Source organism: Phaseolus vulgaris, chromosome 11, assembly GCF_051622355.1.
Source record: "Phaseolus vulgaris cultivar YP4 chromosome 11, ASM5162235v1, whole genome shotgun sequence".
NCBI lineage: Eukaryota > Viridiplantae > Streptophyta > Magnoliopsida > Fabales > Fabaceae > Phaseolus > Phaseolus vulgaris.
In genome coordinates this window covers 47,892,160-47,964,248 of record NC_143508.1, presented here as the reverse complement: position 1 = coordinate 47,964,248, position 72,089 = coordinate 47,892,160, and the positions used below count along the sequence as shown (strand labels likewise).

At 29.4% G+C, this 72,089-nt stretch overlaps 4 protein-coding genes and 1 long non-coding RNA gene across 16 annotated transcripts; 4 read left to right on the top strand and 1 right to left on the bottom strand.

The window, feature by feature from the left end:
- Window positions 1-25,676: 25,676 nt before the first annotated feature.
- Window positions 25,677-26,930, top strand: LOC137833377 (nuclear/nucleolar GTPase 2). The gene is made up of 4 exons (XM_068641730.2): window positions 25,677-25,902; window positions 26,259-26,360; window positions 26,467-26,571; window positions 26,721-26,930. The coding sequence occupies exons 1-4, from the start codon at window positions 25,840-25,842 to the stop codon at window positions 26,928-26,930; spliced, it is 480 nt and encodes a 159-aa protein (XP_068497831.2). The 5' UTR covers window positions 25,677-25,839.
- Window positions 26,931-27,002: 72 nt separating this feature from the next.
- On the top strand, window positions 27,003-28,638 carry LOC150023324 (uncharacterized). 2 transcript variants are annotated; one of them, XR_016517493.1, is made up of 4 exons: window positions 27,003-27,151; window positions 27,600-27,629; window positions 28,287-28,382; window positions 28,497-28,638. It is a non-coding gene; the product is annotated as an uncharacterized LOC150023324 (long non-coding RNA). The 2 variants fall into 2 exon arrangements; XR_016517492.1 differs by having other exon boundaries at window positions 28,287-28,504.
- A 5,339-nt stretch (window positions 28,639-33,977) lies between these two features.
- Window positions 33,978-43,371, top strand: LOC137823379 (MLO-like protein 14). Of its 9 annotated transcripts, none has more exons than XR_016517452.1 (17): window positions 33,982-34,374; window positions 35,932-36,531; window positions 37,032-37,089; window positions 37,190-37,422; window positions 37,522-37,638; window positions 38,148-38,208; window positions 38,902-38,996; window positions 39,584-39,658; window positions 40,087-40,172; window positions 40,552-40,601; window positions 40,820-40,860; window positions 40,963-41,013; window positions 41,179-41,349; window positions 41,443-41,478; window positions 41,732-41,799; window positions 42,010-42,070; window positions 42,623-43,371. XR_016517452.1 is itself a non-coding variant. In XM_068628486.2 (16 exons), exons 2-16 carry the CDS (start codon window positions 36,406-36,408, stop codon window positions 42,980-42,982), a joined length of 1,638 nt encoding a protein of 545 aa, XP_068484587.2. In that variant the 5' UTR covers window positions 33,978-34,374; window positions 35,932-36,405; the 3' UTR covers window positions 42,983-43,371. The 9 variants fall into 9 exon arrangements, 4 of the variants coding, with proteins under 4 accessions (XP_068484587.2, XP_090153558.1, XP_090153559.1 ...); XR_016517453.1 differs by having other exon boundaries at window positions 41,179-41,359; XM_068628486.2 differs by lacking the exon at window positions 40,963-41,013 and having other exon boundaries at window positions 33,978-34,374.
- A 3,319-nt stretch (window positions 43,372-46,690) lies between these two features.
- LOC137829698 (S-adenosyl-L-methionine-dependent methyltransferases superfamily protein) lies at window positions 46,691-49,414 on the top strand. Its single transcript, XM_068636583.2, has 4 exons — window positions 46,691-46,876; window positions 47,489-47,996; window positions 48,418-48,662; window positions 48,989-49,414. Exons 2-4 carry the CDS (start codon window positions 47,527-47,529, stop codon window positions 49,222-49,224), a joined length of 951 nt encoding a protein of 316 aa, XP_068492684.2. The 5' UTR covers window positions 46,691-46,876; window positions 47,489-47,526; the 3' UTR covers window positions 49,225-49,414.
- A 2,991-nt stretch (window positions 49,415-52,405) lies between these two features.
- On the bottom strand, window positions 52,406-67,487 carry LOC137828172 (uncharacterized). Of its 3 annotated transcripts, none has more exons than XM_090297547.1 (15): window positions 67,355-67,487; window positions 67,180-67,251; window positions 67,011-67,084; window positions 66,829-66,907; window positions 59,777-62,682; window positions 58,644-59,242; window positions 57,695-58,237; window positions 56,692-57,595; window positions 56,148-56,248; window positions 55,018-55,282; window positions 54,541-54,901; window positions 53,966-54,275; window positions 53,784-53,876; window positions 53,533-53,661; window positions 52,406-53,242 (listed from the first exon to the last, which is right to left on the bottom strand). In XM_090297547.1, the coding sequence occupies exons 5-15, from the start codon at window positions 62,190-62,192 to the stop codon at window positions 52,505-52,507; spliced, it is 6,459 nt and encodes a 2,152-aa protein (XP_090153673.1). In that variant the 5' UTR covers window positions 62,193-62,682; window positions 66,829-66,907; window positions 67,011-67,084; window positions 67,180-67,251; window positions 67,355-67,487; the 3' UTR covers window positions 52,406-52,504. The 3 variants fall into 3 exon arrangements, with proteins under 3 accessions (XP_090153673.1, XP_090153674.1, XP_090153675.1); XM_090297548.1 differs by having other exon boundaries at window positions 53,987-54,275; XM_090297549.1 differs by lacking the exons at window positions 52,406-53,242; window positions 53,533-53,661; window positions 53,784-53,876; window positions 53,966-54,275 and having other exon boundaries at window positions 54,766-54,901; window positions 54,978-55,282.
- Between the last annotated feature and the right edge of the window lie 4,602 nt (window positions 67,488-72,089).

Genomic DNA, 72,089 nt, shown 5'->3' with positions numbered 1-72,089 from the left:
GTAATCACTTTTTTTTTCTCTCTCAATCTGCTATATCTTGGTTTAGATTCAAGAAGGAATGAAAAAGAAGAAGAGAAAATAGTAAAAATGATCTTTTTTTTGTATTGATATATTTGTAAAATAACTTTTTTTTTAAATATTTTGATATAAAAGTCACTTTTAAAGTATAAATTAAAGTTAAAACTACTTTTGAATTAAAATGCAAAATTGTTATTAATTTTAGTAAATAAAAATTATGTTTTAAAATAAGAAAATATTTTTAAAAAAAATAAAAATTCATTAATTATAAAAGTTCCTATTACTAAAAATTAAAATTTTATCGTATTTCAATTTAGTTAATTGAGATAAAAATATAAATTCAAGTATGAGGATTGTTAGGAGATTTGATTAAAAATAATTAAAGTTTTGCTTTGCATTTAATTTTTTCTATATATGTATAAGAGTATCTTATCAAAGTTTTGCTAAAAATATTTTAATGAAGATGACTATTTTTTTAACTATCTTATTGAACTTTCTTCTTTATATTACTTTTTTATTAACAAATTTTAAATATAAGATTTTACTTAGAACTATGACACTCTTAATATTAACTCCTTTAGAGAATTAAAATAAAACATTCATTTTTTTAAATAAAATAAAAGTTACACTTCAATAATGAATGAATAGGGTATAATTGTTTTTGTGAAAAAATTAAATAATTATTTTTTTTACACGGGCCAACGAGCTAACCTATCTCGCCTAAGTGGGTCAGTAGACTAGATTAGTGACCTCGTCCCACACTTTTTTAGTAACGAACTGCAGGATGCCCGCATGGTCCAATGCTACCCTAAAAAAAGTTATTCAATTATTATTTTTTTGTGTTATTAATTTTAACGTTACCAAATAGGTATTTTTTTCAAAAAAATAATTAGGAAATATAACTTTTTCTGTCAAATTTGATTATAATTAACAACACTACATCAATAATATTCAATGATAACGATAACAACATTATATCAATAACACGAGATAGAACGTCACACATATTTTTATCGTGAATTTAACGATAGAAATTATATTGATTAGAAAAAAGTAAAATCAAAAGAACAACATTAAAAATAGTGATATGAAATTTAAAAAGATCATAATAAAAAATTACTAAATAAGAAAATAAAGTAAATAGAATTAATTTTACTAAAGAAAAGTACAAAAAATTATTTATTATATGTTTAAATTTTTAAAATTTTGATATCCCTTGTGTAAATATTTTCCTATAGAAAATCGTTTATATGTGCAAAATGGATTTTATTCCGATGAAGTTATTTTAAAAAATTAATAGTCAATTTAGAAACAGAAAATACATTTATTTATTTTAAGAAGAGATTTGAGGTTTTTTAAAATTATTTTAGGAATATAATATTGTTTTGTTTTTGGTGAGAAATTGTGATAAGGGAAGTTGTTGAGAAAAATACAAAGTAGCTAGTGAGATAAGATGTGTGTATAAAATTCCTAAACCCAACTTTCCGTGTATTCTACTTTGGATATCTCATTTCCTTCTCCACCACGATACTTGTTCATTTTAATTTTCATATAAATCTCACAACACTTTTAATCTCTTCATAGCTTATTTTCAACCCAATGTATCTTATTTTAATCTCTTAATGTGATATGTATCCTTGTGTTTTTTAAGTTATAAGGTGTCATGATAGTGTTCCAATTTATCAAAGATTCTACTTAGACAATTATTTGCATATGATAGAGCATAATGAAACCCTTGTGCATGAAACATAGGTTGAAAGTAAGTTTTGATATCTTATTCTCAAGTAGGTTGAAAGAATTATTAAAAACTATCATAATTATCTGTATAATACGACAAGTTAATAAGCGTTATATTTTTTCTTAAAAATATGTTATTTAGAATCGTCGTTTTATGAAGTAGACCAATTTTTTTTCCCTCCAAATCATTCATCTTTTTTCCAAAAATATTTTTTCCCCAAAACATTGTATTTTGCAAATCTTCGAACCATTTTTGGAAACCCTCTAATTTCTTTTCTTTCAAAACCCTTACAGAGACCTTTCACTCTTGTCAATCCTTCTTATTTCTTCTCTTTCTAAGCTCTCACACAGACCCCTCACTCTGTAATCGTCAACCCTACGCATCAACGCACATCGCCATTGCCGTTGGTTTTACCTTCACCATTTCTTCATCTTGTTGATAACTTTAGTTTATATTGTTGATTAGGGGTGTTATTGAATAATTCCTTCATCTTAGTGACAATGTGTCAGTGTAATTTGTGATATATATTGTTAAGAGTTATGAGATGTGATATGCATGTATGTTATATATATATATGATATTTAAAATTTAATTAGTTCACTCTTGCATGCATGTAGTATATAAAAGTAGACGATGTTGCAAGTGGTAACAATAGGATTGTAGAGTGATGAGTACATGTTTTTCATATATAGACATATTATTTTGTAGTATATTATGTTTTGAAATTGTGCAATATATTATATACACAAATACTAGCATATGATTGTGTCAGTATATTACTATTATTACCAATTAGTTTATGCGTATTAAATAGGAGTGTTACAAGTACAAACAATTAATTAGGTAAAAATATAACTTGTTTATTTTTCCTACAAAATTAATATTTTTTGTCATAAAAGAAAAGTAAGATTATAGATGAGATTTTATATGATAAAATATGAGTATAAATTTGAAAGTTATGCCTAATACACTCATATTTTGATAATAACAAATAATAACATATTTTGGTAGTTTATCTAAAAATTTACATAGTGTGATATTGGTATTAGACGAAGTCTAACATAATGCAAGACACCAAGTTATAAAATCTTAGACAAAGTATTTAAAGTTTGAACAAAGAGTAAAATGCATATTAAGAATAGAAGAAATTTCTTAACAAGACTCATACAAACATTAAATGGGATTTGAAGTCTTAAAAGAAGAAGAAACAAGAGAAGTATCTTAGAAAAATATTTAAAAATTATGAAGTTAACCAATAATGTATAATAAGGATGATTTTGATACAATACACTAACTATCAAAGTTTGAATAGTCCATATGAAGTTGTGAGGAAAGTAGATGTACTGATATGGGCAACTGACACGCTGACGTGGATCGGTCTCCCTGACCGAGCTGACCGAAACACCCACGGATGGCCTGGTCGACCAACACATATAACGATTAACGCTCAAACCAAGGTCAGTAAAGTTAAACTACCATTAAGAATTAGGTAATACAACGATAAGTGCGATCCATTCCACTAATCAGGTCGAATGAAGTAAGCCCATTAAAATAATATAAATAGCACGCATTCTAAGGAATAAGGTACATCATTATCACTATATACATACTCGAGTGCTGAACATCCTCTTTACTGACTTGAGCATCAGAGTGTCTTCTGCATGTACCTCCCCCATTTGGCATTCACCTGATACTGAGAGCCGACGAAGTAGCATGACGACCAGAAGGATCATAGCAAAGCCCTATCAACCTACCCAAAAGAAGGAAGAAGACGAAATTTCAATAGTTATCTAGGTCTCATCTCCCTAGCAGAAATAGTAGACAAATAACATAGAAAAATATTATCCTTCCTACAGATCTTGATTTTGGTTTAATCATAATTTTGGTTTTTATTTTACAAAATTTTGTAATTTAAGCCTCTAAATTATTTCTACATTTTGTAATTTAAGCCTCTAAATTATTTCTACATTTTGTAAGTTTCTCTCCAACCTTACCTCATAGTAGTAAAAAAATTTCAATAATTGATTTTTTTTAAGAGGGTTAAATTATAATAAAAAAAACTAAAAGTTGTGAATTTTGTAAAATACAGTAACTAAAAATATAATTAAATCTTTAACGTGCATAATTATTTTTAAATTGATTGTCCTATTAGACTATTTTATAATTTAGAAGGAAAAAAATATTTTTCCGTATAAGTTTTGTTTTTAAATAATATAAAACTGACTTTAAAACACAACAAATATTATAAGTTTGGGACTTCGTGGACCGTTACAGTACACTTCCGTGACTCTAAATGTCAGTTTCTTTGCAACTACGCGTCCAATTTGTCCGTACTCGTACCTAGGCTCTTTCCCCACTCTCCCTTAACGCGCGTTGGATCCACTTTCCCTACCAAAATTTATATCACTGTCATGTGTATAAAAAAAAAGTAAAGTAAATCTATGAACACGAAAATTAGTACATTCTAATATTTTTTATTTCTTTTTTTCCCTTCTACTAAATAAATAAAATTAATTTTCTTCCTCCTTATTCTCCTTTGTTTTTTTCAAAACAAAGGTAAAGAAATTAATAAACCCTCAATAGATTTTTTTATATATTTTTCTTAAATTATTTGTCCCACTAATTTCATTTGTGATTATTTGATTTTGTTGACTAGATCAATTTTTACATTTGACGTAAATTAAACACTGTATCTATATCAGTTGACTAAGTCAATGTAAATTTAATGTTTATTTTAATTGATTATTTAAAAAGGTAAATTAAAAAAAATTATTCTACAACTTATTTTCAGTATAATAAGTTATAACAAATATTTAAAAATTTAATGAAGTTGCCACCATATTTATATTAATTAAACTCCTAAAACATTATTTATACAGCCATTAATACAAAATTTTGTATAATAATATTTGTGGAATATCTCTCTCCTATTCATTATTTATCAGATATTATATAAGGATAGAAATATATAAAAAAAATTATGTTCTAAAACAATATTGCAAGTGTATCAGTTATCATTAATATATTTTATGAATATTAATTACAAGAAAATGTGTAAATCTCGATAGTAAAATATTGTATAAACAATATTATACTCACATTTTTTTCTGGACTATGTCATATAAGATTAGGTTAAAATATAATATATAAAGTAAATTTTATCTCATGATATATTAGACATAAACACAGTTGTATATCTAATAAAAGAATACATGTAGATCTTCAAATATTTTCATAAATTTAAAAACAGTGTTAAAGATTTTGTTCATCATATATTATATTACAGCATTCAAATGGTGTAATCCTTAATTTCTGCATGGATTTGATTGAGTTGTGTACTTCACATGTCTGATAGTATACTTTAGATTAAGTCACCATTTTAGACTTATGTGTAAAATTAATTATTCTTTATTAATAAAACTATTATTTTAATATAAACTTCACAAATATGGATTCATGTCACATCCATTTTTATGTAAGTTATTTATTTTAATTTTAAAATTCACTGTAAAATTTGTTAAAATAATATTTTATTGATAACTAATTTTGTAAAAAAAATTATATAAGTAAGAATATTATTTATTACGCATACATATACTAAATTATATAAAGATTTTATCATTATGTCTTATTTTATTTTAAATGGATTATGTTATATTAATTTAATGTTTTTTAAGTTTTGCTTAGTTTTATAAAATTTATATTATTACATTTTATTTCACATTTCACTTTTTTCCTATAAAATCAGTGGCCTAAAGATACTATGTTAAGATTGAAAATTAATTTTTAATCTTATTTCACATCAGCAATACCATATTTTAATAAGTGTTCTTTTATAAGATTTAGATTTTAAATTTTAATTCAAGATTTGACAATAAAGATGCCTTTAATAACATAGGATTTTCTAATATATATGAAGAAGAATAATTAATAAATTGTTTCACGAAACAATTTTGTTGAAGTAGTTGTTTCAAGAACACTCTATCCATTTTGCAATATTAATAATATAAAAGCTTCAACATGGCTTATGTCATCTTATCACCTTCCAATAATTATTAATTTCTTTTCCTTCCTTGTTTTCAACTTAATTATTTTCTCTTTTTATTCAAAGTAATGTATTTGTGAAAAAAATGGGACTATTTAAGTAAATCATTTTAGAAAGGTATTATATTTATTGTTGGTTTTGTAATACGTATATAATAGTCTTAAATTGTAGTAGAACGTAGAAAGTATATTATTTTGATTGACAAGGTAAATAATTAATTTGTGGATAAATTAATAAAAAATAATAATTAATAGTTCATCTATAAGGTAATAAGAATACAATTCAACAATTAAAACTTGCGTATTGATTTAGTTCATTAATTTAAAAATAAAATTATAGTAAAATAAAACTTTATCTATTTATGATGTAATTTATATGGGTCAAATTTGTAAGGACAAAAAAAAATAGTCTTAGAGTAGAAGTGGTACAATTACAATGACACCTGAATATTTTATTATTAAAGTTAAAAGAGTATATAAATAGAAATTCAGTGATTTAGGTTTCTCTCTAAGATTCTGACCACCTCATTCATCAGTTTGACGATCGGAGTTCGTCATCAGACTCTTGACAATGAATACTACAAGATTGTCCGATTAGAATATTTAATAGAGTAAGTTCATTTTTACTCTTCTCTATGAGTCACATTTTGAATTTGCTGGGTTTGTCTCTGCATAGGCTTTGCATGTGACTCTTGTAGCTTCAGGGTTAATGTCTATTGGCTCAGGGTCCTAGTGGTATAATTAGATTTTTTATTAGGACTCTGTGGTGCAGGTTAGGATACCCTTGAGCTTTTGGTAGTTTGGAGCTCTTAGGGAGCATATGCTTAAGTTCAGGAAAGGGAAGCTAGTTTAAATTTTCAATAGAACCCTAAGCTAAAAGATTTAGATGTGGGGGTGACGTGGTCATCAGTTCAAATTTTGGTTTGCAAGATCTATTGTTTATGAGTAATGTGGTATTATTTGAAATAAAATATGAAAAATGTTGATTTTGATATAGATGATTTATGGTAGAGGATTTTGTTTGAATCTGAAAATTTGGTTGATTTGTATCGTTGATTAGTGCAAGTTACTTTTGAAATGAATGAGTTGTTGAAATTGTTTTTGTTTGACTTTGAATGGTGAAATTTGGCAGAATTACACAGATTTTTCTGCATATCGTTTAGGCGAGATAATTCTCGCCCAAGCAAGAATATAATAGAAAAAGGAGGTGCTCTCATGTTCCCTCTCGCTCAAGCAAGACCTAGGATGAAATTCTGGATGCTCTCAACTTGATTCTCGCTCAAGCGAGAGGATTTTTGCTTAAGTGAGACCCATTATCGCTCAAGCAAAAAATTATCGCTGAAGCTAGAATCTCTGTAAAAAAAACTTAAATTTTTATTTTTGTTTTTGAAAGCCTAATGTATTATTGCTTATTGTTTTTAAGTGAAAATTCTAAATCTTATTTTAAAAATATAATTAAAAGGAACTTAGTTATGTGTTTTAGTGAATTTTGAGATATGTTTGGATTGTTTAGAAAGTTTAAAATATATTGTGATTGAAATGTGTGTTTATGTGTTATATGAAGTGTGTAATGATGATAAAGTGTGATCAAAACATAGTATTTTCGGAAAAAAGAAATACTATGTTGAGATTGGTATTAGGATGTATTGATCTCAAGTCCCGATATGAGACGATCTTGACTCTAGTGATATAATGAAATCACATAGACTTCATTTGCGGTTTGAAATATAATTTGATCTTTCAGGTCATATGAATTTATCCTGTCATACAAGATGATGAGATATTGAGATGTTTATGTGCATGACTGTGTGGATTCATAGCGAGTAGTACGACATGTGCAGGTCTCAGGATTCTAATTTCAATACACAAGTCTTTCGGAAGTAGAGTCAAGTGTTTATGTGTTGTGAGTCAGTAGAAGTCTGACATGAGAAAAATAAATTTTGAATTTTTGATAGACATTTGATGGTTATGTGAAATGCATGAAAATTGATGGTTTTATGTAGATGTTTAAAGTTATATTTATATTATAAGTTACCCTTTGTTTTGCTTTATGGTTGTTTTCTTTAATATGTGATGCTCGTGTATTTACACGGAAACAAATGATGTTACAGGTGATAGAACTCTTCCGTGAGAAGCTAAATGATAAAAAAATATATTTTCTTTTAAGAATTTGTTTTAATTTATGTAAATACTTAAAGTGTTATGAAAAGAGAGATATTTTAAAATATTATATGAAAGAATGGTAAACATTTGTATTATGTTTATATATTAAATTTGATATTTCATATTATTAGATGTGAAAAATATAAGGATATTACAAAATTAACGGTGAGTTGGTCGAATCCATATAACACACTAAATTTATATACGAATAAATATTTATTCTTACAAAAAGAGTGTTTAGTTATAGAAGAATGTCAATTTTATTTTTTTTTTGTCTTTTTCACATAGTGCTCGTAATATAAAAGAAAGTATACGGAAGAACAACCAATCCCTACACTGAAAAATGGGTTTATTTTATAATTTAAATATCCAACTATTAAAATAATTAATCTATATTTTAAAATTATAAAAACATTAAGACTGATGAGGTGGCAATATACTAAAGTTTGGACAGGTAATTGTATATATATTTATATCTCAGCTCACATTAAAAAAAACAAAAAACGGTTGTTTGAGTTGTTTGTCATGCTTTCAATGAGTGATGCCGGAAAAAGATGAACCAAAGATTATTTAAGTGATTGCCTAATATTATTTAAATCATTTCGTACGAGTAATGTCCGAAACAGATGAAAATAATAATATTTAAATAATTTTGTATAAAATAGGAAAATAAAATATATTTACTAAATAAACAAAAGTCTTTCTTAATTACATATTAGTTTAATTGCTTGAAATTATAAAAACAATAATCATATATATAATTTTTATTATATTTTAATAATAATGTTTTATCCTGAATAAAATGTATTTGATTTTACAACTTGTGCAAGCTGGCTCGCACTGTTGTGCGGTTTCTGCAGTTGGATGAGTTTACACGCGGCACCGCCACTCGCCGTGTTGCGCACCATCATTACAACTTCATCATCATTCTCTCAACATAAAATATTGCTTGCATGTTAAAAAATAATAAAGGAGTTAGTAAAGAGATTTTTTTTATTATTAGGGTGTTCTTATAATTTTTTTTTCTGTTTTATTCATTGTAATTATGAATGATGCATTTAAAAATAAACAATTACCTTTTTTGAACTTGTACTCTTCGTTCTTAAAAATTTTGATGGTAAAATAAATTGTGTATTTAGTCAAAAATATTTTATTTAATATTTATAGTTTTAGTTATTGGCTGATTTTATAGTATAAGAAGATGAACCATTGCAAATTAGGAGAAGTATTATTGTATTTAGAAGATGTAATGTAAGTAATCTCTATAATATGAGAGATTATAATTTACTATTAATTGATAAGAATATACCACATCCCAAATATTTATTATTTACTAAATAATGTTAAAATAATGTATATCACATTCATAAAATTTTAAAATATATTTATGAGAAGTTTAATAAAATTAATATTCTTTTAGATGTTTATTTGTTTGTGTACAAAGTATACTCATACTAGTTTACAAAATAAAAAATAAAAAAACAAGGATACATTATTAAAATAAATTTTTAATATATATATATAAAAGAAACAATTAGATTAGTAATTCATAAATACTTTATTTTTTTTTTCAATCAAACATAAACATACAAAATTATTTACTAATTACAATAATATAATTTTATTCTAATATTAATATACAATAATCATATATACTACACATGTATCTATCTATCTATAATATTCAACACACGAAATATTGATGACGCATTTAGGAAGACTCATATTAAGTAGCCTCTACCAGAGACTAATATCTGATCTAATATCCAAGACATATATTTACAAACAAACCTAAGAGAAAGAATAAGTTAAGTTCAATACAACCAAAGTCGTGTATCTACAAGTGGTCACAATGTTCATGAACTCGCTCATCAACTTCTCACCGCCTAATGTCTTAGTCTATGTGACTTAGACCATCGATGAAGCTAGAGAATCTCTGTTACAACATAAGAGTTAATACTTAATACACAAATCAAATAATGACTCACACATTATCCTAAATGTATGACCTCAAATTCACACAAATTCCATCTATCTTAGTAACCATTTTCATACGATACATAACATTTAAAATTTCACATATAAATTGAATATATAAGATAATATTCACTTTATATTTTGATAATGTCAGATTTACTTGTTCTAAGCACTTAAGTTGCATGAATTAAATCAATTGTTGGCCTTAAAAAGTTTCATTACCAATAGAAAAGAAACAAGAGACATCTAAGTGAAAATGGCTAGTGTTGGAATTCAGCTTGAGCTCAAGGAGTTGGAGCTTGAGCTTTGGTAGTTGGCGCTAAGCATAGAGAGTTGGAGCTTAAGCTTAGATAGATGTGCTTGAGTGTAGGGATTTGGCCTTGAGCATATTTGAGAACACCCTAAAAATTGCACCTCATTTCGCTTCAACGTAGGAGGCTAGTGTTGAGCGAATTTGAGGCAAATAGCACATAAAAAATGAAAGTTAGCCTAAATCTCTCTCTCTCTCTCTCTCTCTCTCTCTATATATATATATATATATATATATATATATATATATATATATATATATATACACACACACGTACATATATAAGTATATCTCATTTAAATCACAATTTGAAAAATAAAACCAAGATGTAAACTTTTAAATACACCTCACAGTCAATCTAAATAGTCAACCATTTTCAAATTGTTTAAAGTTCAAACCATTTTGATGAAATAATGTTTATTTCACTCAACAAAACAAACAAAAATTGTACCAGATAAATTTGGAACTTAACCACGTTATTTTCACATCCAGATCCTCTAGTTTATACTATTAAAAAATTAAAACTAGTTTCTCTTACCTGAAATGCTTATCTTAAACAAAAAAATTCCAAAACCAAGCAATAAGGTTATTTCCAAGATATAGGGACCTTGAGAAAGGTATACAAATATAACATACCTTAAAAATAAGTTGAGATGATCACTTTTCTCAACTGACCTTACCGAGATTGATAACAAAATCATAAGAAAAAATAGAGAACAAGAAATATTTAGAGAAAACAGAAATGTACTCTGTTTGATAATCTGATCAAATAGGAATGATCTCTGGTTCCTCAGCTATTGTGATGTGTAATCAAATTCTAAACTAAACGAGGTAGGGAGGCGAAATATTATAGAAATATTGGAAGGAGAGAAAAGATAAAAAAAAAAAAAAGAGAAAAGGGAGTGTGAGTACAATGGGAATTACATTATCCCGAACTATAAAAATTTTCGTCCTCGAAAATTATGTTACCAAGAAAAGACTAAGATTTGCTTCTCTTATCTTCTCCTCTATTTCATAGATGGAATAACTAGATATTAGATCCCACGACACTTTGACCATGTTTATATTCCTACAACAAAGTTGCTTTACTTAAGAATCTAAAATTATAATTTCCTTCACTTCAAAAGACAATTTTTCTTGTACTTATACTAAATCAGACTCTAAAATATGACTAAGATCAGATACATACTTCCTTGGTTGAAATACACGAAAAATATTGTAAATGTTTGTTAAAGGAAAAGGTCAAAAAAGTTCATATGCAACTAGACCTATTCTCCAAAGGATTTGACATGATCCTATGAACTTTGGAGTCAACTTCTTAGATCTAATTGTTTTAGGTTAACACTAGTGAATGGTATAACTCTTAGAAAAACATGTTCACCTACAAGGAATTCTAAAGGCATTCTTCTTTGATCTGCATATGATTTTTTCCTACTTAGAGATGTCTTCAAATTTTCTAAATCTTGTTGACTTTCTTTTAGGTTTGTTGTACTAAGTCTAGTCTAATCAACACACTCTCACCATCCTGAAACTAGCATAAAGGTTTCCTACATTTTCCTCTCATATGATTTTCATAAAAATTCATCCTAATTGTTTGCTTGGTAATTGTTATTATAGATGAATTCTACCAAAGGTAAAATTTCATCCTAACTTTCCAAATAATTCAACATGTAGGTTCTGAGTAGATCCTTTAAGGATTTAATAGTTCTCTCTAAAAGTCAATCAATATTGGATAATATGATGAACTAAGACAAAGTTTGATTTCCAAAGCTTCTTGAAAGGTCTTCCAAAAGTAGAAGTGAAATGAAATCCTTGTGTATGATACCGTGTTGAAGGGGTACACCATGTAATATGACTATTTCATTCACTACAAGAAAATCGCGAATTATATACGGAATCTGTATGTAACTTTGGCACTATGAAGTGGAAAGTAAAATAAAATCTGTAGTGAAAGGGACTTAAAACCACGTTCTTTTAGTAACAAAAAAAACTTTAACCACTACACCAGACAAATTCTTTTATATTATTATGAATAATATGAATATCATATTAATTATGAATATCATATTAATAATATGAATATAATTTATATTATTATTATTAATATAATAATAATAATAATTATTAATATAATAATAATAATTATTAATAATATAATAATAATAATTATTATTAATATAATTATAATAATTATTATTAATATAATTATAATAATTATTATTAATATAATTAATAATTATTATTATTAATATAATTTATTATTATTATTATTATTATTAATATAATAATAATAATTATTATTATTAATATAATTTTATTATTATTATTATTAATAAATTTAAATTATATTAATAATAATAAGTATAATAAAAAACATAACTAAAGAACTGGTAGTTAATATTTTTGTAGTTATTGAAAGGAATTAGTTTTGAAACACTTTATTTTTATTTTGTAAGTGTGTATTATAATATAAGTTATAAATTATAAACATAATTATAACAAAAATAATAGTAATAAATGTTACAAAAACATGCGTCCCTTCATACACGTTTTAACATATTTTTTCTTTCATTTTTATTGATAAACCATGTTTGAATGAATTTCGATAGTGAAAATGTAGAAGTTAAAAATAAAATTTAAAAAAAAAAATACAAAAAAGAATTCTTATAAATTAATCTATAAAGAAAATAAGTTTTATTCTTTTCACTTAAAAATTCTTACATAAAAGCTCGTTTAAATATCCTATTTGTTAGTCCCCTACAGTAACTAGGATTTGATATTTGTTAATCTTCTCCACCCAATAAGAGATAACTTATTCTTTTTTGGAGCCATTACTGCAGCCTCAAGGTCCACATATTTGCCTACCAGAAACAAAGATACCATTTGTTTCTAGAAAAAAGAATATTGTTACTTTCACACTTGGTTTGGTTTGAAATAATTAATTAAAAAATATAAATATTTTAACATACGTTTTAAGTACTTATAAATATAAAATTTGTTTTTTTTTAAGTCTTCTAGTTTTTATTTTTTGTTATCTCTATAATTTTTATCGATCGTTTCTAATTTTTCTTTAGTCCATAAATAATAATTTATAAGTAATGATGAACTTATGTACTGATTAATAATATGTGGATAAATTTGATTTTTTTCATGCATGAATGACATAATCTTTTCTAAAGTATTAAGTGATATAAATTAAAAACAGTATATTTTGTTGGGACAAACCAATACATAATAAAAAAAATTAGTATATTTATCTAAAAATAAAATTTTCCATATTTTAAGGAGACATGAAAACAAAAGAACTATAGGAACAATATAGAACATAGTTATTAACTATACAATATATGAATATATATATATATATATATATATAAACTATTAAAAAATATTTAAGTTAAATATTAACGACTTATTATTTATATTCTTGTTTTGGGGGTTATTAGTGATACTTTTTCAGATTGACCATCATCACTTTAAAATTAGCTAGAAAAGGAATTTATAATATCTAAGGTCAAAGTAAGAAATCATATGTAGTTTTTAGTTCAATCAAAATTGTAAGTGAAGAATGACTTATAAGTCAATACACGACTTTATATATTCTTCGCATATATTATTGTCATGATTTAGAAGATACGTTAGGTAGAAGATAAAATTTATTTGTAATTAAATATTTTCATTATTCTAGTTAATTTTCCGTTTTATTTCTTTTACGGGGACAACAATATTTCAATTTAGTGGTAAAAGTTCGAGTAATTTAAAAATTCTATCAACACTTATATGCGAATTAATTTTTTAATTTTTGAAAAATTAATTTATTTTTTGAAAAATTAATTTATTTTTTAAAAAATTTAAACCTTATTGAAAAGTGTTGGATTCTTACGCATCTCCTTATGCATGCATTTCAGGATTTTGATAAGTTTGTGTGGGAATAAGGTTCTCGTAAAAGAAAAAAATTTAGTTGGATACTTGGTGTTCTATTTTTTTTTTGTGACTTACACATTAATCATGTGTATTACGTGTTCTTAAAGTTCTTGTGCAACTTAACCATAAGAGGAATCTTAAGCTCCAATGTGAATCACATTAATGAGATGATTTTATCTACATCTTTTTTTTTTAAGTATTTGAATCTGTATGCATGGAAGATGTTTATGTTTTGTCGACACTTAGAAATGATTTTGTTCCGACTTGAGGACAATGGCTTCGTCTTCTTTGTTTGGTTAGGGTTTATGGGGATAGTGAAAGATTAATTTGTAGTGAGATTTGAAGAAAAAGTGATGAAAAAGTGGGGTGGTTTGTAGGTTCAAATGTATCTTGCAAGTTCTTATATTTTTAGTTCAATAAAATTCTTCAACCTATCATAAGGATATTAGAATTTATGATTCTCATATAAATTATGATAAAGTGAGAGACTTATTTTAATTTATGAGAGACTGGTTATTTCTAATACGTTGACGACAAATAAATTTTCACAAAAAAATCATGAAATAGAAACTAATTTTAGAGACAACAAATAATTAGTTGCTATAGTGAATAAATTAGAGACTAAAAAAACATTTGGTTTCTAAATTAGTTTCTATTATTGTTAAATGGTTTCTAAATTGATATCTAATTAACAATCAATGTTTTTGCTACCAAATTTAGAATCTAAATAATTGGTAGTTAAAACCTTGGTAGCTAATTAGATACCAATTTAGAAACTATTTAACAATAATAGAAATTAGTTTATAAACAAAAATAATAATTTCTAAAATGGTCTCTAATTTAGTCACTATAGCAACTAATTACTTTTGGTTTCTAAAATTAGTTTCTATTTCATGATTTTCTTGTAGTGTTTGAATATAAATTTAACGGGATTTACTATTAGATTTGTTGGAAGATTATTTGGAGTCATCTAACCACAATTATACTATCATCTCTTTGGTTTTAGATGATCTAACACTATGTTAGATGGTTTGCGTTGAATATCATTTTAATTTGATTGTACCTTTCTACCAATTTTATAAATTCTTTTGCACTTTCAATTTTGGGAAGAGCATACCCAATGTTACTTACTATGCTCATTCACATAAATATTAGGCTATGTATTTTTCCAAGTCCAATTAGCTTTCTCTTTATTGCTACTAGCATCAGTAATAGCAGTGTTTTTTAACTTGAAAAGTCAATCAAGATCTAACACACGTAAGTGAAACTGGACTTGTTCACTCCAATCAGAAAAATTCAACCCATTAAAGACTGAAACATACATAGCATGCATATGTAAAGATACATGAATATATATTACAACTATCACATGGTTAAGATTAATACTTTGAGTCATAAATTAAATATGCAATGTAGATTCAAACAAAAAACAAACATTCTATGCATACTAATGTTCTCATTTTGGATGATATTTTAATACACAAACACATAATGATGTTAATAATAATAATATTATTATTTGGTAAGATAGGTGCATTAATTAGAAATACTTATTATCTTTGGATATATAAATAAAGCTAATAATGCATACTCTCACTACCCACAATTATATTCATTAATTATAAAAACAACTAATCAACTTTTAAGTGATTTATAAATGCCTTATAATAATGAATTTCAATTAATCCATAAATTATTTTTTTATAATTTAGTGTCTATTTTATAGATAATTGAAAGAAAATTCATCTTTAATTTCAAATTAAATAAAACTTAAAGATTTAATATTTTTTTTACAATTATAAATATATCATACAATTAATTCTAAAATTAATACAATCCATGAGCAAAATATATACACGCATATTGTAGTTTTCATACATTTTTAGTTTAATAAAACTACTCACATCATAGGAACCTTAGAATCTACGAGGTAAATTATGATAGTGAGAGAGACTTACTTTGATCCATAAAAGACCTAATGAAAAAATAAGTTATTCAATCTCCTTGTTCCCAATCTAACTCTTTGTAGTTACTTTTCTCTCTCACCCTCTTTTTTAATGGTAAATAGTGAGTAACCTTCCTTACAAAGATAGGACCTTTGTTTCCTTGATTTAGCTAATACCTTTACTAATCAATAAGTCATTTTATTTCATTAAATGACATTTAAGGTCATAATTATTCTTCACATAAGCCATATTACTTAATTAATAAATTTATTTTTCTAACATGGTTTAGTTTTATGAAAAGATAGTGGATTTGATTAAGAAGTTTTTTTTTTTTATAAAAAGCTTTCATGTTAGGCATCACTATACTACTTGACATCTCAGCTAGGCTGACACCTCAAGTAACAACAATCATTTGTCATCACATGAAAAAAGTATCATTAAAAAAAAGAAAAAACAAAAAAATGGGGGACTAGACCAAAACCCATATGTTAACAAAAACGATACATAGGTAGATTATACCTATTAATAAAGAATTCTAAGAACATACTAGATGGAAGCCTATTATACCAATGAAAGGATTCTCTATGAATAAATCCTAAATTAGCCAACTTATCAGCACATACATTCCCTTCACGAAAAATATGAGTAACCCTAAACTAGCCAACTTATCAGCACACGCATTCCCTTCACGAAAAATGAGTAACCCTAAACCTGATTTTCCACAGTAATTAAGACAAGTATTCCATCGATTACGGAGCATCCAAGACACATTTGTCCTAGCAGTAAACGCAACACAAACCAAGGCAGAGTCACATTCCAGCTAGACATTAGTAAGACCCAACTTTTGAGCTTCCTCCAAAGCATATATAACTCTATAAAATTCAGCAATCAAAACAGTATGAAAACGTCAAGAAACGCAGAGAAAGTTCCAATAAACTCCCCTATACTCCCACGAAAAATACTTCTACAAGCGGGAAGACCTGGATAACCCCTAGCAGCCCCATGAGTGTTAATTTTAACCCAGTCTGGTGAAGGAAACTCCCATCTAACAGGAAGAGGACGTAGAACTTTACCAGTACGAGTGTTAATACCAAAAAACTTGAGCACATTGAAATCGAACATATCATTCTTCATTGAAGCTTTAGATGAATTACCCACTAGACAAGTTAAATCTTTAATAACCAAAATAGCCCTAGAAACCTCAATCTTATCCTGAAAACGAGCATAATTCCTTATACGCCGTATCATCCAAATAGAAAAAGTTTTCACAGCTAGCTTAACCAATTTAACCAACGGAATATCATCACTCTTAATAAAAGAAAGAAGATCATCCTTATTAGAGAAATCATAAGTAGGAAAAATGTGTCGAACCCAACTCCAAAATACGCAAAACATTAACACATTAAAAAAATAAATGTTGAATAGATTTTTCGTGTTTTTCACAAAGCGTACACATAGAACAAATATGCATATCTTTATTTTGAATATGCTAATATGTAGGAAGCCGCGCATGAAAAACTTTCCAAAGGACAAGAGTTTTGGAAGGCGGGAATATATGAAGACCAAATAAATTTATCCCAACCACAGGAAACCCCTGGATCCAAGAAAAAAGTCCTAGCTGATTTAAGAGTGAGACGCCCAAACTCATCTAGAATCCAATTAAGAATATCCTGTTCCGCCCTAACCATGATATGACTAAAAAGATGAGACATCTGCTGTAAAAACAATGGAATATTCCAATCACCACCTGTCCAAAACGGAGATACTGTATCCGGAATACTAGCACCATCAACTAATCTTGCAATATTTGCTAAAGAAGTAGTAACACACCATTTATCATTCCAAAAATTAATAAAAGAACCTGTACCAAGGTTGGTAGGTTGTTTTTAGTGTAATTTTAAAATTGCTCTTAGGTGAATTTTTAAAATATAAATATGTTATAGTTAAAAAAAGTTGAAACAATAAAAATAAATTATTTCTTAGAAAAAATAATTATTTAAAACTATTATTTAACAATTTATATTAATAACTGTAAAAAAATTAAAAAAACCAAATATTAGATATATAATTAAATTAAAAATTTATTAAATAATCCCAACAAATCCACCAATTTCTCCTTTTTATCACACTTCATTTTATCTTTCAAAACTTATAAATTATTTTTACCTGCTTTGTTATATTTTGCACGTCTATAATATAACAACTATACCAATAACATCTCTCTTTCTCTTGTTTCTTTTTGTTTTATTCATTGGTTTGGATCTATTAATTGTCATGTTTTCATCTGTGTATTTTTTTTTTATTTTTTTTTCGGTTTGAAAAGTTTTTATTCTATCTGGTGAAATTTACTTTAATTTTTGAAGGTTTAAGCCTTTATTTGGCTTTTTTGTGCACCTTTTTTGTTGACACTTTCTGTCCACAGATTTCGGCTCATTCTTTCCTCTCACGTCATAAAGAGGTTAAAGTCTTCATTATTGCAAAAGTAAAAACTTTATGTTGCTTAGTTTTTTTACTTTTTAAAAAATTTAAAAGTGGGTGGTAAATGAGATTGTGTATATAAAGTTGTGGATTTTATTTGTGATTTTGTTGACTTTACTTCCACATGTAATATAAGAAAGAGGTTTAATTCTTTTTACTATTTATTTTATTTATTTATTTTTGTCTTTTATTAATATAAATACTTAGAACTTTAACTTTATCTATAAAAATTTAGATTTGGCTTTGTGAGAGATCCTTCGTCCGTGAACATTAATATTGTGTATTCTATATATGACTGCTAGCTTCTCTTTCTTGTTATTCTTCTTTCTGGTTAGAGTTCTTCTTACTCTGTTCGGGATTCAATATTTATTTTCGATCTTTTTGGTTTTGGGTCTTTTTGATAAGGTTCTTGCTATTATATTCTAACGTCCAAAATTGGATTTGAATACAAGATAATAGTTTAGGATGAAAATTGTATTATCTTTAATATTAGAGTGTTGACCTATTTATAATAATAAGGTTGGATATTTGATTGTACAAATAGATAAATCAGGTGCAATACTGTTTAAACATCCCTTAATAATAATTTATGGGTGTTTAATATGTAATAATTTTTAATAATGTTGTTATTTTTTTTATTGTTTGAGAGGAGGTTCGTGAGAAGTTTCGAGATGCCGAGTAGTTGGGTATGTCTCGGGCATTCAACAACTCAGTACTACACTTACTCCTAGACTTGAGTGTAACGAAGAGTCTAAATTTGAAGTTTTCTTCTTTGGTTAGTCGATACATGGTTGCTTGGTCGATTATGTTACATAGTCTGGTTTGACGATATTTTGTTTTGAAAGAAAAGTTCATTTCTTTGTATAATCGATGTTGATACATGACCGACTTGTTGACATTCTATCGACCTATAGGTATATAGGCCGCCTGGGCCCAAGTGGGAGTATCTTACGAAGGATTTAGAACAATAACTTTAGATTTGTGTATTAGAGGATGTGAAAGGTTGCGTGATCTTAATCGTTGGTAACGAGATGATCTGACAATTGAGGTTGGTCGTGACGGTTCGTCTTCGATTGTTTTGTGCCTGTACATAGTGTGTGATGGATTCCACATTTCATCCAATTTCTTTTCCTTTTTTATGAGAGTTCGAGAGTGTGTCGGTCGAAGAGTCTTCCTATAGGTAACAATGTCTTCCCTTTTTCCTAGAAGTTCGTTTTCATCCAAGTGGGGAGTGTGGGTAAGGGGTTGCGAAATTAATTTGCAAATATCAATTCCAGCTCTAGTGACTCTGAAACACTAGTAGGTCATCTTAGGTTAGTTGTGAGTCTATAGGTGGGGTTGACGTGGTGTTGAAGTCGTTGCCTCCCGTGTCCTCGGGTGAGGTCGAGAAGTCAGCCGATAATGGAATTGGAGAGTTCGACTATTCATGGGTAGATGACCGAGTACGGGAGTTCTTCTCAAAATATCAACATGCCTCCATGTTTCAATCTTTTGCTGAGAGTGTAGAAATGCTTGAAGACAACATTATGAATGGTATAGTTTCCTTATGAAAGTGCAAGGCCTTGGATGAGAAGGTTCGTCCGAGGATTTCTTTTATTTTTATTCTTGTCTAATAACACATGTTCACGTCCGATTTCCATTACATGAGTTCACTATGGGAGTCTTATGTAGTTTAAATGTTACAGCAATCCAGTTGCACCCGAACAATAGATCGTGACACTTGTTACTGTCATCCCCGCTCCCAAAATTTTTTGTCCCCCAACCAATCTAAAAAAGAAGTTGAAGAACAAGGGGAAAGTGCACGAAAAGTCGGCAAAGTGGAATTCCGATCATTCATCTTCGAGGAGGTCCCCTAAGCGAGTAAAAAGGGGTCCCGAGGGACCACCGACACTTCTTTGGTCACAATCACCATGTGGCTGAGTAGGTTGCGATCAACTTGAACCCATACGAGCAAGAGGCCTACGTGTTGACCAAACCGAATGAGCTCCATGACGCATTCAATGAGTTGCGCTCCTGGAATTTGGTTCTTGACAAGCAAATGGCCTCCGAATTGGTAAAAATAGACAAATGCTTTGTTGAGGTCAAGAAGTTACAAGCTCAATTGAACAAGTCAACCACCTCGCTACAATATGCCTTAGACACTAACAACATCCTTTATAACAAGAACAAAGAGATGGAGAGTGAGTTGTCATTGTTGAGAGTCGATCTTGACAATTGGCAGCAATAGTTCCTTGAGGCTTCACTTTCTTGAACATGTAGCTTGTTCATATCCAACTCATGTTCTCTAAGCTTTCCAAACAAAGAAGTTGTAGTCAAAGATGTTAATCTTTGGATTCTAAGATGGTTGTGACTTTCGGTTGCCAAGATCTATCAAGACACTTGAGGATTTTGATGTTTAACTCTTCTTTGTCAAAGATCATTCTAAGACTCATAAGGTGATTGACAATATGAGTGAATCACTTTTGCACATCCGCAATTGATTCTCCTTTCAGCATCCTGAACATCTCAAGGGGACAACCAATGTTGGTCTACGGTATCCTTCTCACCCTCCTATACATTTAATTGAATATTCTGATTCTGATTTTGTAGGGTGTAAGCTAGACCGAAAAATTACAAGTGGGACTTGTCATCTTCTTGGTTCAAGTCTTATTTCTTGACATAACAAGAAGCAAGCTTGTGTGATTCTTTCCACTGCAGAGGCTGAATACATAGTTGTTGGAAGCTCTTGTGCACAAATTCTTTGGCTCAAACAACAACTAGAAGATTTTAGGTTAAAGGTTAGCAAGGTGCCTTTGCTTTGTGACAACACAAGTGTTATAAATCTCACAAAAAATCAGATTCAACACTCAAGAACAAAGCACATTGAGATCTGTCATCACTTCATAAGGGATCATGTGAACAATGGAGATTCTGAAGTGAAATTCATTGAAACAGGGATGCAACTTGCATATATTTTCACAAAGCCTTTGCCAAAAGACAGGTTTTTCTTTTTAAGAAATGAGTTAGGTATTCTTGATTCTCAAACTCTTTCTTGATTCTGTTTTACCCTTTCTTCATTCTATTTGTGAAGACAAATAGGGGGAGAAGGTGTGGTTAATGTGTTGTGTAACCTGCAGCAAAACTAATCTTGAATGGTTTATATTATACTGTTTAACATGTTAAATCTGCTGCTGCACACACTGGTTTTTGGACTGGTTTTTCTGCTCAAATGGTTATGCATAAAACTGGTTTGTGTGTCTTCATAACCTGCTGTTATATATGCTCTGTATTTGCATAGAATCTGTTTTGCAGGTGCTAGATCAGATTCAAATAGAACAATACAAGCAACCAGGGATTTGTCTTCATCAAATAGGGGGAGTTTGTTGATTAAGGATGATCTTGTGCTTTGATGTCTCAAAATCCATGAAGTTTGGTAGAAGGCTGAGTTGTTGCTTGTGTGGGTGGGTTTTGGGTAGATTAAATGTGTAATCCACTCTTTGTTTGAATCTAAAACTGATTTGAATCAAAACCTTTTTGAAAAACATTGTTTTCTAAAGAAGTGGAAAAACAACCTGTTGTTTTGTCGTTTTAATCGGTTGTTCGACACTTAGTGGTTTTTTAAAAGGGTTTGAAGCTGTTTGACTTGGTTGAATTTGCTGTCAAACCAATTCAATCAGTTGTTTCGAGAATTCAACCGATTATTTTTTGAAAATCCATAACAGATTTATGTTAAGTTTGGTAAATCAGCTTTAAATGATTTATATTTGTTTTGGCTCCTGCTTTAAATGTTTTTAACAAACCTTTGGAGTATATAAAAGGTTATTTTACGCTCCTAAAGGCATTGGAACAATTTAGACAATTCAGATTGAGAAAACAGATTTGAGTTTTCAAGATTTACTTCAAGCTTTTGGATTTTCACAAAGGAGTGAAATAAGATTGATGTGTAATCTTTCACTTTGATATTGATAAGGTGTAATCCTTTCTTTATCTCTTGTATTTCTGAATATTTATGGTGTAAGCAGACTCAGAGGGTGTTCTGAATTATGTGGTGTAGTTTTCCAAAGGAAGTGTGTGGCTTGAGGTGTTCAAGGTGACTTCTTTGGTGTGGTTGTTTGTAATCTAAATTTTGATTGCATAGTAGATAGCCAGGGGTGTCTGGGGTCTGGATATAGCTATTGGAATAAGAGTAAACCAATATAAATTGGTTGCATGTTTATCTTTTTCCCTAAACTCATTATTTTATGCTTTTATGTTGTTTTAATCAATGCTGATAAAAACAACCGGTTGAATAGCAAAAACAACCGGTTGAATTTCTGAAAATCAACTTAAACAATTTTGTTTTCTTGTTTCCTTGATTTCTTTCTCTATGATTCTGCATTGGAGTTCATTATACCTTCAAAGTTTGCAAAAATATTTTATAAACAATTTATTCCCCTCTTGTTTAAGGCTGTATATTCTAACACTCAACCCACAACCGCGCACCCTCAATCTTCCCCTATAAACAAACCCTAAAATTAAAATTTCCCAACCCTCAAATCCACAACCGTGTACTCTAACAACACAACCCAACCTAATCGCAGACTTGAACAGGACTGCAATAAGGAGCGAAGAAGCGCAAGGAAGTGCGGCGAGGCGAGGCACAGTGGAGGCGAGGTGCGGAGATTTGAGACTGCCAAAACACAAGGACAAGGACTTCAACTCGCGAGTTTGCACCGAATTCAGCGAGTCTGTTCGAGAGAGTTTAAGAAGGGGTTTTGACCATCATGGGGTTTTTTTTCCGTTTTTACCAAAATGGGGTCGCTTTCAAAAAAATTACAAATCTAGGCAAGTCGTGCCAACTTGGCACGACTTCATATGTAGAAGTCGTGCCAAGTTGGCATGATTTTTTCACGTCAGCCTGAAGTCGTGCCAACTTGACACACACACACACACACACACACACACATATATATATATATATATATATATATAATTTTCTTGTAACATTTTCTTATTTACATATTGAGTAGTAAGTTATGTAATGTTTAAAATTAATTTGATACATAATTTTCTAAGGGTGTTAGTTTTAAGCAATAAAAAATGAATAATTGTGTATGAATCATGTTTGACGCTAATGTAATATATTAATTTGGTTATTAGATTAATAAAAAATATAAAAAAATTGTTATTGCATTTGAAAATTAATAGAAATGAGAATTAATTATTTGGAAAATAAATAGAGAATTGTGGGGAGTTTCAATATATATTTATTTAAAAACAAGAAAATTTAAAAAAAGATGATGTGGACAAAGTCGTGCCAACTTGGCATGACTTCAGGTTAACGTGGTAGAAGTCGCGCTAAGTTAACACGACTTTAGACTGACGTGGCAAAATCGTGCCAAGTTGACACGACTTGCCTCAGATTTATAATCTTTTTTACAACGACCCCATTTTGGTAAAAACAAAAAAAAAAGCTCCATGATGATCAAAAAACCGTTTAAAAGTCAACTCGCGAGTTTGATAACCTTAGTACTAACTCTTCCTCTATCTCAATCTATCAATGAAATGGCCATTTTATGGACACATATGCTTTCATTTTCCAAAGTAGACATTGAGAATTTGAATGTCCCCTGTTGAATAGACTAGACGAATGAAAATGGACTAGCACTGAAAGTTTACACCACTCTTTTCCCATTTGTTTTGGAAGCATTTTGATTAGGCCATGTTTGGCAGGCCTTTAGATAGTATAGTGATTATTGACTCACCACAAACCTTACCACCGTCCACTCTACTTTGCTTAGAAAGAGATAACAACAAACAGTAGAGTTTGGATATTTTTCATAATAATATTATGGTTCTGTTTAAATAATCATCTTCATAAGTATTTCTAAATAAACAAAAAAAGAAATTAAATCGAATCGAACTTATTCCATAAATTAAAATAATGTACATTTGGTTTTAGAAAAGTTGAATGAAAAATCTTCAATTAAAGTTAAGTCTAACATATAAAACTTGACTCATTTTACACTTTTTTACAAGTGTTTGAAGAAATTTATTTAAATATAAAATAAGTGTTGAATGGATTTACATGTCTTTAGTCTACGAGGGTAAACAACATAGGTTTTTTCTTTATGTTAAAACTGGAAACACACTTTATTTAGTAATAGTAACATCAACCTAAAACAAGTATTTCAGGACATTTAGTTTAATCATTCACACTTGCTTTCACTGTTGAACCAAGAGCTTGCTACATCCAATTTAACAGATAATGAAGTATGAAATTATTAGTACCATTCTTACTATGGTTATGTAAAGTGTGGTTGTAGCATACTTCATCATTCTTCTATTAATTGATTCTCTAGATTTGTTAGAGGAGTTAAATTACACATGTCAGCAATGTACAATATCAATAACAATACTTGTGTTTGAAGGCTAAAATACAAAACTAATACTGGGATTTAGAGAGGAAGAGTTACAAGATAAGAGTGAGATCAAAATCATGTTAATCAAAAGTAACTTTGCTACCTCTAAACCATACTACATATTCTATCCTCTATTCCAGGTCATATCCAAACTGCTGTAGATACTGACAAGGTAAGAAACCAACTCATCTCTCTTTCTCTTTGGACTGCAATGGCGTAGAAGCAAGAGAAGAAGGTGAAAGGATGGTTTCTCTGTGAATTTGTAGGGTGGATGAGCAACGGGGTTGTGTTGTTATCTTTAAAAGTTTAGAACCTGTTTGCTGGTGTGTATGTTCTGAGAAAAACTATTTTTGAGTGAAAAAATTCATAAGGGTTACATAAGTTTCTCCGAATAAGTATATCTCAAGAACAAAGAAGGTTATTTATTTATGTCTTGTTAACTCTTTTTCTAAAGTAGTTTACTATTCTAAAAGTTATCTGTCCTACATTTCACCAGATCACTTAAGAAAACAGGAGATGGGAAATGTTTTTGTAGAAATTAGAAAGTTATATTATTAAATTGAGATTTTGTTTCTTATCTAAGCACCCCTTGGTCTATTAGTTGTTTTATGATGGTGCACTTAACATATTCACTCAATTGAAACTGAATAGTAACTTTTTTTTGTTTATTTTGTGGTAATTCTTGTTTTATGTGATCTGTAGTTTCTTTCTACAAATTAATTGTGCTTTACTTAGTGTGAGATTATTGTCATTCCTTCTTTGCTATGGTATTTTGCAGATGTTTTTGAACAGAAGCGTGGTTCTAGTGCATCTGGAGAAGCTGATGATGGGGATGGATTTAGAGATTTAGTGTGACATACCATGTTCGAAAAGGGTCAAAGTAAGCTTTACAAAGTGATAGATTCTTCTGATGTTGTTGTACAGGTAGCATCTCCTTTTTCTTTAGATGTTCTCGTGTCTATGTTTCTGCAATGGTGTGCATGTGTTTGTTTCAATTAGATATGATTGTGCCACAGAAAAAATGTGCTCTATGATAGGCATTTCTGATATGTTGCTCTGTCAGTGTAAGGTCACTTTTAGGTCTTACTTCAAATTTGAAAAAATGTCTTGGTTAATATTTTCCATTTTTAAAGCAACTTTCTTTTTGTGTTCCTTTTGTGCTTGGTTTAGATAAAGGGTCTATGGTAGGTCAGATTTCTTTGAACACAAGTCCTTGAAGTTGTCCAACAGATCCATCTTCTCTTCCTCAAAGTTTGAATACTTTATGTATCCTAATGCAGGTTCTAGATGCGAGGGATCCACAAGGCACAAGATGTTACCATTTAGAGAAGCATTTGAAGGAAAATTGTAAGCACAAACACATGGTGCTTTTATTGAACAAGGTTAGTGACAGCATGATTTGTTTTTAACATTACTCTAACATGTTAAGTGCCCTATATTGCTATTATGTGACTTAAAGCAAGCTTAATTTTATTTCCCCCTTTTCAGTGTGATCTAGTTCCTGCTTGGGCAACAAAAGGATGGCTTAGAGTTTTGTCTAAAGAATTTCCAACTCTGGCATTCCATGCAAACATTAACAAGTCCTTTGGAAAAGTATTTCTGATACACTTGATCTTCATTTAATTTGTTTGCTTTATGTGCCAATTTTGTTAATTTATGAAAGAAATATAACTGAAACTTGATATAGCTATTCTGCATCTCCTGCTATGTGCTATTTTCTTATTTGTCATTATTGTGCATAGGGTTCTCTTCTATCTGTACTTAGACAATTTGCACGTTTGAAACGGGATAAGCAAGCAATATCTGTTGGATATCCAAATGTTGGGAAGTCATCAGTAATCAACACTTTGCGTACAAAGAATGTAATACTTCTATCTCCTTTAATGCTTAAGCTGTTGTTTATGCATTTATGTGGACATGAATGCACGCATAGAATCACTAATCTTGTTTAGTTTTAAATTATTGTTGTGGAATAATCACTTTAACAAATTGACTAACATGTATCCAATTATATGTTATAAAAGGCCTGCAAAGTTGCTCCAATTCCAGGGGAAACGAAAGTCTAATCTTTTTGATTGATTGTCCAGGTGTAGTCTACCACAACAAGGATTCTGAAACAGATGTTGTGTTAAAGGTTAAAGGGTGTGGTATGTTACCTTCTGCTTATATTCAGGTAAACGACACAGTAGTTATTCTGTTAAAAAACTTTGATGTTATTAAAATATGATGGTGGTCAATTTTGTTTCTTCTCCCTTGTTGATTTGTCAGAATGGTGGCTATCCATTGGTGATATGTGATAGTATACTTGAGTGAGATGAAGTTAGTTTCAACCTGGCATCTCCTGAACCATCATAGCTTTTATTTGCTCACGTGATATTCTATTGTCATTTTTAGGACTCCTGAACCATCATAGATTGATATTCTAGTTTCAAACTAAGTGTGTCCTTTTGTATTCATGTGTTGGTTTGATGAAAATATCCTAAGTTTGCCAATCATATGATCATTCTGCATCTCTGATAGGAGCTGTAGTAGTTGATACAGAACATTTTTATGCCATGGCATACAAGCAAAATTATAGGCAAACGAAGCTGACAGTATTATATCATGACTTCTTACTGCAGCTTTGCAAATCAAGTGGCAAACTTCTGAAGGTATTCTTTTTTTAGTTAATCTGAATTCTTACACTACAAGAAAACCAAGAAATAGAAACTAATTTTTAGATACTAAAATAATTAGTTGCAATAGTAACTAAATTAGAAACCCTTTTAAAAACTAAAAGAAAAAATTGGTTTCTAAATTAGTTTATATTATTGTTAAATAGTTTCTAAATTATTAGCAACCAAGGTTTTAACTACCAATTATTTAGTTTCTAAATTTGGTAACAAAAACATTGGTTGCTAATTAGATGTCAAATTAGAGACCATTTTAGAAACGAAAAAAAATTTGGTTCTAAATTAGTTTCTATTGTTGTTAAATAGTTTCCAAATTATTAGCAACCAAGGTTTTAACTACCAATTATTTAGTTTCTAAATTTGGTAGCAAAAACTTTGACTGCTAATTAGATATCAATTTAGAAACTATGTAACAATAAAATAAACTAATGTAAAAACTATTTTTTTTAGTTTTTAAAATGATCTTTAATTTAGTTACTATTGCAACTAATTATTTTGGTTTTTAAAAATTGATTTTTATTTCATGATGATTTTAGTGTTAGTTTAATATCTAAGTTTTGGCTCTGCTCAATTGGGCCAATGGAGTGAGACTTCTGTGTGACTGGGTCCTATATTGGTTGTCTGATGACTAAGCAGGAAGAAGAGTCTGAGGAACCTAATGTTAATGGGGTTGACATAGATGATGCAGTTGATGGCAATGAAGCATCTGCTGCTATTAAGAACATGCAGAAGGTTTTAGTTTGTTGAGCATTGGTTTTATTTGGTTATTATTTCAGCATTAATTTGATCGATATAGCTTTGTTCCTTGCTTGAAATAATTAATATAGATTTTTCAACATTTAATAGGGTTCCAATAATTCACAAATGTACACCCAAGCTTTGAACAGCCTGGCTAGAAAAGGTTGGTGAAGATAACCATCACCCTATTCATCCATCCAATCTTCTTCAAGTTGCTATTCAAAAAGAAAAATGATTTTTTGACATCCCATTTTTCCTTTGTTGCAGATTACAACGTTTTAAGTGTTGGATTACTTATATAATAGGAGTATTTTTTAAAATAATAAAACATAAAATGAATCTTATTTAGTGCATTGGGTGTCAAATTATCACCACTCATTTTAAAAAGGACAAACATGCATGCAGACTCCATCTTCCTTCGTACTCACAAATATATAAAATTGTAAAAATATAAGAACTGACTTTCATGATTGCTTTTTATAGGTCGAGCTTTTTCACCTCCTTAAAACGGACATTCATCAAGTAAATATCAGGTTAAATGAGTCTCTTTCACTATTATTAGAATTAAGAAGGAAACTTTGAAATTAAATCTTATAAAACTAATTTATAAGATGAAATTTATATCTATTTAATGAATTATAAGTTTTATTCAATCTTTATAATCAGTTTATGAGATGAAATTTGTATTTGTTTATATACTATCTTTAACTATAAATTATCTCGACTGTGTGAGACTTTCCAGTTATACTCATTCTAGATAAGTATATATAAAGTAAAAACTCCCTTCACTAAATAACTTTTAGACTAAATTACATAAAAATACATTCACCATATTTGTTTATGTTTTCAAGTTAACTTTTTTTTATCTTTTCAAAATATTACTAATACTAGTTATAGATTAAATTTGGTATTTATCCATTACATTAATATTTTCTTATGTTTTTTAAAAATATAATGTTTGGGACATTGTTGTAAATGCTAAAAATCACTAGATTATATGCATCTAGGAAAACCTTAGGGAGATGAATATAATTCACTTAATTCTCTTTATGAATATTAAATTTTTTAATAATTTTGATTCAGTAGTTACGCTTATAAATTTATGTAATTTAAAAATTAAATAATGTTTTATCTAAACATCATTTTCATGTCTGATGAACTTTATAGAATATAAAAAAATGAAAATTATTATATAATATATTTATGAATATTTAATTTTTATGTATAACTAGTCATATAATATTGCATAATTTAATAGTTATATTTAATTATAAAAATACTAAGTATTTAGTACTTTGTAAAAATAAATAAATCCTTTCATGCGACGGGGATTCAAATCATTACAATCGAAGTAATAATAAAAGTTATTGTGATATTTGATATACATTCTTCATCAGAAAATTGAAAGCTTGATATAATAACAATAACAGCAATGCTCTAAATTTTAATTATTTTCCTTAAATTTCCTCCCTTTCTATAAAAATATTAAAATAAAACTTATATACTTTTAATTTATTAAAGCTTAATTTTTTCTATACAAAATTAAAAAATAATAAAAGAATATTACATAAAATTTTAAATATTTAAATATTTTTTTAAGTAAAATAAATGAATTTTAAATTTCGTGTTTGGAAGATTTTTTCTTCTTTGTTATCAATTGTTTTTAAATAAAGTTCTTATTTTTTATATTTAGTATTATATAATTTTCTAATTTTTGTATTTGTTTAATGAAAAGTCAAATTATTATCACAAAGATGTAGATAATGTAATGTTTACATATGATATTTAAAAAATCAAATTTATGAAATAACTGTTATTTTAAAAGTAACTGTTTGGAATAAAATATAGTAATTTTAATATAAAAAATGGAAATAAAATATCTGTTTACTTAAATTAGGAATAAAAATTATTTAATTAAAGCATAGTGTATATCTAAGTCATAAAAAGTGTTAACTAAGAACATTAAGGCATAAATAAATAATAATTAATTTTTCTTTAAATATGACCAAAAGATATTATTATTTACAATCATATTCCAAATCCAACTCAAAAGCTAGGGATCAATCCAAACAATATGAATTATTTATGAGCATTTAATATACCATATGATACATTTAATTATCACCTTACAATACACATTAACATGTGGATATGGATAACAAAAGAAAAGATATTATACTTTATATAAGTATATTTGGTATCCACCATAGACTAAATGATGTTCCACCAAACAATACAATGACACTTATTAGAACTATGAATGTTAATAAAGAAGAAACTATCTATTTTGAAGTCTCAAATCAAATATAAATGGAGATATAGAGATCTCTCTTGTTAAACCACTAATTGACAAAGATGTCAACTATCCCTCTTCAACCATCTTAGAGAAGAGAGAGGAACTTGAGAAAATACAAAAAAAAAAAACATGTTTAAGAGTTATAATCCTAAAGAGAGAAAACACTACTATTTGAAGTCACTATAAATGTTGATCATGACGTACCTTTCTAGGTACCCCATATCATCAACAAGGAATTCAAAACCTATAAGACCAAAACCATCATGTCATAGATCAATCTATAAGCCTTTTGTAAACTCATGACTTCCTTAATGAGTGTGATTGTAATAATTAAATGACATCATGAAAGTTCTCTTATCCCAATGATAGAAAAGTTTTAATATTGACAAATATGATGACCTTATCGACCTAAACAAGCACATATTTATATGATCTATGTGAGACATTATGAGCGAGGTCATCACATGCTAAGTTTTTCCCATCTCATTGAAAGGTTTAACCCTTAATTGATTGTAGAGTTACTAACGAAATCCATTGGCACCTTCATCACATTGGATATCATTCGCCAACTAGTTCATAACAAATCAACCATATGATCTCACTTTTCTGGCTCTTATGAGTATTTGACATAAGAAGAGATAATCATTTTGGGCTTTTATAGAGAGATTTGGAATTGTGACCAACATCGAAGAAGTTTTTTTGCCATGCTAAAAAGTCAATTCAGTTCACAATAAAAAAAAAAAGAGGCAAGGCAACAAGTAGAGAATACTACAACTACAACCAAAAATGAAAATCAACACCCTAATTGGTGGGTTTCACAAGAGGTGGGTTGAGCACCCATGAAAGGAAAAGACTCATGCGAAATGTTAGTTTGGTAAACGTCATAACAAGTTTCAAAAAGCTTCAACATGCCACTACTAAAATTCATATACAAAAAATTTAAAGGCATGAAATCAATGCAAGATGATCAAATATCACCATGATTGAAATAACAAACTATGTAGTTATGAAAATACAAGTAGATGAAGGCATCTCTACCAACATCTTGTATTACAAGACTGTGAAAAACAGTTCAGATACTTAAGAAGAGACGGTTGGGTGGTGTATCAAAATTTTTCATTATTTTTCTCAAGTTTTGTCTAATGGAATGTTGACAAACGCAAGTATTTAATGTGACAATGGATATACCAAATAAACGTTTATAAAATTTTTTGAAAGCTCACATGCTTTTGCTAGAACAAATTATATAACATGAAAGTTAAACAAGATTAAGAAAAGTGAGGTTTACACTAGTTCGTTTGTAAAGGCAAACTATGCCCAATTTTTTATCAATTTGATCAAGTTCCACTTGGTAGACTAACGCTACGAAGTTACAAGCAAAAATTGTTTGGACCCTAACCACTTCTAGCTAAAACAACCTGAGTATTGTTTGGACATCTAATCGCTTTTGGTTAAAACCTTAGTATTGTTTGGATTACAACTATTTTTGGCTAGGGGTAACAAAGTGGATTGGACCCAGTGTACCAACCACCAACGATCATCATTTAGGCGGGAAAGATTAATCTTTTGAACCCGCCAACCGACATTAACCTGACTCACTGATAAACATAATTTTATTCACACTTAATAACTTTAATCATAAATTCTTGAACTCTAATCATGAATAAGAGAATTATAAACCCAAAAAGAACATTTAACTATAATTTTTTTAAGTCAATAGAATCATCATATCTCTTTACTATAACAAAATTTCATAATTTTTCCCTAATATATATTCAAATTTATTATTACATATTAGAATCTCTAAAAAAAATTAATTTTAATTCAAACATAATCTAAAATCTTTCAAACAGATTAACAGAGTATTTCATGAGAAAGACTACGATAAAAGGTGGATCTTTCTTTACCCTCTATGAACACTCAAAAATCAAGCTGGCAAAACAAAGAAAAAAACATATAAAATTGTTCCTTCCTTTTTTTATCTTTTCACTTTTACGCAACAAAAAAAATACATTACATTTTTTTTCGTTCATTTTCCTTTAAAACAAATAATTTAAATTTATTCTCTTTATTTTTTTTATTTCACTTTTTCTTTCGGAACCTAACATAACTCATCCACGGAAGAAGTTGTTGGACCTCATATAAATATAATAATTTTTAGAGAAAACATTGATGAAGTACCAGTAATAAAAGTTATTATTTTTTTAATAAAATTTAAATTAAAAATATTTAAGTTTATAAATGAATTGAAATATAATTAAATCTATATTATATAATAAAACATTGACGGGGATGTTGAATAAATGATATTGGTGAAAGAAAATGTTAAATGAAGTTTAAAGTGATATGCGGCACCGACATGTTTGATAACCATCACCAACTTCTGCCCTTCACATGTTTAAACTTTATTATTTATTCATCATTCTGTACTTTATTTAAATAATATGATGCTATTTAACTATTGTAAATATTTTTTATTTTCTTTTAATATATGGATTTTTTTTAAGAATCATTATGTAGATATAATAAACGATTGAAATGAACAATAATTCTTTTAAAATGATTAATGAAGTAACTTAATTTATGTATATAATCACAACTAAATTTTTAGACATGTGTGTAAAAGTTAACTCTCCTTTATACAATGATACAGAGATAAAGAAAATTAAAATACTATTTTTTTTATAAGAGCATAAAGAGCTATGTAACACAGACACAGACTGCACAGACTGATAGGACATGGACACCGGAAGATACATATAATTTCTAAAATGTAGGATACGGGGACATGAATCTATATATTATATAACTATAAATTATATAAATTGACAATAAATATTTACGTGCACAAGTATGTTTCAAATTATTTTTGGAGCAGGAAGATGTTTTTCATGATTGGTTCAAAAGATTTTCTTCTTTATTTTTATAATTATAATAAAAATTTATACAATAAATTTGAGTTTTTAGAAAATTATAGTATTTATCATTTTTAAAGCTGTGTTAGAATCATGTTAAAATTGTTAGAAATCCGACAAATATTTTTTTGAATTAAATACTTTACCGATAAGTGTTCTATGAGTGTCAACACCGATACATGTATCCAGACACGTCATTTAAGAAAAGTGTCTGAGCTTCATAAATAAAGAGTAGAAAAAAAAATATATTTTCAAATATATTGGAATACTCATTTTTGTGTGAATTACCAAAATTAAAAAAATTATCTTTGTCCTTTTTTTCTTTCATGTAATTTTGAACTTACCTGCATAAAAAACACAAGTATGAAACAATGTGGTAGATGTGGTTGATTAGTATATTATATACTGCAAGAGTTGTTGGAGTTGGCACGCACCTATGACCCATTGAAGAGATACTGAACAGTGTGCATTCCATTGACATTGACATAATATTGCAGCTGGAAAAGACGCGCCTTGTCCCTCATTTTATATTGGAATCATAAAAATGCGTGTAGTTTGTGGTGAACTCATTCAATGTATTATTGTATTGGGAACAAACTAGTTTGTTAGTTACAGCTTGTGACTATGTGTGTGTGAGAGGGATCTTCAGATTTAACTCTTCTGGCTTCACTTTTTACAGAGTGACAAGTTCCATTTTGAGTTTCCTAGATTCCTGACAGGGTGGGGCGGAGTGCGAAGAGGTTGCGGCGGCCGGAGTGGTAGGAGCGACGGGAAGGTCAGTGGGTTTTTTCTTTGTGTGGTTTTGAATGCATTGAGTTTTTGGGGGTTCGAATGCATTGAGTTTGTGGGTGTTTTATTAGTGAATAGAGATGTATATTAGGGTGTCAAGGTTTTATTCTTTGTATTTGCTCTTTGTTTTACAGTAAATTATCAGTTTAGGCTGAGAGCTGTAATCTAACTAACTATGTCAGTTAGTTAACTACAAGCTCAGCAATATAAAGCTCATATCAACTACTGTCCCTTTCAATGAAATCAAGTTATTTCAATTCTCTGAATTGTATGTCATCCTAAGAACTTCAAACCCCCAGTAAAGAATCTAGAGACCAAATCTAATGTGATTTTTTAAACTGTCAAATTGAAAATGTTGATACAAAGAGTGAGCTAAAAGGCTCAACTATTTACACACACAGATAGCTTCTACTGCAAGCCAAAACTGAAGCCTAAGTAACTAACTCCAACTGTCCAACATCTGTCCTGTTGGAGATCCCACATCGACTAGAGATGAAGACATAATCCTATGAGTTGGTTTTATGGGGTTGAGTTAGACTTAAAGTATACTTTGTAATATGTCCTAATAGAATTTATTGACCACTTCGATTTAGAGATGGCCAAAAATCGCAAGTATGCTATGAGCTAATGTATGTTTATATATATAAAAGGATGAGTAAAATATATCTCTTAGAGGAAGGCTTCAACCTATATTCCTTAACCTAAAGCTACCCAAAAACAGATTTTATATAATTTGTACAACAAAACAATATCACCTATTCAGCAGCAACCAACAAGGGGTAGAGGAATAAATAAAATGCTAATGAACACGCCAGTACTGGCAATAAAAAAAGAGCATGCCAGTACCTTACTTCGTGCCAAGCTTCCCCAAACAGTGGACAGTCCAGGGTACACAGGCGGTTGACTACCACCAAAATCATCAAAAGCACAATCAACATAGTTGACTAGAAAATGATTTCTTTCAGCATCATCAACTGACTCCTGCTGCACCCTACATTGAACTCACATATTACAAACGACAGATACAAAATCTAAGTAAATTTACCAACACGTTAAAAGGATATAAACACTGGTCAAATCAAAGATTTAATGCCTATGAATTCATGTGTCTTTTTCCCTTCTTATTTTCCATTTTGCATATCTGGCAACACAGTGAGACAGATTGCACACTATTTACTAATTGCATGTGAAACAAGTACCATGAACTACAATACAAGTAATAACAAAGATAACAACTACTCTCTGGTTGCCTGAAATTCTGTCATTCCGGGTATCAACAAACTGTATTTGAAGTTCTTAATACCTGCATAAGCAAAGGTGTGCTGCGATTAAGGAAATAATGTACTAGCTTTGTACTCAAAGCGTAGTCATTAAGCAAATAAAACTATGGTATAGCAACTCTGTTGGAAAACACGTGCCTGCTACATGAACATTACTTTTTTATTATTTATTCATCATTGTGTACTTTATTTAAATAATATGATGCTATATAACTATTGTAAATATTTTTTATTTTCTTTTAATATATGGATTTTTTTTTCAGAATCATTATGTAGATATAAGAATCATTGACATGCACTGAGGAGCTAGTCACCAGGTTCATTTGGGGGCTTTGCCAAAGTTTTCTTTGTTAGTAAGTAGTATGTATTTGTGTCTTATGCTCAAACCTTGGAGTCAATGAAGGAGAGATTGGAAATTAGAGCTTCCATTGGGTCATATTCCTTTGATCTGTTGTATCTTTGTATTTGTATGTAAACTAGTAGTCAGGAAGATCACTACTTGCTATTGTCTGTTGATGAAAGATACTGCCATTAGAATTTCTAATTATGGGATTCAGTATTCCCCCATTGATTTATAGCCTGATTAAGGGGTGCACTATGAGTTCTGTTTGTATAACTTTCGAAGGAGATCTTTGATGAGACTATGTCTCAAGCCCGTTGAAGAAGTTGGCCTGTGACTTTGTTAGGCATAGCCATAGCCATATTAAAGGTTTGGTCTGTGATTTGGGTGTTTCAAAATGGAAAAAAATGTACAAGAAACAAGGTCATTGGCCTTGACTCCTACATGGTCTGTTGCTACTGTGTTGACTGTCTTTGTTGCTGTCTCTCTGCTTGTGGAGCGCTCCATTCACCGTTTAAGCAATGTAAGTAATGGTTAAACTACAATCTATGTTGGTTCTTGATGTTAATTTCTCGGTTGTTGCAAAAAGTTGCATGGTAGAAGTTGTAATTTTGTTCAATTTTCAAGGCATTTTGCAAACTTGTGGTTAAGACTCAAGCTACTATCAGACTTGTCAATGAGTTGAGAAAGGGAAGGGTAGAGGTAAAAAAAACAAAAAGAGAAAAAAATGAGTATTTTGCCACACAACTACTTAGATATGGTCAGAAATTTCATTTCTGGGCGGAATGTAACTCTAAATAGATTTAACAGGATCTGCATTAATTGACATGGAAAGAAGTTTTCACTCTCTTCATATGCATTTTCAGTGGCATGTGTAGATTTATATTTTTCATTTTTTTGTTTAAACTTTAAAGCTTGATTCTGGCTTAATCACATACTTCTCTTACTTGTGATTGAAGCCGTTCTTAGTGGTTGCCTTTGGCATGAATTCTGATGTGTGATTATGTTTTTCTGTGGCTGCAGTGGCTGCGGAAAACTAATCGAAAACCGTTGCTTGCAGCTATAGAGAAGATGAAGGAAGGTGTTGTGCATTAAACTATACTTGTATTTATTGCATTCGTTTTGGATATAAACAAGAATTCTTACTGATCAGTTCTCATTATTTTGGAATTCTACTTCAGAATTGATGTTACTCGGGTTTATATCACTCTTATTAACAGCTACCTCACGCATGATAGCTAATATTTGCATTCCATCAAAGTTCTACAACAGTGCTTTTGCTCCATGCACTCGATCCCAGATTGATGAACAAATGGAAGAGAATGGCTCTGAAGAGCGTAAATTACTGATGGCTTCTGCTTATCATGTATTTGGAAGGATGTTAGATGGAATAAATAGAAGCACTTGCAAAGAGGCATGAGTAATATAGCTTACATGTATAAAATTTGACTCTGTGTGGCTTTTACTGCTCTAAATTAATGTAGTTAATTTGCATTTTTGTTATCTTGCTCAGGGTTATGAACCATTTGTTTCCTATGAAGGTCTAGAGCAGTTGCACCGGTTCATTTTTGTCATGGCAGTAACTCATATATCTTACAGTTGCCTTACTATGTTGTTGGCCATTGTGAAGGTGAGTCACTGTTTTCTATTTTTAGATTAAGCATGTCTGCCACTTATCATTGTTGCAAAAAGATGGTTAATTTGCGAATTTTCTTCTTCAAAATGTGCTTGGGTTTTCCCAATGATGATACAAAATAGTTTGATCCATTCTACATCCGTTTTGATACTATGTGTGTGTATTACATTCTGTCATGTATATTTTTTCTTATTTTGACTAAATGAACAATTTAATATGAAGCCCTCGTAATTTAGTCATTGAAAGAGTGAACAATCTTATTTAATCCCTGTGTAAAAAAAATCAAATTAGTTCCTAATAAGACAAAATTATCCTTGATTGACGTTAAATTGGTCTTTAGTTATATTTTAATGGCAAAATAATTCTGTAAAATCTAACAATAAGACAAAATTGTTGAACTTTTAACACATCAGGAACTAAAATCAGGCTCTGAGAGGTAAAGCATTCAGGTTTTTATCATTTTGGATTTTGTTTGACATAATAACACTAGTAGTTTAAACCAGATTCACAGTTGGAGAGTGTGGGAGGATGAAGCTCACATGGATAGGCGTAATTCATTATCGGGTAAGCTCATTGCCCTTTGAGTGAAAGCTATTTCTATTTCTATTAAGTTATCCTTTTTAGTCCTTTGAAATGTTGTTTCCAATTATATTATTGAATATACAAACTTACAAAGCACATCAATCAGGTTGGTTATTATTCTTGCAGTTATGTAGTCGTTGCAGATAATACAATCTGTTATATAATTAAAATCCAAATGCATTTCTGTGTTTGATCTCTCCCCTCCATTCTCTTCACTCACTGATCCTGTTGAGCAATTATGTTTTCTTTTTTCCTGATAGCCATTGAAGTTAAATAAACAAGCATTTTGGATGACCAAAACCTCCCAAGATTTCATTCAGCGATTTAGATGGATGGAAATTCTAATTGTAATATATAAATGTATCTTTACCTGTGAGCTCTAGCTTTTATGATAATCTGTCCATGAGTAGTATTATGTTACGTCCATCATCACATGTAGTCAAGAGTTTGATCCCTGCTTTAATATTTAATCTTAACTTAGTTCTTATTCATTCTCCACACTCCCAGCTCAAGAGCTTCTGTAAGGGAGCACATTAAAAATGTTCATTTACATCTTTACTTGACAGTTTGGTAGTCTTTTAGGAGAGTTGGTCATTGACAGAAAATATGTGGTCATGAAATGCATATTCAAAACCATATTTAGTAGTTGTTTTTTCAATTCTTTTGTTTCAACAGAGATTACAAGAGAGCTGACAATGAGAAGGCAATCAACCTTTGTCAAGTCTCATGCATCAAATCCATTGTTCAAAAACAGTTCCCTCATTTGGGTGGTAATTAGATGTCTCCCCTTGTTTTCTTGTTTCCATTTGGTTTCATTTCATTAATGTATTTTTAACATTCCCCTCTTTAGTTTCTTAAACCTATTTGATGAAGGAACTAGGAAGATAGGTTAATATCAAAATATACAGTAAAAAGTTTACCATCTTTGCATGGTTCACTTGGGTTAGATTTCTCATCTTTTGATTAAATTGTTTTCCTAAACAAGTTATGCAACAGGAGTTTGTTGCAACGGTCAACTAAATTGGATAAATCATTTCAAAGTTCTTTTCTCAAGGAAACAAGTATGTTGAGTAAAACATGATCGGAATTTTAATGATTACTTTTTTGAAGTTGTCAAACTTATGGGAATTCAATTTGTGGTTTTCCGAATACTAAATGCTAATAGTACATTATCAGCATTTTCTGAGAACAAACATACTTTATATGAATCTTTTATTCTTAGGTACATTGTACCATATACAACTCAATTTATATATCATTTTAATCATCAAGTTTTATGCAAATTGAGGTTTCCTTTTGAATCATTTACTCAGTATAATTGTATTTCTATCTAATTTTAATTTTAATTAAGCTGCAGACATGTTTTTTCCGACAATTTGCACATTCTGTGGTTCGTGTTGATTATCTTACGCTTCGCAAAGGCTTCATCATGGTACGCAGTATTGCAATAAAATTTGTCTTTGGTATATATGTTTTTTTTTTCCTCACAAGCTATCTAATGTGGTTCTCATCTCATAATTAGTATGTTTTCCCAAAGTTCTTCGGCTAAATGTTGTTTAAACTCTTATCCCACCATATGTCAAGATGCAGAATTTAACAAACTTTTATCTTTTCTTGAGAAAACTCTGGTTCTAAGTTCCTAGTGGAAACTGAAAAAGACTATTTGAAGATAGATACTCCATGCACTTGCATAATATTAGTTCCTACCATCTGATTTTAAGACTGTAATTGCATGAATTGTAATTTTAAACAACAATCCCCATGGTAGTTGTATGTCAGGTTTCGTGGAACCATGTAGTATGTGTGCACTACTATTTTTTGAATATGAACTACTTACTACGTTTTCATTCTTCATGGCAGAATCACCACCTTTCATTAAAGTATGATTTCCATAGCTACATGGTTCGGTCTATGGAAGAGGAATTCCAAATGATAGTTGGTGTGAGGTTAGTAATAGTCGAGATTCAGCAGTCAGTTTCATGATTTTCTCTTCGGACACCAATTTCAGTCATTAAAGTATTATAACATCTCTAGTGCATTTTTATGTGCATTCCCATTATCTTAAATTTTCAAGATGACCTGTTTTAATAGTAAATTGTTGGAAACAAGATATTCATTTATTTGTATTTAGTGTTTCAAGAGGTAGTTTAATTTTTCTATGCTATATCCATTGCAAATAATAAAAAGGCAAGAATATAATGTCTTAAATTCTTAACTTTGAGCATGTTGGACTTATTCTTGTTACATTTTTATTGCTTTAGTTTTTCAGCAACTGATTCTCATGAAGAAGTTGAAAGCTGATTATGTCTGTAAAATCTCTTGCAGTGGCCCGCTCTGGGGATTTGTTGTTGGCTTCATGCTTTTCAACATTAAAGGTATAGCCTATTTATAAGCAGTCCAGGGGAAAATTAGTTTATAATTCCTTGATTTTAACATGCTTCCTCACTGTCCCTTCACTCAAAAAATCTCCTTATGCTTATACTTTCAGTCCCTTTTCTCTGTAAGATTCACTGAAGCATTGTGGTCAGGTCATTCTTGGTTTTGCATGCTGTTGAAACTTACAAATGGTTATTTTTTGGGGTGGTTTATGCAGGATCTAACCTATATTTCTGGATAGCTATTATTCCTGTATCTGTAAGTTACTTCGTTATTTTCTTCATTTCCTTTTTTAGTTATCCTAATTCCTTCAAATGCCATTGTGGTGGATAAACTGAACTTTTAAACTTTTGTTCACAGAACCATTAGATGCTGTGAATGGCATGTGGTTGGTTCTTTGTGGAATAGTTGGTGGGTTTTTCTATGGAATTTGAATAGAATACACTGTTTTTTGGTTAACCTGCTTAAATTATGGCCTTATTCACTGAATGCTTTATGATTTTTATATGATAGATAAATTAGTTGAGTAAATTATTGAAGACATTCAACAATAAAATCATTATGTTTCATGCACAGCTAGTGCTATTGGTGGGAACAAAGCTACAACATGTTATTGCAACCTTGGCGTTGGAGAATGCTGGAATTGCAGGGTTCTTTCCAGAGACAAAGTTGAGGCCTCGTGATGAACTTTTTTGGTTTAACAAGCCTGAACTATTGTTGTCCTTGATCCATTTCATTCTCTTCCAGGTTGGCCATGGTTCGTCTACGTCTTATGTGATAATTTCTTACTCAAATTTGTTATTTTCGTATTAACTTCTGATTCTTTGTTCCTTTTGGCAGAATGCATTTGAGCTGGCTTCATTCTTTTGGTTCTGGGTACTTCCTTATCCATTTTACAACCTAGAATTAGACATGAGTTATAGGAATCATATTGTTTTAAGGTTGAGTTATAAAAAATAGTTAAATTGCTTGGACATAAATTATCCAAAATTCTAAGCAAGATTCGGTTTTAGGGAGTTCAAATGAAGTAAGACACAACTATATATTTGTGTTAATGAATCATAATACAGATTGCAACTTTGTGATTTTGCATTTGACTAAACTAGCAAGATGTGTTTTTTGACTACAGTGGCAGTTCGGATATGATTCTTGCTTTATTAGGAATCACCTTCTCCTGTATTTAAGGCTAATATTGGGGTATGCAGAAATAAACCTTTTCCCCTTATTCAATATTTTACATACAATACTTGTGTAAACTAATTCAATAAAGAATTGACATGCGATTTTTTAAATATAAAATAGCTACTTGGCGTGGACATTTAATGTAAAATGCCAGCATTGGATATTTACTGTCTTAGTTTACACAAATCGACAAATCAACATGCACCTTATATTTCAATTTTGCAGGTTTGCAGGACAGTTTCTTTGTAGCTACAGCACCTTGCCACTATATGCACTTGTTACACAGGTAAAGGAAATATAACAATAACAATGTCTTACTATGGATTTGTTTGATTCTCTCCTCATCTTTTGGTTTTAAAAGCTGTTTTCTTCAATAATTCCACACTACTCAAAAATCAATTTCTCATCCAAAGACAAGGAAGTTTTGAAAATTGCTTCTTAAACTTGTGATTTAAAATCCAAAGAAGTTTTGAAAATTGCTTCTTAAACTTGTGATTTAAAATCCAAAGAACAGAAACAAATAGGAGATGCTTTCTCATCTTACACAACTTTTCCATTAATTACACTACCTGTCTTGCATTGCATGACCCTCTTTACCAGTTGATTGTACAACTTTGTTTTGAAAACTAATAATTGTTTGAAAATGTAAATCACACACACTATACATGACAAGTTTTCATTTTCTGGAAGTCTCAAATTATACAAATGGCATTCCTTAATGATGAATTATCCGTCTTGTGTTGCGTGAAAAATGGATTTGTAACAACCTGTCTTGAAGGGCTTTTGCTTTGCCACTGTAATGTTCCATGCAACAACAGCTTTTTAATGTCTGTATCAGATGGGAACAAACTATAAGGCCGCATTAATCCCACAGAGGATAAGAGAAACAATTCATGGATGGGGTAAGGCAGCTAGGAAGAAGAGAAGACATGGTATGTTCCCTGATGACTCCGTCACCATTCATACAGACACAAGCACTGTGTTGTCCATTGAAGAAGATGACCAATTAATTGATGCCCCTGAAGTAGAATTACAACCAGTCACGGCTGTTACATCCACCCCTTCTCCCATTGCTAATGAAACTTCAAGCAGGGTAGTTACACCCCTCCTAAGACCCTCTGCCTCAATATCTTCAGTGCATAGCAGTTCTAAAGCTGAAGTAATTATAAGATGCTCCTCTATGCCAAGTGGGAGTTAAACTATGTGCAATGGAGGAAAATGAAAAAAGATAACTGGTATATTGATGAAGATAGTATGATTATCAAAGATGTATAAGATGACTACTTCTAGTTCCCTTAGAAAAAGCTTTACAAGGTAATAGTGCTTTTGGACATTACTAATTTATGTAGGACAACTATAGAATATGGTGACTTTTGTTGGCATCAAGCAGTAACACTGGAGTGTGGAAAAGTATATCATATTTGTTTTTTGGATTTGAAATAGTGTAAATTGTTAAATTTGATTATACATTAAAGAAAATGGATGTCAATGCAGTCTGCAGAAAACTCCTTCATCCTTATGGAGAGTCCATGGCTATGGATGCACAATTTATGACAATCTTTATTATACAAATTGCATAATTTGATACTTACCATGTTACATGAAGAAATTGGTGTAATTCTATCAAGAATATGAATTACATCATTCAATAAGTATCCCCCTCCTACCATTTCATGAGTTAACCAAACTTTTACTGTCTTTGTATGTAAAAAATAAATAAATTGTTTACTGATACAAAATATAAGTAAATCTTAATCACCTTTCATATTGATCCATAGTTTATAATTTAGTTTTTCACGCAAAGGAAAATGAATAATATAAAAATAATCGTTTTAGTATTTGTAACTTTAAAACTGATTATTACCATGTAGGATTTTATACTTGCACAACGCTAAAAAAAATTTGGATACAGAAGCCTCGGTCTTATAGGATGACGAGATCCCAACAACAATTCTAGATATACAAATCCAAAACTAATATGTCACTTATGGATTTCACAATCCGAAAGCTTACCTAGACAACATAAATGACCTTTCGAATGTCAAGATTCGTAAGCAAACATAAATGAGTGTCGGATATCAATCATCAGCACCATTTACAACACATCATTCTGAATATGAAAATCTGGAATTCATAACTCACGAATATAACCATCTAAAAGTTTAAATGAAATATGAAAATGACCTTCTAAATTTCGAAGTCTCATTACCGTAGTTAAACTTTTTACTACACTATTAAAGGACATAAGTTATGGTGCCAAACTAATATTATAATAAATATATTGACTTTAAATCTTATAAATAAAAATGTTGTTAGAAGAAGCTCGGGAGAATTGATGAGTTACATTATTTGGAAAAAGAAAAACGTCAACATGTAAATATTTCATATTATGTAAATATTTCATATTGATAACGTAATTACATTTTTTTACTTTAGTTTTGAAGTTTATTATAGAGCATATATATTAAAAACAATTAAAAAAATAAATGTAACCAAAGTTATTTATATTATTATGGAATAAGTACACTACAAAAATTAAATACTTTTAATATGTACTGATAAGACTAGATTCCATTTTAATAAATTATATTTTATGTAAGATTTGCTTGTTTTTAAGTTTAGATAATAACGTTTAAATTAAATTAAATGGAAATCAATATGTTTTTTCTTAAATACTATAAATAAATTTGAAATATTTCATTCTTTATTATTTATTAAATTTCATCTATGTAAAATCTAATAAATTATTTACATTTTCTAAATTTGTGGACTGGTTGTCTAGCTTTTATGGTAGTTTTGATTTAAATTGAATGTTGATTAGTTATAATTAATGTGAGTTAATATATTTGTTAGTTTGAGTGGGAAGTATGTTTCATTTAAATTGAAACATGTTAGAAGGATTGGGTTTGGTTGATATTTAGCTGTAAAATTTATTGTGTTTTTTTGTTTCTACATATATTATTCGAAGAACAACGCATAACTAGATGTTCTTCATTCAAGTCATAACTTGATGTCTAAACGAGAGAGATAATGAAATGATTGTCTCTCTTTGTATGTTTTGTTCTGTAATTTAATAGTTGAGACTTAATTACATATTTTAAAAATCATACTATGCACTATTAAAAAATTATTAAACAAAAACTAATTTTAAAAAAATAATAATTAGTTGCTATATTAACTAAATTATATACTATTCTAGAAACTAAAAAAATTATTTATATATAAAGTAGTTTTTATTGTTGATAAATAGTTTCCAAATTAAAATATAATTAGTTACTGAAGTTTTAATTATCAATTATTTAAATTATAAAGTTGATAGCTAAAATCTTTGTAGCTAATTAGATATATTTAAAAAAATATTTATCTATAATAGAAACAAATTTAGATCCTCATCATTTTTTTTCTCTAAAATAATATATAACTTAGTTAATTATTTTTTGTGTTTAAAATTAATTTTTATTTAATAATTTTCTTGTAATAATCTACTATTACTAATAAAGTAACTGTTAGTTTCTAAATTTTGTAAAATTTATAATCTCAACCAATATTAATGAGAGTTTAACCGATTTTGCTTGAAGAATTTATTTACAATTTATGTGAATTTATGATATCACTTATATAGGTATTAAAAACAAACTTACGACAATGCTATTCTTTTAGATAAGTGTTTTTTTTTTTTAATTTTTTTTATTACAGAGATAATTCTATTTTTAAAAATAAAACATTCAAAAATATTATTTATTTTATAATGCTTTATTAATGTTTTCTTTGTATAATATAATACTTTATGGATGATGTCTGAATTAAAGATTCTTTACTATCTTTTGTCAATGTGATAAACTTAACTGTCAACGTAAATATTCTCTATTTTCTATCACTTTGTATATATATATTTTTTTTTATATTTGAGGACATTGATTTTGATGTTTTAACATACTTTTATAGACCCAAATACATGACTATATAAGCCTTGAAAAAATAAAACAAATATTTTTTCATATGTATCCAAATTTGCTTTTAGTACATCTCTAGTTTCAATTTAAAAATTACTCTTAAATAGTTTTTAGCTATTATCATCTAGAAAAATAACATTTAAATTAATTTTTTTTAAAAATATAATTATAAGATATCTTACACACAATATTATTTTGGTAACAAAATAAATATATTTTTTTTAAATTTTGGTAGATGGTAAGTTTTTTATGAAATTGATCAAACAATTTATTTCTGGTTTTATTCCTAGTTACTAACCCTAATACAAAAATCATAAGTTGGGTAATAGAAAAAAAAAATATAAGAACCTCTTCATATGCATGGGTTTGCATTAGCATATGAAAACTAGTCCATAAATATGGCCATTTTAAACCTTTTCAACACCTCCTTATGAGAGTGAACATGGAAACAATGTGGTGCAAAAAATAGGGCAAATTCTTCCTGCACCATATCAATTTTAACCTCCACCATATCAATTTTTTAAATTTTCAAAACTACCCTCCTGCACCATATCAATTTTAACCTCCATCATATCAATTTTTTAAATTTCTAAAACTACCCTTATTCCAAATTTAAAAATCCAAAATAATAATTATAATTGAGAAATAAAAAATACATTATATAAAATAAAAATTCTGAACACAAAACTAATTCTGGATAAAAAATTTCAGAATTCAAAAATATATTCCGAAAATTGAAATCCAAAATATTTCAGATAAAAGTTTCAAAAATAATTTTTTCCATTTTTGTATAAGATTATTTTCGTCATTTAAGGAGGGGTATTTTTGTCATTTTCTATAACTGATTGGGTGCATGCTGAAATTGATATGGTGGAGGGAGAAATTGCCAAAAAATAGTTACTCTTTGTAAACCATTACTAGTAGCCCAACGTCTTGAATATCATTTTAGTATGTTTTTTCTTCCTGCACCCCTATAATTTCTAACTATCATTTTGGAGTTTTTTTCTTTTCAGTAAACCGCGCGTTGTTACAGTTTTTCTCCTCTGGTGCTTTCCATGTCCTCGCATCAAGGTTTAAGCTTTCAAAGTCTGGTCTTGAACCCTTCACACCCACTTTCCTAATTCGAAGGAGAAAGAATTGTAAGACATTATCTCACTCAACTTTCTGATAGCAAACAACTTGATGCCTTTTAAATTTTATTTGAAACTGTTTGGAATTTGTGATCTTTTTTTGGTTTCTTCTTTTCTGCTTCTTACTTTGGGTTTTGCTAGAAATTTCTGATGCAATTTTGGGTGTGCTTTACTTAAATTTTACAGGAACAAAGTGTTGGAATTTGCGATATTTTGCTGGGTTTTATTCTTCTATTTTGTATGCTTTACAACTTATACTGATTTTTTTTTTCTGAAAATGTATGTACAAGAACAAGTATTGGGATTGAGAAGAGCTTCCTAGTTATGATTCCATCTATTTTTTGTGTTTATGGGAAAATGTATGTATGCCAGTGTTGTACTTATGCTTGGATGTTATAATAATGATATCCTTTTTTATTTTTTTTACTTTCATTGATTTTATTTACCCAACATGTCCCAGTTATGCAATCTACTTTTATTGTTCCTGGGGATTGTGTCAGTAGTATTGTATGCTTGAGAAATAAATATTGAATACAAAAGACCGAGTAAATTCAGAAATTTATGTAGTTTTCTAGTTCTATTCCCACAACATGTACTCATGGATCATTTGCTTCTTTGTAGATTTGGTTAGCTGGTACTTGTTCTTTTTGAGTGGACCGATGGATTTGAATACTGATAAGATGCTGGCCAGTGATCCTGCAAGAAAGTTTTCGTTTAATCGGACAATCAGTAATGGTGATTTGGTTATTGTTTATGAAAGGCATGACAACATGAAGGCTGTTACAGTGTCTGAGGGATCAGTCCTGCAGAACCGATTTGGTGTTTTTAAGCATTCAGAGTGGCTTGGAAAGCCATTTGGCTCCAAAATATTCAGCAACAAGGGTGGTTTTGTGTACTTGTTGGCTCCTACACCAGAATTGTGGACACTTGTTTTAAGCCACAGGACTCAGATTCTATATATTGCTGATATTAGCTTTGTTGTCATGTACCTGGAGATTGTTCCTGGTTGCTTGGTTCTTGAATCTGGAACTGGAAGTGGATCATTAACTACTTCACTTGCAAGGGCAGTGGCTCCTACTGGACATGTCTATACATTTGATTTCCATGAGCAAAGAGCCGGATCAGCTAGGTAACAAGGAAGAAAGTCTACTTAGATTGCCTCTTTAAATATTGTGTCCATCTGTTAATTTGATGCCTGTGTCTTTAACTTTCATCAAGGTCATCAAGGCCTTATATTTAATAGCTGTAGATTGTGTTTTGTTGTTGTCTTGCTGGTGAAATTTTAAACCATATTTTTGGCGAACAAATAGTCATGTTTTTGAATGATGATACTCAAGTACAAGCTTATTTACCAGTACTCATCTTTTGATGGAGGAGTTGATAAAACATTAAATAGAGATCTTATAGTAAATATGGTATCTTTGTCTTTGTTTGTACGTGTGAGAGAATTCACTTAGGATGGTCTTTATCAAGATATATTTCATACTGCTTTTTATTTAAAATGTAATGGAGAATCATTCCTGTTATATTTTATTTTTCCTTTTGTTCAGGGATGATTTTGAGAGGACTGGTCTTAGCAGCTTAGTCACTGTGGGAGTCAGGGACATTCAGGGTGAGGGATTTCCAGATGAGTTCACTGGCTCCGCTGACGCGGTATTTTTGGATCTACCTCAACCTTGGCTAGCTATTCCTTCAGCTGCAAAAATGTTAAAACAAGATGGCACATTGTGTTCATTCTCCCCATGCATTGAACAAGTTCAACGTTCATGTGAAGTGCTTCAAATCAGCTTCACTGGTGCAGTATAGTTTTATTCTTTCTGTCATTATCTATATATTTTCTTTTTAGGTAGCATTTGGCCCAACGTTTTTTGGGTACAGCTTCTCCTGAAAAGTAGTTTGTCCAACACAATCTTTTGAAAGAAAAAGCTCTTAAAAATGAAAGTAGAATCTTTTGGCAGCTTCTACTTTTGAGAAGAGAAGCTCAGGAAGATCTTGTACTTGAGCTGCTGAACTACTATTTTGCTTTGTCTTTTGGTGCTTTCTCTGATAATCTATGGAACTAATGTTTATTAGTAAAAGCACTGACAGAATTCCTCTGTAAATGTTTGTCATATGTAAAAGATATAAGGACTTTTGAGGTACTCTTCCGAACATACGAAGTCCGAGAAGAGAAACTGGAAAGCACCCAGAGGAATGGAGATGGCTCCAATGATTCACTTCCTTGCAAGAGGAGACAGTGTTCAGATGGTGGTAATGTGATCCGTAGTCCTATTTCATCTGTTATGGCTAGACCATGTGGTGAAGCTAGAGGTCACACAGGTTATCTCACATTTGCAAGACTTAGATGTCTCATATGAAGAGTGTTACCACCATGTCCATCCTTTTTTCATTATTTCCTAGAAGAGAAGAAGTTTCGTATTTTAGAACTGTCTTTTTTTTCTTTCTTTTCATGTACAACCTTATGTTTCCATAGAAATTTGTGACATATGCTTGGCTGCATAAATATACTTTTGTCTTGATATGTAAGGGTGGATATAGTTCCTCTGATATGATTTCATTGTTCCAACAACCCGGTGGAAGGTGTATGCTAATTACCTAAGAATACATGGAGAAATTCCTCTGGGGACATTGTCTTTATAGGAATTAAAAACTGAACACTTGACAAAGTTGTAAGGTTTAAATACTTTTAAAGTTGTATCACAACAGAGTTCATACTGTGCCTATTCTACTGAAATTGCAGCCTAGAAACTTAGGAACTAAACTTGCAGGTTTGTGAACACTTTCAACCATGCATTTGCTTCTCATATTGCCAACCTAAGACCTCATATAAAACCCTATTCACATTCCTTTCCAGTTATATAGCTACCAATTCCTGGTAAAAGTTTGAACATGGGAACTAGAATTAGCTTTATAAATGTGTACATGGACAAAAGGGTTTACTTTGAATTACTAGAACTATTTTTGCAACATTCTTTGATGCGTGATAGACTCTTTTTCCTGTACTCAAATTCTCATCATTCAACCACTGACAAAAACCAATCTATATCGTTCAATTAAGGATTTGAGTGCTAAAATTCGAAATTGTGTGTAAAGTAAAAAGGAATGTATTTATCTTCTAATAAATTCAAATGGTACGTTTGCCAAGAATTTAATAAGTTTTAAAGAGTTTGTTGCTGTGTTTATCTTTCTCACTCGTTTATATCTTGATTACCATGACAATATTGTATCCTTTGATTGATATGAATGTTCATATAAAAATCATTTATATCGATTCCTCGCATATAAATTATTAAGTTGTTTCTTAAATATCGATTCCTCGCATACTTATAAAAACTTCTCATCATTAGGATCAGAGCAATTAACATTTCAAATTTGTTCTCAACATTCAAATATTTTAAGCATTATCATTTGGTTAAAAACTTAGAAGTACTTTCCAGTCAAATCTAAAATTCTAGATCATGGTAAACGAAGCATTACAAACAAAATAATAATACCAATCATCAATCAAGAACAAAATATTATATTTAGATATCATCTTTAAACATATTACTCTCAATCCCAAAAGATAAAATTAGTCACACATGATGGTTGTTCAATTAGGGATAGAAGAAGAGAGATGAAACAAAGATAGAAAAATCTATAAGAAAAAATTGTATATTGAAATATACCACCTAAGAATATATATAGAATACAAAGTACGAAAATACAAAAAAACATTTAATTTATTTTGTTGTAAATATTTTGTTGGAGAAGAGACTATTGACATTAAAGTATTTTCATGTATATTACACCAAATCTTTTATTGTATATTTAACTTTTATACAAAAGTAGATACGATGTACATTATTTTTATTACATGTCCTATCTCTCTAGAATTTATTCATGGTAAATAATTCAAATCTTTATTAATTTAATTAAGGTACATTGTCCAATTTGTGAAAATAATATTATCCCAAAAACTTTATATGTACAAATGAACAGAAAATTTTCTTACTCTTTATTATTTAAAATAAGTGGAAAATGTTACACTTGATATCAATCTTGTTTTTAGATTGTTTTCATAATTTTTAATCCTTGGATTGTCAATAGTCTCTTCTCCAATTGTGATTTTGAACAAAGTAAGTCAAAGCTGTGAATTATAGGCAAATTCTTCCTACACCCTAACATTTTCCAACCTGCACCCAACACAATTTAAAAAATTCCAAAAATAACCTTTATTTTGAAAATAAAAATCCGAAATAAAAAATAATACATTCCAGAAAAATATATCCGGAAGAGTTTTTTGTGTTTCGGATATAAAAATTCGGAAATAAAAATCAAAAACTCATTCCAGATAAAAAAATCCGTAATATAAAAAATAATACATTAAAGATATTTTTATCTTTTCCGTTAAAATTGGGTGCAGTGATATGATGCAGGAAGCAATTGCCTGAATTATATAATCACCTTGTCGGAAATCTAGTACCATGTCCACATTACTATATTAAATTATTCGCTTTAAAGAAAAAAAAATTAAGAAACTTATGGTATCAATATTATAAGAATTGCATATATCATCACAATAAGTATATATATATATATATATATATAAACAGAACAAAAGTTTTTTAAACTTTTTAAAGCTTAAAGGAGTGAAGATTAATCGATAAATCTTTAAAACGAAAAGTAAAACAATCACTCAAAAAATTTAAAATAATGTAAGCAATGTAAAAAAATTAGAACAATTTTTTTCCTTAATCAAAACATTTCATTTTAAAGTATCCCAACATTTTTATCTTATAATTATTTGTTTTAACAAGATATTTATTTTAAAGATTAAAATTATCACCGAAAAAGGATTAAAAACAATTTTTGAAAATAAAATTATAGATCAATCAATAAAAAAATAACTACAAATCAAAAGTAAATAGTATATATTACTTTCTTCCTTTTTAATTTAATGTAGGACTTGAACCTTTTGGATTCCTATAATTTTGTTGAGTTTATTATTGTAGAGCATAAAGATAATTTTGGTTGCATATGGTAAGATAGTGGAATGTTGAATATAAGACATTGAGGCATTAGAAGAAAGAGGAATGCCAAAATGGGCTAATGTAGCACTCAATGCAACTCCTTTTTCTTTTCTCTCAAACATGAATGCTCATAATTTTTATCCCTTAAATGCTTTCCAGTCACACACTAATAGGACTCAATATTATTATGCTAATGAGACAAAATGACAATGGCATTCATTGAAGGAAGAGAATAGAAAAAAAATGGTTTCTGTAATTTTGAAGAAAAAAAGACATTTGATCACTTCACTACAGATTATAAAAGAACAAATAGTTTTTTTTTTTATAACACTTGTTTTGTCTTTATCTCTCACCAAGAGCAACCTCTTACACAAAAACAAATAAGATAACAAACATACAACAAAATAGAATAATCAAAATTTAGAAAGTAAATTGAAACTATTTGATGAGTGGATGTGGTTGATGGGTTGAGTGCACATTAAATTAATTTAAGAGGAAGTTATACATGAAAAATTGAAGCATACACTACCAGGAAAAACAAGAGTAAACACTATATAGTCACAAGTCTTCCTTTTGAGTAATGAACAATTTGGTCTTTAACAATAGTGAACAACGAAAACTCTTATTAGGGATTTCTAGTAGCCATGCGATTGTATTCATATTGACTACACAGAACTGACCATTTGTAAGCCACCTCAAACAATTCTTTCTGAACTTTTCTTTGATCTTCCACCATTTGAGACATGTCTTTCCTCACATTTTGAAGCTCCATTTTGTACCCTACAGTTCCCTCAATGCATTTATTTTTTTCCTCCTCCAAAGATGATAAGGCAGCCTCACAAAGTTTTATTTCTTCCTTCAACCTATTGATTTGTTCCTTCAAAACTACTTTCTTCAGTTGAGCTTCATCGTATAAATTCTCTGCCTTAGAAATTTTGGAAACAAGAGTAATGGACAAATCATTCCCACGAGCTTCAAGTTCTGCCAACTTCTCAGTGGTAGCAAAGCCTTGCTTAAAGGAGTATACAATGCTTAGGAACTCTTGTTGCATAGTGCCTATAATATCTTTGAGTCCATTTGATAGAGTTACATCTTCGAAAGGAAGGTTGAACAAGAAATTAAGAGCAGACAAAAGGCGAAGGCTGTTAGTCTCAGAGGTAACTATGTCCTTCAAAGACATCTTTATATACTTTTCCAACTCAACAAGGGTCTTTCCAACTATGTTATCTTCACCCTCTTTCCCCACATCAACAGGTGCAAATAAACTCAAAATATCATTGGTCCCAAAGTCTTGATTAATTTTACGATGACCTTCACTTGTTTTAGCCGTGCGTGTCTTAGTTTGGCTATTCCTAATTTCACTCTTGGAGGAATAAGAAGAAAATATAACAGAAAATATGTTAGCACCAAGACACGATAGTTACAAAGCATTGTGTTCCTTAAAACCATTTTTGATAAAATCATAGAAATGCAAGAAGTAGAAGTTAAATCATTAGTGTGATGGTAACAAATTCATTAAATTTAAATTCCAACTTCAAATCCAGTACTTTTTGTTTTTTAATTCCAATCTTTCAACAAATGATAAATCAAAATGGTAACATCATTTTTATGCTGATAAAAAATGTTGAAACTATGTTGATAAAATAAACTCACATGTGGATTTGATTTACTTTGGAAAGTAAATATTTGGTCCAACTGTGGGCCTGCGGATTCAGAAGGAATTGATGAAGCTGCCATGGTGTTCTTTGCTATGGTTTCCTCTACAACAACTTGTTCAATACTCTACAAAAAACAAAAAATGTAGCTTTCTTGTGCGCAATTTTATTTTGAAAATGACAACATGTTTGCCAACAAAATTTGTTTTGAAGAGGTTCTAATGCAATTTTATTTTGTTTGCCATTTACCTGAGGAATTTTGTGCCTACTTACAATTTCTCCAAGTGGCTTTTGTTGGTTCATCAAACACGGTTCGCTAATCCGCTGTTTGTCCTTTAATGCCTAAACAAAGTAATAAACACGTGTAAAATCATTATAGTCTCAATACTTTTATTTCATCTAATACTTGGAAAAATATTTGTTAGACTCACATTTGAGTGTATTTCACGCACATGAATATTCAAATAACTTGGAGTTAGACTTTCAACTGGTTGTGAGTTTGTTAATGATGTTGTTGTTCTTGGTATTTCTGAAGTGGAAACTTTTGCAACAAATTCCCTATCTGGTTCTTCATTTCTTGTAGCCACAATGCGGTCATTAGAAACAACACTTATTTCACCTTTTTCGAAGCTACTATTAACATTTTGGGTCTTCAAACGTACAAAAGTTCTTTTGCAATTTTTATTAAGCCCATCATCTTGTTCAATAGGCTGGGAATCTACGACGTCCATACTACTAGACCTGTGTACCAAAATTAAATTTTTCGCTTTATGCATCCCAAAGAGTAGAAAACTTAGAAATTAATGGTATCAATCTTGTAAGAATTGCAAATACCACCACAATGTATATATAAACAAAAAGAGAAAATCCACACAACCAACATAGAGATATAACTTCAAATTCACAAAAAAACTTATACATTTTATTTGGGCATTAACAAAGTCATTTAAGATTCTTTATTTCATTAATTCTTTACATTACATAGTCAAGAGTTAAATGATCATACCTCTTAGGATTCTCATCCATTTGTCTCTTTGTAATGTCTTCTCTCAGCTTAGGATCCCTCGTCAAAACATGTTGACGCATTTCATCTACCCATGAAATCTCAAATCCAATTTCAACAGCTTCATCGCATAGTTTATGGAACACTTTTTCTCTTTGAGGAATAACAATATCGACATTTTCCTTCTGAAGGAATAACAACATATCTGCTAAAATTTTCAACCTCCAAGCTTGAAAGCGCTCACTAAACTTTTCGCAAGCATTCCAAAGATGAGGATATGTTGTTATTGCCTCCACTAGAAGAGCAATTTGTGCATCATCCATATCCACAAAATGTCTATATGCTTCCAATCTTGTACGAATATCTGCAGAAGTTGTAGAAAGTTTGAGTGAGTGTTATGAAAATATAGGATTGAAACAAGAAAAGAAGAAATAAAAAACCTGGAGAAATTTCAACATTGTTGTTAGAAACAATATGTACCCTCTTGTTTGTCCAATAGATTCAACCCTTCTTCTACTTGGATTTCTTGGCTTGGCATGATTCTTGCCTTGCCTTCATTCATCTTATCATCTTGTTCAACAACCTTGGAATGTTGTGCAAGTATGTCCACACCACCAGATTCAATGTGAGTTGCAACACCACTTCCAATGCTAATGTCTTCAACACTAGTTGACAAATGTTTTGTCTTAACACCCTCAACTGAAGCCCCCTCTTCAATGCTCTTATTTCCTATGTTTCCAATATCCTTTTCACAAATTAAGAAAATACGATTGAGTGAGAGTTTATAAAGTTTGAAAGAACCACTATTTTTAATATACATCATGTGATGGTATAATACTAGTTGGAGAATTTTTAGTGGTTGTGTTACTATTGTTTCTTCTAGTGCATATTACTCTTAATATCACACAATTCATTTTTAGGTTTAGTAATTATATAGTGCACTTATATGCTAAGGTATTTCATGCAAAAAAATTTACCATACAAATTAGAAATGGACTTTTAAATTCTTAAATAGTTGTTGGTATTGCTAGTCTCTCACTAATGCTAGAACTTTTTCAATAAATATTGTCAGTTTCAATAATACACTTTACAATGCTAAAGCTAAGTTTAGTAAAGTAACTTTCATTGTGACTATACTTCCTTCTTCTTTATATTTAATTTTAGTTTCAAGTTGATTCTTAATTAGTTGACATAGGCTGACATTATCTAATATAATTTATATTAATATTAATAAAATTTATAAACTAGTTTTAGATATTTATTTAAAAATTAGTTTATAAGTTTTATTAATATTAAAAATTATAATAATATCAATAATTTTATTAGTCTATAAAATAATATTTAATTTAATTAATTATTTTTTCACTAAAATTATTAGTTACTAGTTAATAATTTTTTTAAGTGTAATATTTTATTTCATTTAAAAATATATATTTTGGAGATAACAAAACAATTTCTTACTTTTATGATTCAGGTACTTATTTAAAATCTCAAATCTTATTTTTTTTCCATCACGTAAGTTTAAATTAAAAAAATCCTAATAATGAGTGAAAAAGGTTATCAAACTTTTTATAAATTGTACTTAGATTCATAGATTGATTGGTTCTGACCTGTGATGAAGTGAAATCACTGCTACTAATACTAGAATCTTCATCTAAATCTTCCATCAAGTCCCTAATGTCCCACTCAAAAAGTCCTGTGTTTTTTAAATCTGTACAAGAAAATTATATGTTAAGGAATTCACGTGACAATCAAAGACATAACAAAAAGAAACCTCAGCTTTCCATGATGGATCATTATATCATTACAATTAAAATAAAAAATGATTTAAAAAGTTTTATGATAGGAATTTTTTTTATCACCCATCAAAATAAAGTGTTTTCATTATAAATGTTCTTCATAACTAAAATTGTTAGAGCTTAAAATTAAAAAAAATACTTGCAGAAAATAATAATTTAATGTGTTTATTTAAAAACTTCTAGTGAATACTCGGTTGGAAATTTGAGTGAAATAGTTAATTTGTAAATATATTTTCTTTAGGTGAAGTTGAGGGTAAATTTGTCTCAAATCATGCCAATGGCATATGGAAATTGATCATATTCTATGAACTATTAACAAGTTCTTGGTTATATTTGAAGATTGTATAGTATTTACCTTTATAAGGAAAAATTTTCTTGAGCTTCTCAAAAGTAGTTGTTGGAGTCAAAGAGAGTTTTGGACATTCGTAGACAACACTATTCTTTAAATTGGGCAATTCAATCTCTTGACTGAAGTTTGAGAGATGCATAAATATTAAAACTTTCAGTCTTGGAAGCTCAACTTTTGTCTTTCCTATCTCATCACCTTGTCTTTGTTCACATCCAACAAGCTCTTCTAGTTCAGAGGCTCCACTTATGATCAAAAGATAAAGATTGGGAAGGTCATTAGATGTAGATCCAGAGATAACTCTTTTTAGCCTGTGGCAATGTTCAACATACAATGCTTCTAGTTTTGGGAAGCATGGTTGAGAATAACTCTTTTTAGCTTGTGACAATTTTTTATCCTTCACATCCTCTTCAATGATTTGTCTTAATTCCTTGCATTTTCTTATCTTCACAGTATTCAACTCTGGTAGACATCTTAAAACATACTTTGGAAAGATTTTTTCCAATTTTGCACATCCAATTATTTCTAATCTTTCAAGATTTGAGAAGGTAACATAATTCTTTGGATCTCCTTGTTCACATCCAACAATCTGCTTCAATTCCATGCATTTTTTTATGCTTAGACACTTCAACTTTGTTAAGCTTCTTAAAATAGAGGGAGGAAAGATTACTTTCAATTTTGCACATCCCATTATTATTAATGTAGTGAGATTTTGGAGATTAACTGAATTCTTGGAAGCCACCCAAATATAAGTCATTTGAGGTAGATTTTCCAACAACAAATCCTTTAACCTTAAACTCATTTGTTGCCCAATCATTCCATGTCCATTAAGACAAAAAATACCTTCTACTTCACAATTTCTTATGGATAGATTTTCCAAAGTGAGGAAATGGTTCTGAGTCCCTTTTGAATCCTGCAAGACATTAATAGGAAATATAAAAAAAATCCAAACAAAAAAGGAACAAATAACTAATAACTATAAAAATAAAGACAAGACTACTTTCCTACTTACACTAATAAGCCCTCTTGAATCCGTAGGAGCTGTCAAACAACTAATAGAATCATAAAAAGGATAGGAACATTCATGACACTCAAATTCCTTCAAAGATGGCCATGTCACAATGAGATTGTTGGTAGCACAAATGCTAACAAAATTTGGTAGATTATGAAGAGAAAATATTTCTAATGTTGATAAATGAATATGAATCTCCTCGCAATCCTGATTAGCTACAGGATATTGGCCAAACATATATTTCAATTGGACACAATCACGTATGGAGAGCTCTCTTAAGTTTGGGAAGATAGCATTCAAATTCTCTTTGCCATATTCATCCTCCATGTCTATAATGTGCTCAAGTCCATGACATTGCTTAATTGTCAAGATTTCCAACATCAATGATGAAGCAATGGACGGTTTAAAAAGGTACTTTACCTTATCAAAGCCTTTCAGTTCAATCTCTCTTATATTATGCATAATAAGCAAGGTCAAACCTTGTGGTTGTTTTGAAAGATATTCAACACTTTCAACTGCGGGAACAAAATCTGAGTTCGATATCTGCAATATATACACCAAGTTACTTCTTACACCAACTAATTAATGTCTAATTACTATTGCATTTAATTTCTAACATATTATTCGTGTAGATTAGAATTTTAAGAAATACCACTGATTTTTTATATTCACTTGTTTGTTTATAAAAATAAATTACTTTTTGTTTAGTCCAATAAGAGAAAGTTGAAAAGAGAATAATTTCACAAAAGTAATGTACCCAAAATAATCTATCCCAATACTTGGATATTAAAAATTCATGTTCACATTTGGTATGAATTCAAGTCACCAAATATGTCGTAGTGCTTGTAAGAGCATTTTCCATTTTACCACAAATCTTGCAATTCAAATCTTTAGAGAAATTTTTTAAATACACGAAAAGAGAAGCAAAACAAGTGATAAGTAATCATACCTTGATTGAAATGTAATCTCCATGTCTAGCTTTCGAAGCATCTGTTGAACAATTTATCATGAAAAACTCAATAAATATCCCAATACCTAATGATAGTGTTTTCAAAGATGGACATCTTACATGATAGTTATCTAGAATGGTGTTACCCTGGTTACAATCAAATTTGAATACTTCTAAAGCAGGAAGCTCAATTTGAGTATTATTTTGTTTTTGGTGACAAGAACTTTCTCCAAAATTATTTCGACTTGAAAAATATTTCAAATCATCAGCCTCTTCACTTTTTATATCATTCATTTTCATCATGCCTCCTACAAAAGAGACAGAGAATATACGTTGCAATAAGTCACATCCAATGATACGTAGTTTTTTCAAACTCTGGAAGATTGAAATATCACTAGGAAAGTCATGGTCATCCTCGAAAATATTTTCCTTATGATTTTGATTGACCCTTTCATGAGTTACTACATGCTTCAAACTACTGCACTCTTCTATGATCAATTCTTCCAAAGAAGTCAAGGTCTTAGCTGTAGACGCTGTAAAAATTGAGCCTAACTTTGGACAATTGTTTATCCTAAGGCTTGCAAGGCTTGATAGAGTTCCTGGAGCAATTATAAATAAAAAAAATATCGTTCAACATATTAGAGTTCATTATATATATGCTACTTATTATATATATGCTACTTATGCAAGTTGCATTTTGATTTTTTAAAACATTAATTTTTAAGGACTAAAACCACTATCTTAGGCATCAAATGATCGGTTAATAATGATGAAAAGAATCATACAAAATAATTTTCTTTGAATAATTCTAAATTATATCAAAATTTTAAGAAGCAAATATAATTGTCTTTAATTTAGACCAAAACAAATTTCGATGGTTCAAGTAAAACTAGATTAATAATGTCAACAGTTTGAACCTTATATATGAAAAATCATGATCAGGATGAAACAATGTACAATTAATATGCTTAAATTTTTCATATACAATAATAAATTCATAATTTTTCATATACAATAACGGATTCACAATTTTTCATGTAACAGATTCACAATTTTCATGTAACTTGTAAATAACTTGTAGACTTACTAATACATGCTTAAACATATTTTGAAATGAAAACGGAAAAATGTACCTGGGCTATGTTTCACAATAGATGTTGATGGAATTGAAGTTCTATACAAATGTGGATACTTATCTTCCTCAACAATTTCATTAAGTTCTTCATTTTGATCATGGTGTGTTAATGGAACAATATCCCCAAATATTTGATCTAGCATGTCACATTCTTCAATCTCGAGCACTTTCAATTGAGCTAAACCTCTTACAATGTTGGCCAAGAATATATGCTTTAATTTTCTACAACTATTTACCTTTACTTCCTGAAGATTCTGGAAGGTTTGTACATGAGTGGTAAATTCACCTTGACTTTTCTCTTTTTTGTCATCATCTACTAATATATGCTCAAGTCCATCACATCTTGTTATTTTTAATATTTTCAATTGTACCAAACGTCGAGCCACAACATAAGCAAAGAGAGATGTCAACTTTGGACAATCACTTAAATACAACTTCTCTAAGTTCTCAAAAGGCCCATTGGTAGGTTGAAAACAATGCCATAAAGCTCTTAGATTTTCCATGTTATGGATTCTCAATGTATGCAACTTGGAGAAGAGAGTTACCACTTCACTATAATGATTACTAGTGTCAATCAAACACTCTATCTCTTCAGAATCTCGTATCTCAAAGTTATTCAATTCATCCAAACCTCCTCCTTCAATTTGAAATATATCAGGGATGATATTTTTTGTGCCTACTTGAATATTGGCTATAAATAGATCCTTTGCTTTTTTTGCCAAACTCTTAACTACCTCATTTGATATGTTAAAATAGTTAAGTAATAAAGTTCTGTGATGAGAGTAAAATTCTTTAACATTATAATCATAAAAATTATGGGATCCTAATACAATTCCATAACTTTGAAGTGTTTGGGGGACACTAAACGTGTTAAAGAAATCAATATTGTCTTTACTGTTAGCATCCCATTCTCCTTCAATATCGACAATGTACAACTCTTCGAGTAGAGGGGTTCTTTTCATTACTTCAAACTTCTTCCCCTTAATGTCACATTTGTTCAACTCTAACAATTTTATGGTTGGTACTTGTGTAATTCCAACGTTGGTTTGTAATTCAGAACATGAAGGCAATGAACAACTAAATAGCGAAATACTTTGAAGTTTCTTCATATAGCTTATAAATGAGAAGTCGCTCAATTCATAACCGAAAATGGCTAGACAACGAAGATTTGTTAATGTTTTTAAAGACATTGTTGACAGTGGTGGTGTTATTCCATCCTCATCATTGAAAAGAATCAAAACTTTGAGCATTCCCATTCTTTTGAAAATTCCATCAAATTCTTTCAATTTTGTTCGTAAGAATAAAAACTCCAGATTGGAACAGTCCAAATCATTTGGAAATTTCACACACCATAGATATCTTACTGAATTTTGTTCAACAATCACATCTTTTTTCACTTCGCACTTGATGATCTTATTCTCATTCTTTGCTATCAAGTGGGCTACATCGCGAACTGTATCATGCATTTTGACACGTTCATTATCTTCATCCAACAATAAACAAGAACTAACGAGCTTAATTTTGGCTGCAATCACTTCACTCTTTGCCTCCTCATATGAGTGTGTTTCTCCAACTACACCTAATCCTACTGCATATCTTGTTAAATGTCCTACTGGAATTACAAAATCTTCAGGGAACACAGAACACAACAGAAAAAGTGATTTAGCTTCTTTAGTATCCAAATTATCATAGCTCAGCTGCAAGCACTTGTAGGGATCGATCAAACCTCTTTCAATATTTATTGGCTTGGAACTTCTCAATTTATTCAATGCAACACTCCATATTGTCTCATTTTTTCCCTTTAAACTACTAGCAACAGCTGCAATGGCAACAGGCAATCCTTTACATTCCTTGGAAATTAATCTTCCCATATGCCTTAAGGCATCAGAGGTACCTTCGGATATAAGTGCTTTATTTTGGAAAAGACTCCATGCTTCTTCATCCGTTAAAATTGGTAAGTAAATCTTTCTTTGACAATCCATTGAAGTACAAACTTCTTCCGATCTAGTGGTAATGAGAATCTTGCAACCTTTATGGTGTTCAGAGGAGGGAATCCCAATGCCACCAAAGTCAAGTTTCTCCCACACATCATCTAGAATCACAAGAATTTTTTTCTCCTGGCATAATCTCAAGCACAATCTTTGGGCTCTCTCCATTACTTCAGTTTCTGGAAATGTATATTGCAATGAACTTGCAATTTTTTCTTGGATCCTTCGAACTTCCACTGTACTTGAAATAGATACAAAAAGAACTTTTTCAAAACAATGTTCTGCTTCTACTAACTTCCTAACCTCCATTGCTAATGTGGTTTTACCACAACCCCCCATTCCATACAATCCAATCATGGCAATATTATTATTTTTTACTGCTTCCAGTAGTTGCTCATATGCAGATTGTCTACTCTCAAAAGTCATGCATTTTTCTGAGAGAAAATGAAGGGTGTCTGATGGAAGTGTAGAAATGCGATCAAATGGCACATATTTTCTACCCTCTGCGATGAACTTTTCAAGGTACACATTTTTATTTGCTAACTTTTTTCCTACACGGTATTGCCAAATCCAATTCGGACAATGCCCAAAGCAGCAGATTTTTTTGGCTTTTGCCTCTTTCAATAACTGATTCACATTGTCTACATCATTGATAGCATCTTGTAACCACTTGTCAACAACTTCACTGGTCTTTCTTGTTTGTCTCTTAGCATTTGTAACAAATTTTTGGACACTATCTCTCGTTACAATCAAATCACCCTCTTCTTCTTCAAGCTTTTTATGAAATTGTTAAAACAACAAGGATAACGTAATTGATTTAATGCTCCACACACTAAATCTCTTGAAACGGAAGATGCAAAACCCAATAGGCACTCCATCAATTTGTTCCACCAAATGCAATTTTCTTTAACCTGAACTAGAGAAAATGAATACTCTATAGTGAGTTTATATTTACATATATTAGATAACAAAAGATTTTAACATCCTTTGTTGTATTACATATTCCAGTACATCACTTTTATAGTAAAATTACATAAAAAAAAGTTATGATGTTAGGTTTAGTAATTAGATTTAATTTTTTATATTTTAAATAATCAATTATTGGACACACAATAGAAATAGAAATAAATCTAATAACTTCAATCATTAGTTTTAAAAGTTTATGTGTGATAATAATTTTTAAATGTTCTTACTTAGATAATTTTGTCAACCATAGTTATTTTAAATAATTTTATTTTAAAAAAATCTTACACTCCCTAAAAAAAATATATTCAAACATGTGCTTAAATGAGAGCCAAGTATGTCAAAAGATTTGTTAAGTAGAAAAAAAAAGTGAACAAGTAAAAAATGTATTTAACCAAAGCTTGAACTGAAATATGCATTATATATAAAATTATTATATATATTTTGTAAGTTTAATTTTATTAATATTTATTTTAATTTATACCAACTCTTTTAGATTATAGCACTTTTAGATAAAATTTACAAATATGAAAAAACAAAATTATAGTGGATTATAGGAATTAAGTTATTGTATGAATTAACGATCATAATTTAATTTACACTTTAAAGTTTTAATGATAAATTTTTGGATTGTAATCATAGATAAAACTATTATTTTAATTTAGATTTATTTAATTGGGTTTATTTATGTTTAATTATTATTTATGTTAATTTTGTGTTTTAAGAGTAGATTGTCTAAATGGTTTAAAGAAAGTTTTTACCTTTGCGAGTGAGTGAATATGTGAAAGTTCATGTTGTTCTTTTTTAATCTAAACAGAAAACGAGATTCAAGAAGAAGACTTAGAGAACAAAATCTACAATATCTCAAAAACAGAATTGGAAGAAAATTTTATTCAAAATACGAAGAAACATAGTTCAGGATAAAACTAGAAACAAAACCCAAGAATTATGGAAAGTTGGAAACTCTATTAACAAAATCTAAACTAGAATATTTTCTAAGATTCTAAGACCAGATTAACCTATAAAAATTCACAAGGTTCATGAAGAAATCATCAAGTTTCAGAGTTTGATAAAGGTGTTAGAAAAAAAGAGCATTAATGCTTTCTTAGTGTTTTATTTTCTTCTTTGTAATATGTTTAACAATGAATTTAGATAATTTCTAGATCAGGATTATCTTCTCATTTCTCAATTGTATAATCTAAAAATATATATTATAATAAGGAGGTGTTACAAAATTTTCAAAATACAGTATACAAAGGAAGATATAGGGAGAAGGTATGTATGTCTTAAAGAGAATTTGGCAAAGTATTTATGTTATGTTACGGAATTGATAATGGTATATGAAATATAGATCATGTTTCTACCGCATTTTTATTAAATATCATTTTTAAATGTGAAGAGATATAAAAACAGGGTATTATAATGCTTAAAAACCTAATATAGTAAAACTAAAAGTTATATTGTTTTAGGGTTTAGGGTTTTATGGAAACATACATTAATATATAAAAATAGTTATAAAATTTAAAAGATATTACTATCACTTTATTTTTAACAGGATTTATATATTTACGAAATAAATAAGAACAAAAATATTTTTAAAAATAGTGTAAGAAAAATATCCATCTTATATATTATCAATGGTAATATAGAGACGGATGAACAGTATTTTTTATTACGATAAAAATAAATAACTATCTAACAATAATTTAAAAAACGTACGATAATTATTTTAAAGTAAATGTATTATATAATTATTTTTTGTAGAGAAACTATATACTTACTTCTTTATTAAGTAAATTTTATTTAATTTATTAAAGGATAAATTTGTCTAATTAATATATGACAAAAAATAGTTATAAAAAATATGTTCTTATACAAATTAATGATAATAGTAAATTAATTAACCCTAGTATAATAAAGAATAAATACGAGTGATACATTGTTGTCATATTTATGTATATACAAGTTTATATTTAAAAATTATAAATTTATAAATTTATAATAAATAAAAATATTAAAATATAAATGTACAGCTCATTTTATTTATATATATATAAACACTGATACATTGTGTGTGAGTGTGTCATCGAAATAATGTGAATAAATTTGTCATACATGTCCAACATCTTTCCTACTTCAATAAACACTTATACATTAGGTAATTACAATATTTAGTTTTAAAAATAAATATAACTATATTTTAATTTTTAATAATAAACATAATTATATTTAAATGATAAAAGTTAAAGATGAGAATACACATGAACGAGGCGTCTTCATTTCTGTTAGTAAAAACTAATAACAATAAAAATTTATTTATTTTAAGTGTCTTTTTTTATTTCATTAATTTATTCTCCCTCTATTTTGTTTCTCAAGTCAAGTTTTTAGGTTACAATAACAAATCCAATTTATAATTATTCAAAATTATATTATTTTATATCTATTTAAATATATTTATCTTAAATTTAAATTTAAATTTTTACATTTTAAGTTCAATCTATTTAATTGACTTTTGATGAAATATAAATTAGATAGTTCTTTTAATTTTGAAAATCCAAAACTATGATATGCCTAAATTAGCTTAAGAAAAACTAAGTTCAGCTAGACCCAAATAAGGTAACACTAGGTCGGATTCATGAAAGATTAGACCAAGTTGACTGAGTTAAGCCAACTCAACTCGAACTCAAGTCAAGTCAGTTCATACCGAATCGAGTCTAATCGCTTTGTCCTAGTTAAACCGAGTTGTGTTATGTTCAAGTCAGGCAAAGTATGGTTAGGATTGGGTCAGGTTGGTCCTAGACAGAGTTGAGTTTGAGCTGGTCTAGGTCAAGTAAGGCTAAGGTGAGATTAAGACAGATCGATCAAATCGGACCAAGTCAAGTTAAGTTTTATTTCAGTCCCCCATGTGATGTTCGTACGACGTATCTACAACCTCTTTACGAGCTCCATAGCAAGATATTATATATTTTGTTTATACATCGAGTCCACATCGAGTTGAAACCATGTTAAGCTGAATTGAATAAGTTCCTCGTCAAGTCAATTAGGTTGATCCCACATCAAATTTAATCTAATTGACAAAAAAAAATTATTCTATTTTAAATTAATCTAAAATATTCAAATTAATTTGCTTTAGTTAAATGAATATTTATTTTACATCCAATCTATTTTATTATATTTAAAATTAATTTTAAAAAAAATCCATCCATGACCCTCGGAACTTCTCATCTCACTTTTCCCTCCCATCCAGCTATTCCCATTTTGAACTCTATCGTCCATGTGGTTGTTTATACTGAGTTTTCGAGTATTTTTAATAAAAGTTGTTTATAATAGTTATTTATAAATAAAATTATTATTTTAATGTAACTTCTATCCATATAAATGGTTTAAATTTAAAAAGAATTATGTATAAATTAAAGGGAGTTCTTATGAAGATTAGTTTCCGTAACAAAATTATAAATTATAAAAATCACTGCATTATTTTAGAAGAAAAAGAGAGTACGTGAAGTAAAACAAAACTGCAAATATAAGTCCTAATTTATGGGAAAATAAGAAAGATTCAGCTGTTGTCTAAATTAAATAATATAAAAAATTAAAAATTCTGCTATTTTTTTAATTTTGTTAACTAAACCATCTTTATATTTATTCTAGGTCTAATAATTTGTTTTATTATTTTTATTAGACTTATTTATTTTCTCTGTCTATTTTGTTTGTCCAAGTCAACCTTTATAAGTTCTCACCCTTCTCATCTCACTTGAGCCATTCTCACTATTTTGAACTACTTTTTATTCCCAGTTTTCACAGATCTCATACTATTTCTAATGCAAATTATTTTTTCAGATCTCACATATAAATTATTTTATAAATAAAATATTATTTTAATGGAGATCTCGACATATAAATTATTTAAATGTAAAGAAAAATATTTATAAATTAAAAAAAGAGTTAGTTCTGAACAGTAGTTTCCGTGACAATATTATAAATCATAATCAATAATACTACTTTAGTTTAGAAAACAAAACAGAGTATGAATCCTGTTCATAGTTCACATCTAACTAATTTGGAAGTGGAAAAAGAGGAAACATAGGTGAGATTACGTTACCTGCTTCAACTAGAGAGAGATGAGAGAAAGAAGTGGCGATCCATGACTTCAACACAAGAGATTCTGAAACGTTAAGTTGCTGCAGAAACATAAACACAAACACATGATCTACAGCTTCGTTTGAAAAGGAATCGATTAGAAATTGAAATCAAAGCAGAAGTTAACTTCACACCGATTCATACCTCCACAGAGATGAAAGTATTCCATTGCTTGAATCGAGGAGAGAGTACAAGAGACGCTGAAACATATTATGTTACTGCACAAACACAAACACGTGATCTACAACTTGAATCGAAAAGGAATCGATTAGAATTTGAAATCAAAGAAGAAGTTAACTTCACCGATTCATACCTCCACAGAGACGAAAGTATTCCATTGCTTGAATCGAGGAGAGAGTAAAAGTGACGCTGAAACATTATGTTACTGCACAAACACAAACACAAACACGTGATCTACAACTTGAATTGAAAAGGAATCGATTAGAATTTGAAATCAAAGCAGAAGTTAACTTCACACTGAATCATACCTCCAGAGAGATGAAAGCACTCCATTGCATAAGAGTTAAGAATGAAAGCACAGTTGTGAAGATTATAGCAAGCCACCTTTTTAATGGTCTTCTTCTTATTCATATTAAAATACCCAAGTCTTCCTCTTCTCTATAAATTATTATTAACATAAGCATTGTAATTTAAAATTTGGTATATAAGAACAATTTAGCTGTAGTAGGTAAGGTCTACAAAAAAAAACTAGTTTAACATTCAGTTGTACCACCCTAATTAATAATGTGAAAAAAGATACGTTGCACATAATCCACTCTGGATCTCATTGTATTATTAATAAATGCAATCATTATGAATTTAAAAAAGTTCAAAAGTTATTTATATTTACTTTAAATATGATAAAGTAAATGAGATTTTCAACTATTGTGGCTTTGAACACTTCCTAATTATTGGTTCAATTGTATATATTAATCAATTATTACCACGAAAGTTTCTGCGTTATAAATTTTATAGCAATAGAATAGAAGGACGTTGTATTTTTTAATTTTATAGAGGTAAATAAGCTTTATTTTGTCTTTGTCTAGTATTTATTGATTGATTTTTTTTCTCTTTAGCTAGACCTGGAATGAATGTACTGCTTGTATATATTCAGACTATTTGTTTTGATTTTAAGTTTTAAGTGAATAATAGAAGAGATATTCTTTCTAATATCATTTGCCTTTATTTTACTTTGTTGTCCATCTATGTACTCTTTTGTTCATCTTTGTTCTATTTTATAATATGGTATAAGAGGCATTTAAATCCTATTCTAGCAAGTGTTTGGTGGGCTTATCAGGCCCCCTACTATTGGGCTGTTATCGGACCACCCATAAATATATTGTCCTACGCATGAGCTGTCATTCTCGACATGAGGGGTTGTGTTGGAGACCTCACCTCATAAGCGGGTGCAAACCTCACCTCATAAGCCGGTTTTATGAGGTTGAGTTAGGCTTAAAGTCCACTTCCTAATATGGTATCAGAGCTCTGGTTGCTACATTTATCCATGGGTGAAGTTGTTGATTCCTCACAAGATCTTTGTTCACCTTACCATGTTAGTTCATCAGAAATCCATCATTGAATAGAGTTTTCTCTCTCGTTACACAACAAGAGAGACAATTTTTTTGTGATCAATCCAAGGCAATGATTCCTACTAACATAGGAGGTTATAAAAATAATGCTACAACCTATGGCGGAGGTGGTGGATACGGAAGAGGGAGCTATGGAAAATGATATACTTCCAAAATTTGCAGTCATTGTGGAAAGACCTATGGCGGAGGTGGTGGATATGGAAGAGGATATACTTTCAAAATTTGCAATCATTGTGGAAAGACAGTGCATACCATTGATACATGCTATAAAAAGCATCGTTTTCCACCTCATTTCAAGTTTAAAAATTAGAACCATGATCTGAGTCATACTAATGCGGTCTTTCAGAATACAAATTTTAATAATAATGAGCATAATCATGAAGGTTCAAAGTCATAAATGAAGTCTCAACAAATTGGTTTTACTCCTGATCAGTATCAAACATTGTTAGCTCTTTTACAAAAGGCAAAATTCAGTGTCAATGTTTCTAGTCAAGTCTTTGTTATTCCTTCCAACATGACAACACAAATTGGTAATAACTTTATTTCTTCCTTCAGTTCTTGGATTATTGATAGTGGTGCTACTTATCACATTTGTTCATCCTTAACTTATTTCACTTCATATCATCAAATTAATCCTATTTATATCAAATTATCAAATAGAAATCAAGTCATTTTCAATGATTCTGGAACTATTTTTCCAAGGTTTTAACTACCAATTATTTAGTTTCTAAATTTGGTAGCAAAAACCTTGGTTGCTAATTAGATACCAATTTAGAAACTATTTAACAATAATAGAAACTAATTTAAAAACCAATTTTTTTTTTAGTTTATAAAATGATCTCTAATTTAGTTACTATTGCAACTAATTATTTTGGTCTCTAAAAATTGGTTTCTATTTCATGATTGTCTGTGTAAATTCAAATGGTACGTTTGCCAAGAATTTAATAAGTTTTATGGCATTGTGTTGTTGGGTATTTTTGGCTTTAGTTTAGGCAATTTTTGCACCATTTACTAGTTTAGACTTTATTATTTTGTTTTTTCTTCATTTCCTTTTGTTAAAGTTAATTCTGTAAATAACTTTCTAACTTGTTTTCTATAGTGTCTTGTGTGAGAGGTACCAGTGATTAGGATAGGTTATTGGAGAGTTTTTGGAAGAACAAAGGTTAAAGGTTTGTGAAAGTAATGGAGATTAAAGGCGACGGATCTTGGTTGTCTATCTTCTATATTTATTACATGTTTATATTCTTTAATTTGTCTTCTTGTTATAACTTTTTAATCATGTTATTACAAGCAACATTTTATGGTATTAAAAACATAACTTGTCATATGAATCATGGTGACTTTAGGTCGAAGAACCAAATACACTGTAGTCATTTTGAGAAATCTTTATGATAATTTTATAATTATTCAATTAATGCATCATTATCAAAATGGGTCATTAATTCATTATATCACTAACCCTTAGCCATGAACTCATGTAAAGACTTGATATCTTATATCGATTACTTGTAAATTAAGATCATTAATAAACTCTCATACTATTTTTAATGAAATTCTCATCCATTTAAGATAAATATTAACTAATATATTCTATGGACTTTATCATGTCCCAACACACATAATAAATGAAATTCATCATATAAATAAGAATTTTAAGAAATTTTGGAACCACAAAAAAAATACTTATATAAATTTATAAACATTCAAATTATAAATAGTTAATAGAAATCCATCCACATATTCAATTCATACTAGAGTTATGAATTCAATTAAAAAAACACAATTCGATATAACCATTTAGGACCATTGAAAACCAAATCTCAACCAATTAACCAAGAATCAAATAATAAAATTAACCTAGAAATTTTGAAAGGCATAAAGAAAACAATAAAGTGCAAAAAGTTAAATTGCACCTGGAAAGTAAAGAGATAAAAAGAGAAGAATGAATTGATTAGAAACTATAGGACTGAATTAAAATTAATTTTTGAAAGTTTCTCCTAATGTAAATAAAGTTTGTAATAAAATGAAAAGTAGAAAACAACTAGAAATTCTGAAAAGTTTGTAAAGAAAATGAAATTTGATTATATGTGATTGTACAAACTTACATATAGTGTATAATACTGCATAAGTTGTAGGTTGTTTGTTATTGCACCTCCATAGGTTCTTCTGCCACCTCCATACAAAACATGAAAATACTTTTTTATCTTTATCATGTCATCTCCATAGAGTAGCTTTGGATTATGTAATCCGGATATGTAGTTGAAAAAAGACTGCTGAATTACATAATAGGAAGCTAAAAAAAACTTTCAGATTACATAATCCAAAAATTAATCATGCATCTGAAAAAAAAGTTTTTTATTATATAATCCGAAAGAATATATGAAAGTACAGGAAGAAACCGTCTTTAAGTTGTATTATGGAAGACCCATGGAGAAAATCAAATTAGTTTTGAATTTGTTCTTGAGCAATGGGTATTTAATTATATTAATTGTAATCTTAAGTCATTCGTCAAGCGAACATCTCCTTACTCTCTGTTAAATTAGTTATTTGTATCTCTTTGATGATCAGTTAAACATGTTATGATTCGCTAAAAGATATCTTTAGGTCCTAAAAGAAAATTAATCAATATTAGTGACATTAAATACAATTAAACTCATTTCTAGTTAATTCTTTTTTTTATGACTCGTTTACCAAAACTAAGTTAAAAATGAATATTTATACGCTAAAAAAATGATAAACAATATAATTAATTATTCTAAAAATAAGCATAAAATATGTTCATCACTCTCATATAAAAAAAGTTATCGTCACATCCATTTGCAACATCTCATAATCATAGTAAGATGCAATAACAAGTGAAATTTGAATGAATCCCTTTGTTACCAATTGCCTTAAAAATATATAGTTTACCATTCATATAATTTTTTTCTCCACAAAGTTCAATACTTGGTTAGTGTACATGAACTCCATTTTAGATCTCAGGACTTGTTGCCAATTTAATGATTTTAAGTAAGGGTGGGAAGTAAATCCAAATTTTCAAATTTTTAGTTCTAAATGGATTTACCTCAAATTTAAATCCATATATTTTGGATTTTAAGTTCAGTCTATTTAATTGGATATGGATTAGATATATATTAGATATATTTTTGGATTATCCAAAATAGATTATTTTGGGTTAGATTTTCACTTGGTTTGGCCCAGGTCAAGCCAAGTCGACCCACGTCCATGCCGAGTCAAGTCGACCCGGGTCCATGTCGAGTCAAGTCGATTTGGGTCCATGCCGAGCAAGTTTATCCGGATCCATGTCGAGTCAAGTCGATCTGGGCCCATGTCGATTCAAGTCGACCCGAGGCCATGCGAGCCAAGTCGACGACTGGGCCCATGTCGAGCCGAGTCGGCCTAGGCCCATGTCGATCTGAGTCGACCTGCGTACATGTCGAACCGAGTCGACTTGGGCCCATGTCCATTCGAGTCAACCTGGACCAGTATCGATCTAAGTCAACCGGTGACCATGTCGGGCCAAGTCGACCCGGGTCGATGTCGAGCCGAGTCGATCCAAGCCAATGTAGAGCCAAGTCGGTTTGGGTCCATGTTGAGCCAAATCGACTCGAGACCATGTTGAGTCGATTCGGCT

Coding starts and splice junctions, on each gene's coding strand:
- LOC137828172 (XM_090297547.1), bottom strand. CDS start 62,192: ATGACTTTTGAGAGTAGACAATCTGCATATGAGCAACTACTGGAAGCA. Junction 58,238..58,643: donor GAGATTACATTTCAATCAAG/GTATGATTACTT, acceptor TATATATTGCAG/ATATCGAACTCAGATTTTGT. Junction 54,276..54,540: donor ATGGATGAGAATCCTAAGAG/GTATGATCATTT, acceptor TTTGGTACACAG/GTCTAGTAGTATGGACGTCG.
- LOC137829698 (XM_068636583.2), top strand. CDS start 47,527: ATGGATTTGAATACTGATAAGATGCTGGCCAGTGATCCTGCAAGAAAG. Junction 47,997..48,417: donor CAAAGAGCCGGATCAGCTAG/GTAACAAGGAAG, acceptor CCTTTTGTTCAG/GGATGATTTTGAGAGGACTG. Junction 48,663..48,988: donor GCTTCAAATCAGCTTCACTG/GTGCAGTATAGT, acceptor CATATGTAAAAG/ATATAAGGACTTTTGAGGTA.
- LOC137823379 (XM_068628486.2), top strand. CDS start 36,406: ATGGAAAAAAATGTACAAGAAACAAGGTCATTGGCCTTGACTCCTACA. Junction 39,659..40,086: donor TTCGCAAAGGCTTCATCATG/GTACGCAGTATT, acceptor TCTTCATGGCAG/AATCACCACCTTTCATTAAA. Junction 40,861..41,178: donor TAGCTATTATTCCTGTATCT/GTAAGTTACTTC, acceptor TTTCATGCACAG/CTAGTGCTATTGGTGGGAAC.
- LOC137833377 (XM_068641730.2), top strand. CDS start 25,840: ATGTTCGAAAAGGGTCAAAGTAAGCTTTACAAAGTGATAGATTCTTCT. Junction 25,903..26,258: donor CTTCTGATGTTGTTGTACAG/GTAGCATCTCCT, acceptor ATCCTAATGCAG/GTTCTAGATGCGAGGGATCC. Junction 26,572..26,720: donor TTAACAAGTCCTTTGGAAAA/GTATTTCTGATA, acceptor TATTGTGCATAG/GGTTCTCTTCTATCTGTACT.